Source organism: Chenopodium quinoa, unplaced genomic scaffold, assembly GCF_001683475.1.
Source record: "Chenopodium quinoa cultivar QQ74 unplaced genomic scaffold, ASM168347v1, whole genome shotgun sequence".
NCBI lineage: Eukaryota > Viridiplantae > Streptophyta > Magnoliopsida > Caryophyllales > Amaranthaceae > Chenopodium > Chenopodium quinoa.
This window is the reverse complement of record NW_018744662.1, coordinates 370,949-432,331: the sequence shown is the minus strand read 5'-3', so window position 1 is coordinate 432,331 and position 61,383 is coordinate 370,949. Positions and strand designations below refer to the sequence as shown.

The following is a 61,383-nucleotide window of genomic DNA, read 5'->3' as shown; positions in this document are numbered from 1 at the left end:
AGCTAACACACCTAAACCCAGCCTCCATTGCAATATATAACGAATGGCGCATCATCGCTAAGGCCTCCACCACATCCACATCAAAACAGCCATCAATTTTACTACAAGTAGAAGCAACCACATCCCCGACTGAGTCACGCATAACACCTTCCAAGCCCACCCCACTAGGAGAAAAAACTGCAGCATCGGAATTGATTTTGATTATCCCAGCCAGGGGGGGTTTCCACACACACTCAAATGTTGGAGGAGAAGGATTAGTATTGCATACTTCTTTGGCGTGTTCGAACTCACCCACCATACCTACAGCTTTGCGAATCACTTTGATTTTATCAAGCCTTTTCCTATCAAAAGCCCATCTATTTCGACGAAGCCAAACTCCCCAAGCAATGCACCAGAAAATACACCCCCAACCCGGGTCTTTGTACTTCACTCTCACCGAGCAGCACCACTCTCGAAAGCTATCCCCTACATAATTTCCCACCTCCAAACGCAAAGGGGAAGTGTACCAAATAAACCTTGCATCTTCACAATGCACCAACATGTGCAGCGTACTCTCACAACATTCACCACACATAGGACAACGCACATCAACCTCCATACCTCGACGAACCAGATTACTACGGGCAGCCACAACATCCTTGATAGCCCTCCACGCAAAAAGTTTAATTTTTTGTGGAATTTTAGCACGCCATATAACTCTTCCCTACATTCTTTCTAACGCCTTTGATAGTAGCTCCATCCCCTACATTCTTTCTAACGCCTACATTCTTTCTAACGCCTTTGAGAAGAACCTCACGAGCCCCTAAAATGGACCTCCACGTATAACTCGAATTCAAGTTAATTTTTGCCTCCAAGAACGATGAGTGAGGAAAATACTTCCCTTTTAAAACCTTGGCCATCAAAGAGTCTTGATTAGAAAGAATACGCCATGCTTGCTTCGCTAGAAGGGCCTTATTAAAATTCCTCATTTTCGAAATCCGAGATCCCCTTGATTCTTCGAGGAGTATATTTTCTCCCAAGCATCCCAGCAAATCTTCTTCTCCTCCCCTTTTTGCCCCCAAAAAAACCGTCTACATAATTTTTCCACCATCTCTAAAATACTAGCCGGAATTAAGAAGCATTGCATAGCATAAGACGGGATAGCTTGGGCAATAGATTTAATCAAAATTTCCTTCCCGACTTGAGATAAGTACTTCTCTTTCCACTCTTTAAGTTTCTTCCAAATCCGATCCTGAATATTCTGAAAACTTGTTTCTTCGATCCACCAATGTAAGTTGGTAAACCAAGATATTTATCATGTCCCTCTACAGCCTTAAAAGACAACTTCATATGAAGCATGTTTTTCCGTTCTTGCTCAATGTTTTGGCTAAAAGACACATCCGATTTATCCATATTCAGTTTCTGACCCGAAGCCACTTCATAAGTAGAAAGAATCCCAAGTACCGTATCAACTTCCTCCTCCGTTTCTCTCACAAACAGCAGGCTATCATCCGCAAAAAATAAGTGGGAAATAGGTTGTACATGTCTCCCAATTTTAACCCCGTGAATGAGTTTCCTGCTTTCTGCATCTCTAAGCAAAGCCGTTAAACCCTCCGCACACAAAATAAACAAGAAAGGAGAGATGGGATCATCCTGTCTAAGTCCCCAACTAGACTTGAATTTTCTCGACGGCTGGCCATTCACAAGCACATCAAACGAGGCAGTACTAACACACTTCATGATCAGAGCTACAAAATCTTCTGGCATTCCCAATTTTAGCATCATTTTCTGCAAAAATTCCCATTCTACTCTGTCAAACGCCTTGCTTATGTCAAGTTTAAGGCCCAAATAGCCTTTCTTTCCTTTTTTTTTCTTTCTGAGGTAATGAAAACACTCATAAGCCACCAACACATTATCCGTAATCAGACGACCCGGAACAAAACCACTCTGTGACTCATGAATAATATAAGGAAGCACCAACTTCAATCTATTTGCAAGCATCTTAGTGACAATTTTATACAAAACATTACACAAACTTATCGGTCTATAAGCAACAGGAGACTCACACTTTTTTTTTCGGAATTATCACAATGTGAGTCTGATTAATAGAACCTACATCCCCATCATTATTAACAATATCCAACACTTTTGCAACTACATCATTCCCCACAATATCCCAAAATTTCTGATAAAAAATTGCAGACATACCATCGGGCCCAGGGGCCTTTGTAGGGTGCATTTGGAATAGGGTCGTGCGAACCTCCTCAGCATGAAATGGGGCATTCAAAGTCGTGTATTGTCTCTCATCTATGATAGGTATGACTTTTTCCATCACAGGCTCTGTCTCAATGTTGCTGCTTCTAGCAAAAAGATCCACAAAATAGCTCACAAAAGTTTCTGAAATTTTCTCTTCAATGTCATATGAGTTGCCCGCCGCATCTTTTATGTGAGCAATATTGTTTCGTGCTTCTCGTTGCTTGGCCTTTTGATGAAAAAAATACGTATTTTTGTCACCGTGCTTCAACCAATCTTGCCTACTACGCTGCTTCCAATACATTTCTTCCCTCTTTTCCAACTCATCCATCCGATCATCAAGAGCCCTCATTTGGGAAATCACCTCCTCCGATTGATACTCACCCATCAAGAATTTCATTTGGGCTTTACATGCATCTAGCTCTTTTACAAAATCTCCAAATTTCTCCCTACTCCAAGAACTAAGCCTCGCAGAAGTAAAGGCTATTTTTGAACACAAGTCCCCTCCATACTCCCAAGCAGATAAGATTATCTCAGCACAATTTTCATCTCGTAGCCACATTTCCTCAAAACGATACAATTTTTTTTTCCTTTTTTTTCTTTTGTTTTGGAACAACTTCTTTGATGCATACAAGAATAGGTAAGTGGTCGGACCTTCTCTTCGTAAGATGCGTGACAAAAGATCCCAAAAATAAATCCCTCCAAGCCCGGTTTGCAAGGAATCTATCTAATCTTTCTTGAATATTCTCCACCCCACCTCTATTATTGGTCCATCTAAAATCATGACCAATAAAACCCAAATCTTCCAAGTGGCAAGCAGTCACAGTATTACGAAAGATGGAAGCTTCCTCAAGGCAAAAGTCACAGCCTCCCTGCTTCTTGCCCGAGTGCAGCATCAAATTGAAATCACCCCCCACAAGCCATGGTTTGTTTGAAACATCCCACAACCCCTCCATGAGTAACCTCGTTCGATATTTATTTTCCTCCTCGGGATGACCGTAAACACCAGTAAAACGCCACTCATCATACTCCTTCGACCTTACCCACGCATCTATGTGATTAATAGAATATGTCCTCAACGACATATCTACTCCATCTTTCCAGAACAAAGCCAGACCCCCCTTTCTACCTCTCCCTTCTCCCTCACACTCAACAATAAAGCCCGAGGTGAACTTTATTTTATTTTTAATTTTTCCATCTCAAAAGCTTTTAACTTAGTCTCCGAAAGAAAAACAATCTGGGGATTCTCAAGAAAAACTATGCGTTTTAACGCATTTACTGCAACGACACTCCCCAAGCCCCTGCAGTTCCAAGAGAGGATGTAACTCATTTGTCACCGAGAGCCCAAATAGTGGGGCTCGCCACATTTTCATCAGACACAGACGTCACTCTTCTCTTATTCCCTTCTAATTCCTCACCACCCTTCATTTCAACATTATTATTAGTGTCACACTCCTTCCTTTTACCTCCAGCAAGAGCAACACCACTCCCCATACTATGATCATCATCCCTCAACAACCTTCTCCATCCCTTCGAAATCTTCCCACTGCCCTCACCACTGCTGCCCTTAGTTATAAGCTTATCATGCTCCACCTCCGAAATAATCCCACTGGTAAAACGAAATATACTACTCCCCAAATCTTCCCCTTGCGCCACCTGAGAATCATTACTCTCAATAGGATTTTTTTGAGCATAAACCCACCTCTCCAATCTTACTAACCATCTCCTGTAATTGAGCAGAAACTTCAGAGTTCACAGGAGACTTCTTCGGTTTTGTTACAAACAAGGCTCTCGCTGATTTGTTTTGTTCCAACCCCTCTTTATCCTCTCTAAGACCCATACTATACTTCAAGGAGACGCTTTCATCCAGGCACCAAAAGAAATGTTCGGGTTATCGGCTTCTTTATGGTCATCACAGTCCTTAATCTCATGTCCCATGAGTCCACAAAAGTAACAGAACAACGAAGGCTTCTCATATTTTATCTCAAACAATTCCTCAATTCCTCCCCTAAGCTTTAATTTCACATGTTTAGCAAGAGGTTTTCTAACATCAATCAACAATCGAATACGTATTGATTTATCAATGCCCACACGAGAATCACTGTCCAGTTTAATAAACACACCCAATTTGTTGCCAATTTTCTCAAGATTAGCAATATTTAGCCTTCCTTTAAGAGGGAGATTATAGATTCTAACCTACATTGGCAAGTGAAAGAGTTGGATATCATAAGGTTTTACCGAGTCTGTCGTCTCCCCAAGAAGAAGCGCATGTTTGTCAAAATGCCAAGGTTGCTCTTCGAGGACTATGTGTTTGTCACGCCAGTGAAAGAATTGGAACATGAAGAGGTTCTTGCCAATATTTGTGATGTCCACACCATACTTAGGTTGCCAGACTCCTTTGATTGTGGAAATAAAAGCATTGGTATTGACATTACGGTTCGTCCAAATCTTCCCAACAAGGGCAAGTTCTACACGAGCGTCTTCATCGTCCTCACCAACATCATCCCAGTCAATTGCATCATTTAAATCAGAATTGGAAGATTCACCTTTGTTTTTTGTCACATCCCCTTCCTTCTCACCAATAGCTAGGATTTGTGATTTTTCGGCCATAATTGAAAAAAAAAACAGAACAAAAGGAAACATAGCAAAGAAACAGGAAACAATTGCAAAATCAACAGGAAAACTCGATCAAAAATCGAGACACACTTTGAAAAACAGGAAAACCTAGCCCCAAGCGACTAGAAGAAACCCTCCCAAGGAAAACCCGGAGGGAAATTTTTTTGTTTGTAATTGTCACGCCTAAATAGATTGGTTCATCACAAAACCTTAAAACCATGAACATTAATGTAAGTGAAACGCTAAACATCGCCCACAAATTACCACATAAAGCCCACAAATATGTTATGATTTGACCATTATGCCCTTTTGCTAAAATTGAGATAATCTCGGTGTGAAAAATGTGGAGCCGTATTGGCTCGTCGGGGGAGACCGGATGGCAGGCCGGAGATGCGGGGGACGCCGGAGGTACGTCGTCGTCGACGGAAAACGAGGTAAGTGACCGCTAAAATTCACGGTTTACCGTCGTAGTGGCTACGACGCCTAGGGTGGACGCCCAAACCGTAGCCTGGACGTCCAAGCCGGACGCCAAAACCACCAGAGTGGCGTCCAGGCTAGACGCCCAGACCACCAAAGTGGCGTCCAGCCCAGACGCCCAGACCACCAGACCGGCGTCGTGGCCAGGCGCCACTCCACTGGGTGAGGCGGCCCTGCCAGGCGCCAGTCCAGTGGGTGTGGCAGCCCTGGCAGACGCCACCTTTAATAATTAATTTTATTTTTTCCTTTTTGATTTTGTTGTTGTTTTTTATTTAATTTTTTTGTGAAAATAAAAAATCGAAAATGATTTTTTAAAAAAATTCGAAATGGGTTTTTTGTAAATTAAATTTGAAAATTCGAAATAGGTTTTTGTAAAATTAAATTTGAAAATTCGAATTGGTATATTTTTAAATTTAGTTTGAAAATTCGAATTGGGGTTTTTAAAAAAATTAAGTTTGATTATATATAATTATGTTTTTTTTGTGTTAATTATGTGGAAATATAGAAATTAAATGTATTATCCGTTAAATGTATTTATTGTAATATATAATTGATGCAGGAATATGGTGGAGACGGAAATGATTACAGTGAGATATTTGGACATGATGGTCCATTCGAAGAAGCTCAACAGGCGATTGATTGGGCAAAACAGGTTGCAATTGCAGCTGGATTTTGCTTGGTAGTAGCAACTCATAAATCTCAACGGGATGGTAGAATGGATCGCATTTTGAGATGTGACCGTTATCGCAAAAGAGAAGAAAGAGATTTTCGTACAGCCACTCGGTTTGACACAAAGCGGAAAGGTTGTGGGTGTGAGTTCAGAGTAAAGGTTCGACAACTACGGAGTCGTGACGGTTGGGAAGTGATAGGTTACTCTAAATGGGGGTATCACAACCATGAGATGATAGTATATGAAGAGGGTCATCGACAACTGAGCGGCTTAAGTCCTGCTGCGAAACTAGTTGTGAAAGAAATGAGTGATGCTCAAGTGAAGCCTGCTAAAATATTAGCATCTGTGTTAGAGAAATTTCCAGAAGACCATCCAAACCGAAGACACATCTACAACGTCAGACAGCAACTCAGGTTTGAACGGTCAGAGGGAAGGAACCCTATACAGCAGCTGCTACACCAGGCACAATCACGTGGTTACCTGTTCTGGTTTGATTCTGATGAAGATACAGCGGAGGTGACTCATCTTTTCCTTGTGCATCCTGATTGTGCTGATATGATCAAGTCTTGGCCATTTGTGATTTTGATCGACTCAACGTACAAGACAAACAAGTACAAGTTCCCTCTGGTTGAGATGGTTGGGATGGCTCCAACGAACCAGAACTTTCTGATTGGTCATGCAATCATCAGGGATGAGACGGCTCCAAGTTATTATTGGGTTTTGGAGAAGCTGAGAAACTACATCGGGCCTAATGTTCATCCAGCAGCCATCGTCAGCGACTGTGAGGGAGGTCTCTTTGCCCCCATAGCAGAGCTGTTTCCCGAATCGAACCACTTATTGTGCACATGGCACATCAACAACTGCGTGAAAGTGAAAGCCTACAACCTTTTCAGGAAGAATTTGGAAATGGCAGAGAGATTGGTGAATGGTAAGTGGCGGAAGATCCTACAGGCTACCACAGAGGAAGCGTATGAGCGAGCATTGGCTAACTTCAGGGATTCGTACCAGTGGTATCCGGCACTGGTGGACTATGTGATGCATCAATGGGTCCCTCATAGGGAAAAGTTTGTCAAATATTGGACAAACCAGGTACTTCATTTTGGGAACACTACAACATGTAGAGTTGAGAGCGCTCATAGAGCTACCAAGGACTGGATTGATTCATCGACCGCTGCTTTGGATACACTGTTCGCTAGACTGAACAAGTCAATTGAAACTCAGAAGAACGACATCAGGAACTCTCTAGAGGACTCCAGACGACGACATGGTACGATGTATAGCCATTTTATATTTAAGATTCTCCATGGTCGTGTGTCGCACTACTGCTTGGGGTTGATTCTCACTGAGCTGAACAGGGTGAGGGACTTGGCTGACGAAGTGTATACTCGGTGTGGGTGTACTATTTCAGTAACTCATGGATTACCTTGCGCATGCACCATTCATCGCGTTATTACAGAAGAAAGGGCGTCGTTACATGTTGATCAGGTCCATTCATTCTGGAGGACGCTTGTTATTGGTGAGCATGCAGACAATCAAACGGCCGACCGTGAACAGGAAGAGTTGGAGCAGTTCCGTTCGATGTACGACCGAGTGTCCTCCAGCCATCCTTCTATTATTCGTGACGCTACTCATGTGCTTCATGACATGTTCCACCCGTCTAACTTAGATTATGAGGAACCCGAAGGAGTTGACCGTCCTCGAGGTCGACAGCGGCGGAACAAGAGTGCGTTTGAGTATATCCGTGGTCTTGGTCGTGGTCGTTCTCGTGGTCGGACATCGTCATCTAGTCGTAGTCAATCTTCATCGTCTGTGAATATGCCCCTGAGAACTGGTACGTTTTGGTTGTTTTTATTGCACATAGTTTTAAAGTGTTACTCCTGTCTTCTTAACTGTCTATAATTAATTATTTGGTGAATAGGAAGAAACGATGTTGATTAGTTTCCCTACAAGGAAAGGATACCTGCGATCATCATGTCGTACGTGGAAGGGTGGAATGATGTAATCGGAGATGGTAACTGCGGATTCCGGGTCGTGGCTGATGTTTTTCAAATGGGCGAAGACAACTACGGTTTGGTGCGTGAGTTGATGTACAGCGAAATTGCCTCTAACCGAAATGTTTATCGTCATGTGTACGAGGATGACTTGGATGGCGCTCTCCGACGTATCCGGTGGGGAGGTGGACCTTGCGGCGAAAATCATTATTTTGACGCGCCCCTAGATCTGTTTGCCGTTGCAAACATTTACAAATGCGCAGTCATGCATTTCGGCCTGGGAGTGCATAGTCAAGCTTATTATCCTTGTACCACGGTTCTCCCTTGGCGGTCGCGTGAGACTGTCACCACACCGGTCAGAGAGCTAGCTATTGCGTTTCTTGGGTCGTCATACAGACATTTCATCCGACTAGACATGTCAACCGATTTTCCGGTGCCACCGATTATACCTCGGTGGTACAACATTCGCACAGCGAGCGTAGAGGGTTGGGATGCGCTATATAATGACGGGATCCACGAATGGAACACCCTAGCTGCATTTTAGTTTTTCTTGTTTACATTCTTTATTTGTAATCTTATTTGTACGTTGCTCTTTTAATGAGAACATTAATATTTTATATTGTATTGCTTACTGCATTCTATATGTTGCATGGGTAAGTTGCGCGGATCCACGAACGGTTATATCAAAATTTAAAAACAGCACTGATAATATGTTTAAGTTGGAAGCTAAAAGAACAATCTAAAATGTTACAATTTTACAACATAATGTCCAACATAATGTTCTATAAATAAAATACAATAACCATCAGTAATCCCTCCTCGACGACGACTCCCACTGCGCAAGGGTCTGTTCCAGACTATCAACAACAGCTCTCCCTGTTGCACTCATGCTGTCCTTCTCAAGAGAGAGTTTCTGAACGTCTTGCATTATCTTTCCCATCCACTGCATACAACAAAAAACAGAAGATGAAATACAATAACAACAAATAAAACTTAAATAAAAGACAACGATAAATATAATAAAAGACATACCGCTTCCGTGGCAGTAGGCGGTGGCACATAATCATCATCGCTGTGGTCGAGATCAGCGATCAACCTCGGGTGCGAATACCGGTTGAACCATTCCATGTAGTAATGGTCACACATGGGAGTAACCCTAGAGGGCGGCCGCTGCAACTCCGCTGTCCATAATCGAGCCACCATCGGAAACTGGTCCCACGTCCCGGTCATGATATCCGGCCATTCCACGACGTACTCCCTCGACGATGCAGGTCGGACCGCCTTCATCGGGCACGCCGGGGGAGGAGGGACAACTTGGACAAATCCAAGTTGGCGAAGACAACGCTGGGGCATGTACGCTTCGACGATGTCACGATACTGAATGAGTCCCGTGTACAGGGTCCTGGGTACCCTAACACTAGGGTTCGGGCCGAAAGGCATCCAGTTCACCTGTACAATTACAACATATAAAATATAATAACATGAATATAATATGTGCAAATAATAAAATGTAGACTCTATAAATAAACGTTACCTCTAAGGGGGACAGCCTGTCCAGCAATAACCGTATCGATCGGAGGCGGTCAACGGACTTCTTCTCCGAGCGCGGACTCCAGGCACAAGCACGCGGCATCCCCTCATCAATAGGAACTGGGTCACGATGTGGTCGCAATGCAGGAAAGTACTCGTATATCCAAGTCTGCAATAGAGTCAGACACCCAGTGATACCTGCCGCGTCAGCCCGACTCGCAAATCCTAGTTGGCGATACAAATACGCCAACGTAGCCGATCCCCAGGAAAACTGGCCTACACTGTCGGGGTCACACGCCTCTACGATGTCGCGTGGCCTGAGCTTGTTTCCGCCGCTCTTATCCGGAAACAAGGTACATCCGAGGAGTAGAAAAACATAAGCACTCAGCTGTGCGTCGGGCGTCCTACGTGCACTCGGGTACAAACACCGCTGCAACACGGATGCGATCTTCACACCTCCGTGTTCCCAAACACCTAGCGCCTCGGTGTACAATGCAGCCCTGTCCACCGCCAACAACTCCGCCAGCGAATCTGCCTGATCCGCATCAGCCACAGCACAAAGTCGTTTACCCTCAACACGAATCCCCAGAATGGCCTCGACGTCATGTAACATGATCGTCATCTCACCGAACGGAAGGTGAAAAGAGTTTGTATCCGGCTGCCATCGCTCAATGAAAGCCGTGATCAGCGTACTGTCAATCTTATCGTGCATGGTGGCAGGAACGTGCTTCACCCCAGTGCCCTCCAGTCGCTCGAACATCTCGCTCTCCGCCGGCCAGGCCTCAGCCCATGTACGCAAAAAACTACAAGTCTTTTCCCGGGTATGACATTTCAACAACCCCGTAACTGAAGGCCTCTCCTGGTCCTCCCAAATACGGGCAGCTATGTGTCCTAGAAAGCTAGGAATCACACTCCCGTCAACAGGCCCACCGGGCACCTCACTCCTAACAACCCAAGAATCATTACCCGCCCTCGACCGTTTCCTGCTTGCCCCAGAGACAGTGGACGCAAATGATGTGCCAGATCTACTAACAAACCTACCACCCCTACCCTTACGCACCTCCACCATATGCGTCTCGTACATGTCATCAACCCTCTGACTGAATGGACCGTAATCATCATACGGTCCACTGCCATCGTCCACATCCTCATCCTCATCTGCGCCCTCCTCCTGCTCCTCCTCCTGGTCACCCTCCTCAGCATCATCATCGTCATCGTCATCCTCATCCCGACGGTGGATCCGTTCTCTACGAACTGAGGCCGAAATACCACGGGATCTGACATGTCTATGCCCCGACCTCTCCACTGAATAACTTCTACTAAGAAGCTCTATATTCTTCCCCCCACCATGACGACCCTACACAAAATTTTAAAATATATAAACATACAAAAATTTATACGATAAATAATCATCATCGCAAATCAAATACACTAAAAACAAACAAATAATAGTAAACAAAATATAAACGTAGAAAAAATACAACGAAATTGAAAAAATTTATAAAAATAAACAACAAAATATAAAAACAATTCAAAATTATATTACAAAAAAAAAAAAAAAAAAAAAATTTAAAAACAATTTTTTAAAAAAATTAAAAAAAAAAAAAAAGGGGGGGGGCGCCCTGGCTGGACGCCCAGCCGGCGGTGGTGGCGCCAGATGCAGACGCCGCCACCAGTTGGCTGGCGTTTGGGCTGGACGCCACAGCCACGGCTGCGGCGCTTAGACTAAACGCCACAACCGTGGCGGTGGCATCCAGCCCAGGCGCCAGCCAACTGGTGGCGGCGTCTGCATCTGGCGCCACCACCGCCGGCTGGGCGTCCAGCCAGGGCGCCCCACCGCGTTCACGGCGGTTTTCCCCTTTTTTTTTTTTTTTTTTTAAACAAAATATACCTTTCCACCTTGGGACATCCTTCCCTCCGCCGCCGCCGCCACTTCCTTGCCTTGCCGCCTCGACATTGCCGTTATTTTGAATTTTTTTTTTTAGAGAGGTTGAAAGAAGATGAGCAATGAGAGTGTGAGTGATGAGAGTGTGAGTGATGAGAGTGTGAGTGTTTTTTTTTTTAAGGTCAAGGGCAATTTTGGGAAACCAAGTGAATTTTGTGGGCTTTATGTAGTAATTTGTGGGCGATGTTTAACAAATCCCTAATGTAATGTATGAGGGGTTATGCTAGAAGAGGTTTTAGTTTCTTCATCTCCCACTTCACTCAACGACCTGTTATAGTCTCTATCCCTTCAACACCTTTACATTTCACTCCTTTTTCCCATTTCAGATTCTGGGTTTCTGGAAAAACCAGGTTTTTATCTGAAAAAACCAGGTTTTCTTCATCATCTCTTCAAGTTATGGGGCTTCAATCAGAGTCTGTTGATGGGGTTTCTTTGGAATGGCCTGCTAAGAAAGTTCGAGACACTTTCATCAAATATTTTGAAGGAAAAAACCATGCTTTCTGGAAATCAAGCCCTGTTGTTCCTGTTAATGATCCTACTTTGCTCTTTGCTAATGCTGGTTTGTGTTCTTTCCTCCTATTATTATTGTTTGTATCTTGAATTTGATTAGTAATTTCAATTTGTCTATTGGGTAATTAGGTTTAATGTGTCTCAATTAATCAATTAAATTAACAAGACGAATAAATCAATCAAATTAACAAAATGAATTAATTAAATATTGGGTTGGTAAGAAAATGGTGGAAGAGGGGAGTTGTTTATAGCAGACAGATAGCTTGAGGACATATGCTGGTTGTCGTCACCATTATCGAATTATATGTTGAGGACATATTCTGGTTGTCGTCGCCGTTATCGGATTATATGTTGAGGACATATGCTGGTTGTTTAGTGCTGATTATAATCTTGCCATTTACAGTAAGGTTCATAGTATCATAATTGTCTGATTGAACAGGTATGAATCAGTTCAAGCCGATTTTTCTGGGGAACGTCGATCCTAACAGTCCTTTGAGCGAATTGAAGCGAGCTTGCAACACTCAAAAGTGTATTCGAGCTGGTGGGAAGCACAATGATCTCGACGATGTTGGGAAGGATACTTACCATCATACATTCTTTGAAATGCTTGGCAATTGGTCCTTTGGTGATTACTTTAAGAAAGAGGCCATTCAATGGGCCTGGGAACTCCTGACCAAGGCAACTATTCAGACTTGATTTTCTATGCTGTTTTAAATTCTATTTGTTAGCATAATGTGAAAAAGGTTTTGACATAATATTGGTAGTAAAATTTTGTGCTCTTGTACTGCTGACAGGTTTATGGCCTTCCTGCTAATCAAATTTATGCTACCTATTTCGGTGGAGATGAGAAAGCAGGACTTGTTGCTGACACGGAGGCCAAGGAGATTTGGCTCAACTACTTGCCTCCTGAGCGTGTGTTACCTTTTGGTTGCAAGGTATCTTTTCATAACTCTTAACAGAATTTTATCTCCGTACTTTTATGAGTTAAACTTAAATTTTGGATGTTGAAGAACAGTTATTAGTTATTACTACATCAAGGTCCAAAAAACCTTTTTCTCTGCACTTATGGAAAGTTCTTTCACGAAGTATCTTGTCCCCTTTTATGATGTTTCTGAGGTTTTGATTCTTGGAATGCTGTACCCACCCAGCTGCTCTTAGCAGTTGTAGATGAATACTCAATTGATTATTAATTAGGCCAACTGCTAGGACCTTTAAACTTTTTATAGTAGTATACAGTGTTTCTATAGTTAAGCTACAGTTCCTACTCGTATCACACTGTGGAAATTGTTGCCTTGTGATAGTAATAGGTGTCAATTTACAACTTAATTGGCTTTGGTTGCTGATTCAATCCTAAAAGGGTCTTGAATTTGGTCAACTGGTAGAATCACCATCTGGTTGCAAAATCCTTTGCCATGCTAGAAAACTACTGTGTGATAAATACGCACATATAATACTTGAGATAAATTATGAGTCCTGGCTTGTCATATGGATCATTTTATTCTTTACACCTACCTATTTAAGGAGAGAATAGATAAGGTAATACATTAATTTTTGTATGCAAAACAATAATCATCAGAGCCTTAATCCTAAAGATAGGTCCAGCTCATGAATTAAGATTTTATCTCCTGTACTCTCTAACCATGATCCTCTCCTTCCATTCCCTTTTGTCTAATTTCATATGCTTCTGGAAAACCAACCTCTTCATGTCCTTCTCAACTCCTTCCATCCTAGTCATCTTTGGTCTTCTTTGGTCTTTTTTGAGATCCTCTTGTTCCTTCCCATCTGACATGCCAAAGATGACTAAATGTTATATGGTGACATGACTGACATCCTGGGATGCTATAAGCTTTAAACTTTACAGCCTGACTAGGGTGGCTACGGCTAGATATCAATTTCCTTATATATTAGTTGAAGGGGGGAAGAAATCCTCTCATCCTTCTTTCATCCTATCCATGTGAAAATCTTGCTTTTGCACAGTTATTAGGAGTTCCGAGAATGTATGATAAGATTTTCTGCAAGCTCTTTTATTAGTCCAAGAAGTATCTCTTCAATTCAAATGACATATTTCCCTGGGAAGTACTGGAAATTTTATCTTTTAAGAGATGTCATCTGAAACTCTCATACAATTTGGGACATTCCTAAATGGAAGCCGTGTCACTTTATCTGCCTCATAATATCAGGTCACCTCACAAATTTATCACATTAATTAAGTTATGTCCTTTAAGAAATTAATGATACCAAAGGAGTAACTAACATTATTTATATACTTGTGCATAATCTTGAAAAGCATGTTATTAGGGAAGGAGAGGTTTGCATTTTTATCTTTTCTGAACTATTTTGTGATTATTTTGAATGCCTTGTATCCGAGCCTTATTAGGCATGTATTTGTTGATTAGTGGGGTTTGCTTTTGTAATTTAGTTCTAATATATGTGGCCGGATGTTTGTATGGAATAGGACAACTTCTGGGAGATGGGCGATACTGGTCCTTGTGGACCTTGTACTGAGATTCACTTCGATAGGATTGGGAATCGTGATGCTGCATCACTGGTTAATAATGATGACCCTACATGTATCGAGATTTGGAATCTTGTATTTATTCAGGTATGCTTTTGTCAAATATATTTTGTGGAGTAGGCCTTGTTTCCTGTCTATTTGATTCTGCAACGAACAAATAATTATACTATGTATACTGTTATTCTAGTTAAAATGTTGAATTTCTTGATCTTTGATATTGATCTGCTACCCATCTTTAGAATTAATACTCCCGTATGCTTTATGACAAAAGAGTTTTTTCATTTTAGAGAATTGTTTCCCAGATATTTTGGTTTGCTGCTAACATATGGATTCTTTTATTTGTGGTAGTTCAACAGAGAAACTGACGGTTCCCTGAAATCCCTTCCTGCAAAACACGTTGATACGGGAATGGGTTTTGAAAGATTGACATCGATTCTTCAGAATAAGATGAGTAATTATGATACTGATGTCTTCATGCCCTTGTTCGATGCTATTCAACAGGTATCATATGACTTAAAGCATTCTTATTGTTTTTTTATTTGTCTGTGTTTGAGAAAAAATTCTCCTGGTATTTGGACATAATATTTCTTTGCCAATGTCTTAGATAAATTTAATTTTCAGACTCGTTATATGGTAGCAAAGTTTTTGATGAGTTCTTTGCTATAATGCTTAGAATCAGATACACGTATGAGACTTGGATACGAATCCAAGAGTCTGTCATACAGAACTCTTAGCTTGAAGATAATGGGACACAGTAAAGTGTCTGGTGTTACAATGGGAGATGAGGGAAAGCATCCTTTTTTATACATGCATGTACAATAATATAATATTTAATCTTTCCACATTTATCAAAATTAGAGCATCACTAATCATTGAGGCCTTTGTCCTTTTTTGTGACAAGGTGACTGCAGTCATGCTTACCACCTTTTAGAGGAATATTAATTTGTTTTGTCATTTAGCTGTGGTCCTTGTTGCCTTTGTTGCTGCTCTTGATCCTGCTCCATAACTTGCTGTTGCTTGTGCCTTTTTGTGTACACCTTCATAGGCTGCTGTACCCGATACATCACAGCCCTTTGGAAGGGCCATCCTAACTCATCCTTGCGGATGATAAGGGAGAGGGAGGGGTTAAAAGAAACCCCCTTCGCCACCAAGAAATCCGCCGCTTGATTAACCTCCCGGTATCTTCACGGCCAGTATAGTTTATTGTTGATTGGCTATAAAACTATTAGTTAAGTATCTTTGTCAACTGATGAATAATTATTCCCCTGCTTTCGACTTCTATTTGTGCTTTCCATGTACAGGGACAGATCTTTCTATAGGGGTCGTCTAAGCCTGACCCCTGATATAAAACCAAAATATGTTGCCTGAAAGAATAATCCTGCTGATCAATAATTGACTGATGATGTACACTGTTATTTATTTATTTTTTTAATTTATTTTAGTTCTTCTTTAATGTTTTTTTTTGGGGGTGGGGTTGGGGAGTATTATTTATGTTGTTCACTAATTAAAAGGATACCATTAGAAGGAAGAAAAAGGAGTGTTACTTATTACTAGAGCTAAGAAATCTGATATATGAATGCCCAATGCTTGCCTACTTAGGTCGTGGGGCTTACATGCATCACTGAATCTGTGACTTTATTGGAAGCATGACCTGCAATTAATTGCTTGATTACCTACTTTTCTAGCTTATGAAACACTATTAAAGTAGATTTTTTTACGTCTATCCTATTTGGCCAAATTTTTTGTTACCTTGATGGTATATGTTGGTCCAGAAGCTACTAAAAGGAGGGGGGGGGGGGTGATGTTAATCCTATTTAGCCAAGAATTGTATTATCACCATGTTATATGCTGGTCCAGAATCTACTTAGGGGGGCAGGGGGAGTGTACATAATAGCAATAGGTCTAGTTCTACTGAAGCTAGTTTAAGCGGGTCTTCTTCATGATTGTTTCTGCATTTTGAAATGCATGGCTGTCCATTGAGTTTTGTTAAATAAGAAGTCTCCTTGCTGTTCGAGTTTGGTCAATGTTTAGACAATTTATTTTAATTGTGGTGTTTGTGATGATTTTTAGTCTCAATTCTGCATGCGTGGGCTGTATTGTAGATTACATCAGCTAATAATATTCTAAGTTGGATATGTCTTAATGCATCGTGAACCAATGGTTTGGATTGAGAAATCAACCTTTTAATTGGCATGCAGGCAACTGGGGCTCGCACTTATTCTGGAAAAGTTGGTGATGATGATGTAGACAAAGTTGATATGGCCTATAGGGTTGTTGCTGATCATATAAGAACTCTCTCTTTTGCAATTGCTGATGGTGCTTGTCCAGGTATAATCTGAAACATGGTCCTAGTGCTCACCTATTTTTAAATTTTGCTGTTACTGTATTTGTTTGAATTCTTATATTTTGAATCTTCATCAGGAAGTGAAAAATGTATTTATTGTAATTATAAAAAGTAGATGACAGCTGATCATAATTCATGAATTTGGGATTAAATTCTTTGGTAATTATTTAGATTCTGTCTTAAACATGCACAATGCAACATGCGTACATGTCGTCTTGTGGTCGTACATGCTATCAAACAGCTGTACTTTGACATTGATTTTTGTTGTAATTTTGAAGTTAAACATCATAGATATATTACATTTGAAAATAAATATATAATTTGTAGGTTAATCTTGTCTGGTTAGGGAATATTGATCTCATATTTGCCTCTTCTAAAGAGAAAATTTAGTAACTATCTCATGTATCATGATTTTGATGATTATTTAAGTAGATTTATTATTTCCTTTATAGGGTCTTCAGAAGTTTTTAAATTGATTCATTATTGTTGGCTTGTTGACTTAGCCCTGAAATTTATGGATCTACAACTACGGTGGATTGGAAGTTATTTTAGTTGGAATCAGAAACTAGCTATGCAAAATTTGATTGTAGTGGTTAGTTGGATATGTAAGGCTTCATATGCTGTTTACATTTCAGAATACAATCATATACTTCGTATTTAGTAGTAGATAGGATTAAGACTCTCATGCTGGGTTCTATTTTGGGTTTTGTGGTTTGAAGAAAAATAGTTGTAATAACATGTATAGACACTTAACTTGATTTAACTTGTAATGCAGGTAATGAGGGTCGTGAATATGTATTAAGGCGCATTCTTCGTCGTGCTGTTCGTTATGGAAATGAAGTACTAAATGCCAAAGAAGGGTTTTTTAATGGGTAAGAAAGAATAACATACTTTTTATTCAATCATTCTTCTAGCTTGAATTATCATTTTCCATATTTTCTTCCTATGAATAATGCTGTATTTTATCCTTAATTCTATTCCTACAAACACATATTATGTGAACACATGATTGGCTGCAGGTTGGTACCTACTCTGGTGAATTTGATGGATGATATTTTCCCGGAGCTGAAGCAGCACGAGAAACATATCAAAGATGTCATTGCAGCTGAGGAGACTAGTTTTGGGAAAACATTGCTTAAGGTGAGAAATACATTTGCTAGCAATGACATGTTTTCTTGGTTTGCAAAGCTATAAGGAGATGGGTAACAACTTATGCGATGAGGATTAATGGGGGTTCATTATTAAATTGCTTATGCTATGCTTAATAACCAAGTGATGGTACATAAATTGGCCAAAGTCTTAAAGGAAATTAGGAACTGTCCTTTTAAAGGAATTTTAAATCCCAGCTTAGATCAGGTCTAGCTGAGTTCTGTAGTAGTTTGTTGGCATTTATGGCTATGCTGTGCTTTAACTCTTACAAATGATGGTCAATATGTAACCAGGGTATTGAAAAATTTAAGAAGGCTGCCCAGGAGGTTGATGGGAAGACATTGACTGGCCAGGTAGAATGCTTTCCTTTGGTATTTGCATATGCTCCTTTTCTACTGTGGGTTTCTTCTGGCATGTGCACTCTTTATTTTTGTGTATGATATTTGAATGAGGTTTTATCTTTTGCTAAATCTACTTTCCTACTAACTTTTTTTTAAAAAAAATAAAAAAATTAGGCTGTATCAGGCACAAAACCATCTGCATTGATCACAAAAGTCGTTTCGTGAGTTCGTGACACTACATCCATGATTTAAAAATCTTATTTATTGTTGTAATCTTAAACACTGACTTCAGTGGGGAGAGAATTGTTGGATTAGCCAACACCTTTTTATCCCTGCTACTAACTGTCACATCGACCGTATAGTATTGATTTTAAATGATAGTAATTCAACTGGTAAATATTCTATTATCTTTTGTCTGCAGCTTTTGTGCAATGAGCCCATAGCTTCACAAGTTGGTAAATAGCTGTTGCATAATAGAGCTGTCAATGATTCCTAAGTTGTGTCTTGCAGGATGCATTTTTATTGTGGGACTCTTATGGCTTTCCATTAGATTTGACCCAGGTACTTGGTGTGATATTTTTACTTACATAAAAATGCAATCTTTCCATTTTGCATTTTTTTGACTCCTAATTCATGTTTCTCTCTAGTTAATGGCAGAGGAAAGAGGTTTAACTGTTGATACTAAAGGTTTTATTGATGCTATGGCGGAAGCAAGGGAAAGATCAAGAAGTGCTCAAAATAAGGTATTTTTTTTTCCTAGTGATCAAAACTGGAGTAACATTGTGTTGGATGGGAAACCTGCTTTTTTGAATTCAAATTTCATGCCTCATGTGCATTGCTGATATATAAATATAATTTTTTTTTTTTTTTTTTTGGGGGGGGGGGGGGTTTGACTGTAAGAAATTTTAGTTTGGGAGAGACAATAGTTATGCAGCTTTCCCTTTGTTGTGATCCCTTGTGGATTATTATGTAAACCTAACTTTCACTTTGATATCCTGTAGCAAGCTGGTGGAGCAATTACGATGGATGCAAATGCGATGGCATTATTATACAACAATCAAGTTCCAACCACTGACGACTCTAGCAAGTACATCTGGTTCAAGGTTAGTATATTCATTGTATTATTCAAGTAGTATTTCTGTTGATGGAAGCTAGGAACTTCGTGGCGTACATCACTTATATAAAGGGGAACTTGATAATGTAGATTTCTCATGCAAATATATGTATTTCAGGATCATGACAGCACCATTCGAGCTGTTTACACTGGATCTGAGTTTTTGGAATCTGCTGAAGCTGGCCAGGAAATTGGTGTTGTACTGGAGTCCACAAGTTTCTATGCTGAGCAAGGTGGTCAGGTATATTACCAGTAAAAATTGGTATTGGTCAAGCATGAATCACTTTCTGTTCTGGTTTTAGTTTACTAATATCTGATTAGTAGGTGTTCGATTTGATCTGAAGTGGCACGCGCATGATCGTTAATCTACTGTTAATCGCTTTATTATCTTCTATTTATATTTACAATGAAGCCAATTAATTCTTCTGTGCACTAACGTACATTTTATTTGTAGAGTACATTGTTATATTGTCTTCTAATCTTCTGTAGCTTTCATTGTCCAGCTACTGGATTTGAGTAGTTGATAAGAAAGTCCATCTGTTTGGATACACTGACAGCTTATCTCATTTATATTGCATGACTTACAGCTTTAAAAGTCAATTGCACTATATGTATACAAACATTGTACTGATGTTCAGGTCTCTAATTTGATCTCTTTTGTTTCAGATCTTTGACACTGGATCAATTGATGGCCCACATGGTAGTTTTAAAGTTTCTAATGTCCAAGCGTTTGGCGGTTTCGTTCTACATATTGGTTCTAGTGAAACTGGTAGATTATCTGTTGGTGATAAAGTCACTTGCAAGGTCATTTATCTATATAATACGCATCCCATTCATTCCTTTGGCCATGCTCTTCTTTTCCTTCTCACTTGTTTTTAATTTGGTTGTACAGGTGGACTATAATAGGCGTCAACTCATTGCCCCCAACCATACCTGTACTCACATGTTAAACTTTGCTCTCAGGGTAGGTTGCATCCTAATTTAACTTGTATTTGTTTGTGGTTGTGTATCCCTGTCTAAATGCTGTACATTTGTGGATTTGCAGGAAGTTCTTGGGACTCATGTTGATCAGAAGGGATCTATTGTCCTTCCTGAGAAATTAAGATATGATTTTTCTCATGGTAATGAATTTTCGTTGTTTTAGTAGGTTGTTTGTCATACTGCTAATTACGTTTTAAGCTGAAAGCCATTGCTTTCCTCAACAGGCAAGCCTGTTCAAAGTGAAGAATTGAGGAAAATAGAAAGCATAGTGAATGAACAAATTAAAGCTGAATTAGATGTATATGCAAAAGAGGCAAAACTTACTGATGCCAAGCGTGTAAATGGTCTTAGAGCTGTATTTGGAGAAGTAAGCTTCTATTCTTTTGAAAGCAACATGTTATATTATTGTTTCTCATTATCAAATACCCAGTGAAAGACTGTGCTAACTGTTTCAGATATACCCTGATCCTGTGAGAATAGTATCAATTGGTAAAAAGGTGGAAGATCTCTTGGCCGATCCAGAAAAAGAAGAGTGGTCACAATACTCTGCTGAACTTTGTGGAGGTATTCTGTCTTCTTGACTTTTTATGTGTTCATTTTCAAAGATTTGAGTTATTTTGTACTAAAAATTGTTTTGTGGACTATGTAGGAACCCATATATCTAATACAAAAGAAGCTAAGGCATTTGCTCTTTTATCTGAGGAGGGAATTGCCAAAGGAATTCGTAGAGTGACTGCTGTTACATCTGACATTGCATTGGAAGCATTTAAATCGGCATGCTCCCTTGAGCAAGAAGTGATTGATGCATCAAACATAGAAGCAAGCCTGCTAGAGAAGGTTAGTTTGAAATATTATTATGTCATTCTTCTAACACTAAATCAATCTTAGCATTCAGTGCTGTTCTTTTTAAATGGTTGTCATCATTTGAGCCTCCTGCTACAGATATCTATGTTTTTGATGAGTGATGATTTATATTCGCTTTTGGTTCAGAAAGTCGCAGCTCTGAGAAGCAGTGTAGATGCAGCATCCATTCCAACAGCCAAGAAAAGTGATATTCGGCTGAAGATTTCCTTGCTTCAGGTATTGTCTTTGTTCTGATTAAGTTTACTAGCTTTTCTTGCTTGTTCTCCAACTCCATGACCTTTTGCATACATATTCATGTTCACGTCCTTTAATTTAGGACCAAGTGCGGAATGCACAGAAAAGATTGGCTGCTGAGAATCGTCAAAAAGTAGTCGAGATTGCCAGTGAGAGGGCAGAGGCTGCTGTTGCAGAGGGGAAGACCTTCTGCATCTCTCGTGTTGATGTTGGTGTAGATGCTTCTGCTGTCAAAATCCTCAAGGAAGCTATACAGGAAGTGATACAGGAGAAGGTTTGTGGCAATTGCGGTTTTGACTGCCTTGTCTTCCCCTTTTCATGGAATAGGTTTCTGTTTTATGGCTTTACTTTGCATTGGGTGCTTACTAACTTTGCTTTGTTGTGGCAAGCAGAAGATACCAATCATGGTCTTTAGTGTGGATGAATCTGCAAATAAGGCTATTGTTTATGCTGGAGTTCCCGGCAAGGACAACAAATGCGAGGGCTTAGAAGTGTCTGAATGGTTAACAGTTGCTTTGGGTCCACTGAAGGGAAAGGGCGGTAAAGGAAAAGGTGGTCTCGCTCAAGGCCAGGTTAGCAACCTTTTCACTAAGTGATGTATGCTTTCTTATTGCAACAACAACAACTACGTATTCCAAGTTTCCAACTAACTAAAAAGATGAAAATAATGAAAAAAAAAAAAATTCATTTGTTTCTGCTGTAGCACATTGTTCATATTAGTTGGGATTTGAGTTATATCATGCATGTGTAGTAACTAGTAAGTAGGATAAGAAAGATCTGTGATTCTGACGTCTGATGTCGTCTAGAGTTCTGATGGAAACGAAACAGGTCAGAGACTTTCCTAGCTTCTGCTTGTTTATTATCTTGCTCTGAACTATTTTGGGACCGGTTGCTCAGGCAAGCATGCTAAGCAGTTGTAACCAGCAATTTTTTATTTTATTATTATTATTATTATTTTTTTTTTTTTTTTTTTTTTTTTTTTGAAGAAAAGTAACCAGCAAAATTAATCAGGAGATATGTCTACAAAATTAAGCTTTGCAAAATTGTTACTTTAGTTCCGTCAAATGTATACGCTCAAATTAAATTATACTGGAGAACAAAAATTCTCATGAAATGTCATTTTTGCTCTTTAGGGTACTGATGCATCAAATGTTGAGGAGGCCATAAAACTGGCAGTCAATTTCGCATCAATGAAGCTGAACTGTTAACTGCATTTTGAGTATTGACAGATCAAACCTTGTGGCTGCCTGTGCAATTCTGATTGCTGTTCCTCGGCCTTTATCCCTCAGCACGTTTTATGAAAATGGGTGATATTGAGCCATTTTTGCGAGAAGGTGGCTTGCAGATTTATTACTTATTTATAGAATTACGATGTCATTTCATATCATATTTATACTAGCTTACAGATTTTCAAGAAAATGTATTTTACCTTTCCATATTGGGATTACTGAAGCTGTTACAATATTTAACCACTAATAGAGAAATGCCATATTTTTGTAGCCTGATGGAACAATTGCTGTTGAATTAGATCTTATCATCCTCCAAGCTCGAGCACTAAAGATGTCATTTGGTAGTAATTTTGTCGAGTTTCAAAAAGAAAGAATGTTCTTTTTGATGGAAAACGGAGTAGTATATTATTATTTCAACTAAAAAAGAATAGATCGGAGAAAGTAGTATATTATTATAAAATTTGTTAGATCTAATGAAGACCTAATCGACTAATCATATGTGTTGACGTGAGAATAATTATTGAATGAAGTCGTGAATCTTGTGATCCATGTTTTATACTAGCTATTTGTGTAATCATATGAGTATTTTCTACACGAGTACGTAATAATATGTCTAGGCAGTAGTTGATCGACTTGAACCAATAATGAGGACTAATAATTAAGGGCGACGGTTTAGATCAATTAATTTTGACACGGAACAAGAAAATCGAAGTAGGGTTGTCTCTACCAAAAATATTTTGCAGAAATAATTAATTAAAAATCAAATCAAGAAATTACTACCGTAAAATAAATGCAATGGCTTTGCGATTAGATTCAATGGCCCATGAATTTATGAAAGACATTACCAAACCTTGAATATATTCACATTATTATTTCTTTGTTTTTTTTGAATAACTATTCACATTATTACAATAATTAACAAAGCTTATAGATTGATATCTTCTTAGAAGATATGAGTGTAAGGCTTAGACTAGACTTCACTTGATCGTGAAAAAGTAGGTTGTTGCTTAAATTAGAGAACTAAGAGATCAAGTTATCTCAAAGAAAGACACAATAATTGGACATGGAATATCTATTTTATGGACTTCAAATATCGATTCAACTCATTCATCATATGTGTATTAGACGAGTCTAACTAGAAATCGAGGACTCAGTAGACCAAAGTTAAGTGTCTACTAGATATATAGTGTTTGAGAGCACACATGTGTTCGGTATTCCTCCTTTCTTTCATGCATGCATGTGTAGACAAACTTGTTGTACAATAATATAAGATATGTATGGTATTGTAAATGTGAGCAACGAACAACAATGCATCGGCTAAGCTAATATAATGGGAAGGGATCATTGTGCGGGCAACCTAAGCTAATTAAGTTTCCCTTGGCTTGTCGGCCTTGATATGGATATGGAGTATTAGCATTGATTAATAGGGTAAATCTTGATTAATTCTATTTTGTACATATTTTTGAAGTCTTTTTAGTTAGTTTCGAATCTAGCTTAATTGTTCTTAGTTGTGTTTATGCAATGCTTTCATGAGTAGGTTTTTTTTTTTTTTTTTTATTTTTTCCCTTCTTCGAGGATAACGAGATTATTTGGGGATTTTAAAAAACTACGCATCTTGATTATAGCTCACGAGCTCTTTGAAAAGGCCGTGTTCGAGATATAAGTCAAAGGAGTCAAGTTTCAACCATCATTTCTTCATCTATTACATATTACTAAAAGCGAAATCATTAAAGACACTTCGCAACATTGTGTTAATTATTTTTCCTCCAATAACACTTGCTAAAAAAAATCCTCTAATAATAGTTGCTTTAAGAAAATTATTACTTTAAGAAAAGATTTTATCTCAATGATTACATTTGCTTTACATAAAATATAAACCAAACTTTCTAAAATTCAATTTATATGTGGCTATCAAAAAAAAAATAAAAAAATAAAAAAATTAATACTTCGTATTATTTTACATGTCACCTTAGAAAAAAAATTCATTTTAAATGATAATTTAACAACCATGGATTTATTGCACGGGGTTTTATCCTATTTAATTATGAAGGCAAAAACTTAGAATTTGAAGTCTAAGAGGAGGCACACCCATGTCTTAATTGAGCACGCTCATGTCTCCGTGCGTAGCACAAGCACAAAATGGGGCTACAAGGCAGGCACGCTCTTGCCTTATATATCAAAGGTAACCCCTCCTAGACTAGAGTTTCCACCTAATGCCCCATGCCCATTTTGACACGCCCGTGCGGCACGGGGAGTTGAAGGTGTCTTGAGCTGTTTATTTCTTTAATTTATCTTTTAGGATTAGTATATAGTACTACTCTTAAGCTTCCTTATTTTATTTTATCATGTTTTAATTAGATCCTTAACTTTTTCTCTAATTTTAATATATTTTATACTTTGAAGACTTTTGACTACAAATCTAAAAAGCTATTTTCTCTTTCTTATTATATTTTAATTTTGTCTGACATCATTTAATCTGATCTGATCTAAACTGTGTTTGATATGATGTGACTTGGTTTGATTTGATTTGATCTTTAAAATTTAACCAAACTTTAACCTTATTTGCTCTCTCTCTCTCTCTCTTATGAGAGAGAGAGAGAGAGAGTGATAAGAGCCAATTTCAACCCTTTATTAGTTTTGATCTAAACATCTAACATGAATCTTTAATAATGAGTTTTCTGTAATTTTGAGGAGTTCGTTTTAAGAACATAGGAAAAAATTTAGAACTTAAGTAGAAAAAATTTAGAACATAAGCAGCAGACAAAAATTTAGAACATAAGAAAAATAATTTAGAACATAAGTTGAAAAAATATTTTATAGTTGAAAAATTAATTTATAGCATAGGAAGCAAATTTATAACATAAGGTGAAAAAATAATTTAGAATATAGGAAAAAATTTAGAACATAATCTGAAAAAATAATTTGGAACATAGGAACAAATTTAGAACATAAGCTAAAAAAATTTAGAACATAGAAAATAATTTGGAACAAGTAGAAATAATTTAGAATATAGGAAAAAATTTAGAACATAAGATGAAATAATAATTTAGAACATAGGAACAAATTTAGAACATAAGCTAAAAAAAAATTGGAACATAGAAAATAATTTGGAACATAAGTAAAAAAAATTTAGAATATGGGAAAAGCTTTAGAACATAACCAGAAAAAAAAATTTGAATATAGAATGAAGTTTAAAACATAAGCATAAGTTTATACACATATACTACATATATTTATAGTTTTTATAATAACAAAATTAATTATAGGAAATTTTACAAAAAACCACCTTTTATAAGCATTTTTTTTGTAAGAAACCACCTTATAATTTTATTTAATTTTTTTTTTGCAAAGACACACCTTAATCAAATTTTTTTTTGCAAAACCATACCTTTATGCCGGAAAATAGAGTCAAACCCTATTTCTCGGCGTTGACTATGCCATCTGCACCCATGAAACTGACAGTGGAGGGGAGAAGGGTGGCTAGGGCTATAGAGGAAGGTTTAGGGTGGTCAACGTCGTTAAAGGGGTGTGTTTAGGGTGGTCAACGCCATAAGAGAGGGTGTTTTTATGGTGGTCAACGCCATGAAAGGGTGGTTTGTGGGTGGGGCTTGGGAGGGAGGTCGATGGTTTCGTGGGTGGGCTGGGGAGAGATCGAGATGGTTTAGTGAGTAGATGGGGTAGTCAACGCCGGAAAATGGGGTCAAACCTCATTATCCGACATAAAGGTAATGATTTGCAAAAAAAATTTTGATTAAGGTGTGTCAATGCAAAAAAAATTTATAAGGTGGTTTCTTGCAAAAAATTGCTTATAAAAGGTGTTTTTTTTGCAAAATTTCCTTAATTATATTTAACAAAACTAAAGACTAAATAACAAAAAACATCTAATTTGGTCATTTAATCTGACTAGGCCTGACCTGATTCGGTGTACTCTGATCAAATAATTATTTCTAAAGAATCTACTATTTAAATGTAATACGGAGTATCTACTTATAGCCTAAATTATTTTCATGCAACAATGTACTCTCCTGTCTCCTCCTTTAAAATCTCCCAAACTCTTAAATTAGTCTTTCAAGACATATTCAATTAAGAATAATAATAATAATAATAATAGAAAAAATAAAAAAACAATATGTCGGACACCATAATCTCCCACTCTCACATTCAACAAGTGAAGGAAAAACCCCTCCTCATTATCCACCGCATACCCTCCTACACATGCTTCTTCCACCACCGCCTCGCCCCCAATTTCACTCTCCTGGAGCCCTTTGACGCCGTTGGCGCTGACTCCTCCGCTATCCAATCTTACTTGAGAACCAACGGTAGTGGTGCACGTGCTCTTGTCTGCGTATGGGCATCTCCACTAAGGAAGGACATCTTAGATTGCCTTCCCTCTTTGGAGCTTGTTGTGGTCGCTTGCGCTGGCTACAACCATATTGATCTTTCAGAGTGCCGCCGTCGAGGGATCCTTGTTGCTAATGTTGGCGACGTATCCTCAGAAGATGTAGCCGATTACACTGTTGGAATGCTCCTTGATGTGCTCCGTAAGTTTTCTGCCGCTGACCGATATGTTCGCGGCGGAGTTTGGCCCCGACCAGGGGAGTTCCCTCTGGGCTCTAGTGTGAGTAGACTATTTTTTATTTATTTAGTTTTTGTATTGAATCCAAGGACACCTCATTTGGTTGATACATTATTAGAAAAATAATTTTTTAATGAAAGGAAAAAGATATATGCAGCCGTTAGGGATTTATATAAAAAGCTAAAAATGGATAGAATTAACCAAACACAAACCAAAACTACACATTTACTCATAAATTGTCGATAAATTCCCAAATTAATACTAAAAAATATATATTAAATGCTTAGAGCTGCATATAGCATTACCTTTTTATTTAATTTTTTTTTATTTTGGTATAAAGTGCAACATTTAAAAAATGAAATTCATCTATTACATGTTTTTGTAAAAAGAAAATTATCTAAACTCTTTAATATTCTCTATTTATGATCTCAAATTTGCAATATTACCCTTTTTTTTTTCTATTAATCTTTATCCTTTTTTTTTCTTGACAAGATCTTTATCCTTTTTTTATCATTGCATATTTCAAAATAAATTATTCATTCACTATCTATTCACTATAATTTTTAATTTCTCAACAAACCTCACATATTATTTTAACAAAAACAAATAAGATGCCTAAAAGTATGTGGAAGTGAATTGCTTACTACTTTGCTTGATTAGGTGATTTTGACTTTCCATATTTATATGTTCGGCCAGACAATTCTTCGTTAATTCTAAGAAGTGAAACTCTATGATGATGAACTATTGAATACTCTTCTCTATTTTCGATCATTTGTTCTTTTACTTTGAAGGTACATGTTTGCTAATACACTTTTTTTTCTTTATTGTTACTAGTTGAGACAAATTAAATAAAATCCCAATTGACTATGTTTTATCTTATATATTATGGGATAAATTAAAATGCGTTTTCTAATTCTTAGTGTACTTTATGATAATTACTTGTAAAGTTTTAGGTAAGGGCTTCAAGCTTGCCCATCAATTAATTCATTGAGCATATATATCAGCGTACAATCAGATTTCCTAGGATATCAAATCTATAGGATATACACCAATATAAGCTAAGTCAAATCATATTCTATAATCAAGGCAACTACCTAAAATATAAGATAAGTATATCAAATAATATCTTAGCTAATAATATCTTAGCTAATCCCAACACCCCCCTCAAGTTGGAGCGGTTGGATTAAAAATGCCCAACTTGCTGATTAAGTAGTTGAACTGTGACTTTCCAAGGGCCTTGGTGAAAACATCCGCCAACTGTGAGGATGTATGAATGTATGAAGGATCAATTAAACCATCGGTGATCGCATCACGTACAAAGTGCCAATCAACTTCGATATGCTTTGTGCGCTCATGGAATACTGGATTTTTAGCAATGTGAAGAGCCGATTGACTATCACAAAAGAGCTTGATCGCCTTTGGATGTTGTACACCTAAGCTTAATAAAAGGCCCTTTAACCATTTTAGTTCACAAGTAGCAGCAGTCATACAACGATATTCTGCCTCTGAGGAAGTTGTGGCAACAGTTTTCTGCTTCTTGGTCTTCCAAGATATCGGAGATTTTCCTAGAAATACCAACCAACCCGTCAATGATCTACGAGTTATAGGACATGCGGCCCAATCAGAGTCGCACCAACCCTGCAATGTCAATTCACTATCAGCAAGCAACAAAATGCCTTGTCCGGGTGTGCCTTTTAGATAGCGCACCACCCGCAATGCGGCCTCCCAATGCTCAATTCTCGGCTTCTGCATGAATTGTGATAGAATATGGACCGAATAAGCAAGATTTGGTCGTGTAACAGCTAAATAAATAAGTCTTCCCACTAGTCTCCTATAAGCTTCAGGATCGGAAATAATTTCTCCATTTGCCATGCCAAGTTTATGGTTTTGTTCCATAGGAAACGCTGCTGGTTTAGCTCCCAACAATCCTGCTTCTGAAATAATGTCTAGTGTATATTTTCGTTGACATAAAAACAAGCCGGATGAGCTCCGAGCTACTTCAATTCCCAAAAAATATTTTAGGGAACCTAAATCTTTCATATGAAAACAATCACTGAGATAAGCTTTAAAAGCCCTTAATGCAGCGGAATTATTCCCAGAGATAATTAAATCGTCAACGTACACAAGGACATTAATTTGAACTTTTCTTCTAGTGTAGGTGAACAAGGAATAATCTGAGTAGGATTGCTTGAAACCATACTTTTTCAAGGCATACGTAAGTTTAGCAAACCAACACCGTGGTTCTTGTTTAGAGACTTGCGGAGGCGACATATCTTGTTTGGAGTGGATGATTCAAAACCCAGAGGGAGTTTCATGTATACTTCCTCATCGAGATCACCGTGTAAGAAAGCATTGTGGACATCCATTCGATGGAGTTCCCAATTTTTAGAAGCCGCAATAGCAAGGAAAGCTCGAACTGTGACCATCTTGGCAACTGGAGCAAAGGTTTCTTTATAGTCAATGCCTTCTTTTTGATAATTTCCGAAGATCACCAATCTGGATTTCAGTCTCTCAATGGTTCCATCTGAATTATATTTGATCCGCTACACCCATTGACTACCAAGAGCACGCTTTCCGGGTGGAAGAGTTTCCATGGTCCAAGTACCATTTTTCTCAAGAGCCTATATTTCATTTTTCATTGACTCCCTCCAACCTGCATGCTTCATTGCCTCTTTAAAGGACTTTGGTTCTTGTCCGGAAGTTATGGCTGCAAGAAAGTTCCGGTAATTGATAGAAAAATTGTCACAATTTATGTAATGTGCTATAGGATAGGGCGTACCTGAGGGATGCCGTTGAGACGATGTATTAGGGGATGGAGATGGACTATGAGTCAATATTGTGTAACATAATCTCGCAACTTGACTGAAGGAAATTTTTCTCTCATGCCTCTGCCTAACTCGTCTTGAGTATTTTTCTCATTTATTTGTCGCGAAATAGTGGTCACCGAGCCTTCTGCGCTGCCTGTGGCAAATTCCTGCAAGCTGCCAGCAGAATGCTCATGGTGCTGAGCTGAATCAGCATGCTTCCGCAGCACTTCAGGAGAGTCTGTGGCCATCCTGTGGTCTCCAGCCATCTGCCGCGGGCTGCCTGCGGACTGTTCTGCTTGTTCGTGGCAGCCTGCAGCTTGATGTTGCTGCGTGGACTGCTTGGGTGGCTGGGCAGCCTCCGATCCCCCCTCTACAGCAGCCTCATTATGTTCCCCAAAATTATTTTCAGCAACACAATCGTCAAAATCAGGATCTATAACATCATGTATAGGAACAATGCTAGGAGGATCAATATTGGTAGATTTCGGATCATCAAAAGGGAACACATCTTCAAAGAACTTAACATCACGCGACACAAAGAAATTTTTCATATAGAGATCAAATAACCTCCATCCTTTCTTTCCAAAAGGATATCCAACAAATATACATTTTCTACTCCTACTAGCAAATTTATCCCCTTTTGTGTTTTGTTTATGAGCGAAGCATAAACAACCAAATGTGCGAATAGTATTATAAGTGGGAGGTGTGCCAAACAAAATTTCATAGGGTGTTTTATTTTGCAATAAGGGAGAGGGGGTTCGATTTATTAAATGAGCAGCGGCAAGAACACTTTCCCCCTAAAAATAAATAGGTAAGTTAGCTTGAAATCACAACGCTCTCCCTACATTCAAAATGTGTTTGTGTTTACGCTCGACCCTCCCATTTTGTTGAGGAGTTCCTACACAAGAAGTTTGAAACAAAATTCCCGATGCATTAAAGAAATCGGTCAAACAATTGAACTCAGTTCCATTATCACTTTGGACTATTTTAATTGTTTGAGAGAATTGTCTATCTACCATTGCAACAAATGACATGAACATACGAAACACCTCTGTTTTATCAATAAGCTAATAAATCCAAACGGCACGAGAAAAATCATCCACAATAGTAAAAAAATATCGAGCACCACAAGAAGAGGGATGTCTATATGAACCCCACAAATCACAATGTATTTTTTCAAAAATTCGTGATGCCTTATATTACAAATTCTCAAGGATCAATTCTTGTTTGATTTGGATTCTTATTATTTATGTATTTGGATTCTTATTCCTTCCCCGATTAATTCTTGATTGATTTTTGTAAATTCGTTTTCATTATTGTTCATTGTCAATTGTAGATGCCGTATGACTTTTTTTTATTAATAAAATTTAGTGTCCTTTAGGACTTCTTTAAAAAAAAAAAAAAAAAAAAAATCTCAAGGATCAAGTTTCTTGGTTGTATCACATCTGTATGTAGGTACTTTGATACTTTGTGTTAAGTATGTTAATGTCAATGGCAGATGCGTGGAAAGCGAATAGGCATAGTCGGCCTTGGAAGCATAGGTACATTTGTTGCAAACCGACTTATACCATTTGGTTGTACTATTGCATACAACTCTAGGCAGAAGAAATCCTCTGTTTCATTTCCATACTATGCCAATGTCTATGACTTGGCCCTCGACAGTGACATTCTCATCCTTTGTTGCTCGTTAACCGATCAAACTCACCATATAATCGACAAGAAGGTATTGACTGCTTTAGGAAAGGATGGATATGTCATTAATGTTGGCCGAGGTGCTCTAATCAACGAAAATGAATTGGTGCAATCTTTGGTGGAAGGCGAAATTGGAGGGGCTGGTCTTGATGTGTTCGAATACGAGCCTAATATTTCGAAAGAGCTATTCGGTTTAGACAATGTAGTCTTATCCCCTCATCGAGCGGCCTTTACTCCACAATCCTTTAAGGCTGTCGAAGACATTGTTGTAGCAAACTTGGAAGCCTTCTTTTCTAACAAACCATTAATTACTCCTATAAGATTGGAGTAGATTATAATATGTACAATTTGTTATTTATGTTGCAATAATTTCTTATATTCAAGTATAATTAAACGATCGACCTTTTTGTTTTAGTAAAAACTAATGTGTAGCCCGTGTGTTGCACCGGGTTGCTACTTTAATTATTCCTTGTGATAATATGTATTTAATGTTTATAATTTTTTTAATTATGAATTATATACATTTATTTTCATTTTATAACATAGTTGATAATTGGTTTAGAGGATAAATAACCATCCTTCTCGTAAGAGGTTGTGTGTTCGATTCCCTTTATAATCATCTTTTATGTAAAGCAATATTAGATGACGTGGCATAATGACTAAGTTTGATTGAATAGTGATGATGTGGCATAATGAGGGATGGAGTAGGTGATGTGGCGTGGTTTATGTGGCACAGAGACGTTTTTAGTAACACCTTTTAATATATTAGTAAAAATATTAATAATTTGTTCATATGTGAATTGTTATTTTGTATAAGAACATTTTTTAGTAAAAATATTAATTTCTTATTTTGTTCTTGTTAAGTGGCCACATCGGCCTACATGGTATGATCAACTGCACCCAAAAAGCGTTGAATTTTTTAATATTTGTGTAATTGATTGCTTAATATAAGGAAAGTTTCCATAATGTACATTTAAATTGTTTTTTTAAATTGGAAAAATGGAATCTAAAAATCCAAACTTTGGCCGGTCTGACAATAAAAATCCAACCTTCTATTAATCTCAAAAAAATTCAACCTTTGCACCCCACCTTTTTAGACAGGTCCATTTGACCTTTAACTTGTTAAAACGATTAATTTTTTTTTTTTTTTTTTAATTTCCTTCTCACTCCTCCTCTTTCTCTCTCCTCTCTACACCACCACCACTTACCCCACCCTACCCAAACCCTCTTCCTCCTCCTCCACCTCTCTACACCAACACCATGAATTCACGAACAACCTATCACCACCACCTTAGCACCACGAAACCACCCAACACCACCATCTAGCACCACGAAACCACCTAACACCACCACCTAGTACCACGACACCACCCACCACTACAACCCCAAAACCTAGAACCCACAACCCCGAACTCAAATTAAACCTAGAACCCCAAAACCCACAACCCAAACTCAAACCTACAACCCAAAACCCAAAACCCAGAACCCTGAACTCAAACCCATAACCCCAAAATCAAACCCACAACCCCAAAAACGGGTCAAGGGTATTAGAAAACCGGGGTCGGGTTTAGGCTGGGGAGGGGTGGAAACGGGTCAAGGGTTGTTGATTTATGGTCGGCGGGCGGTGGGGAGGTTTGGGGAGGGGTCGGGCTGGTTTGGGAGGGTCGAATAGGGTGTTTGATGTGGTGGTTAGGGTTTAGATCGTAGGGGGTTTTGGTGGTTGGGGAGGTTGCGGCAAGGGGTGGGGGGAGATCGCCGGAATCCGACGACCTCGATGGTGAGGCCGGTTAGGGTGGGGGGAAGTTTCCGGGGAGTGAGGGAGGTGGCTGGTGGTTTTTTTTTTCTGTTTTGTTTTTTTTTGTTTTTTAATGATTAAAAAAATAATTGACCAATTAACGACTGACACGTGACACATAACTTACAAAAAACGGTCATTAACAGGTAATGGACCTGTCAAAGAAGGTGCGGTGCAAAGGTTGGATTTTTTTGAGATTACTGAAAGGTTGGATTTTTATTGTCAGATCGGCCAAATGTTGGATTTTTTTATTCTATTTTTCCTTTTAAATTTAATGTGCAAGTTATGAGAATTAATGTAATAATATTAGTTTTAATTAATGTAATAATTACAATTAATTTGATTGATCAATGACGGTGGTAAGGATATTTTAATTTCACGGGGCGAGGCTGCAGGAGACACAACATCTCTTGCCTTGAAATATTTATACATATCCGGATGTACCGTGCATCAAACTAACGTAGATTTAGTTTATATTCTTTTTATTTAATGATTAAATAAAAAATAATTATGAAAATGAGAACAAAATGCTCATGAGTATACCGTACACTCAGATGTGTATAACAATCTCTCCTCTTGCCTACCTTGATAGAGTTATGAGAAAGAGAATGTTGGAAAGCTTAATTATATTGATGTGATTCCATGGGTATATATAGTACATGAGTAAGCAATATAATACGACTAGGTACATTAGAGTACTTGTCTAGGAACATTAGCTAAGAATAAGGGATATCTTTGACTATCAATCTAAAGAGTAAATCAAGGGATTGCTAACTATAAACAATATCAATAAATATGATTTGATCTAATCCTTTACACGCCCCCGCAAGATGGACGGCCAAAGGGAAAATACAATCTTGTAAAATGAATGTTTTTCTTGATTGTTGATTGTCACTCCAAGATGTTGGTGGTTCTTCAATTGAGAGTTGTACATACCAAATTGGGAGTTAAAAGAGATTTTTTGTTTTTTATTTTTTAAAGAAGAGGAATTGCATACGTGAAGCATGATTTTAACTCTAGGAGGGGAAGAGGGGAAGTGAGATATAGAGGAAGGGTGAAATTTTGATCATGTTTATAGGAGAAGAATTACATTTAGTATCATTAAAATAAAAGAGTTTGAGAATCTCCATAAAAGTTTGGAGAAGTGAGTTTATATTTGGCAACACTTGGTAGATAAACTACGTAGGCCAAAAGGGGATTGTTTCTCCATGGGGGGGGGGTTGGAGAATTGAGTTTATGTTCGGCAACACTTGGTAGACAAATTATAAGGTGTCGAAAAGGGATTGTTTTTCCATAAGAGATTCGCAGGAAAAAAAAGAAAGATATCGCAGGAAAAAAAAGAAAGATAATTAGCATCTCTCTTAGTATATGAAATACGGGGTGCTAAAAGAGTTGAGCGGAAATTTGATTTGGGTTTGAAGCTTTCCGAGAGGAAAGGGAGCACGAATATGGTTACTATCATTTGTCGGCATCGGCAAAAGGTTTTGATAGTGTAGCCATGGTTATAACGGAAACAAGAAAAGATGGATCAAAAGCTCTGATACCATGATAGAGTTATGAGAAAGAGAATGATGGAAAGTTTAATTATATTGATGTGATTTCGTAAGTATATATAGTACATGAGTAAGCAATATAATACGATTAGATACATTAGAGTACTTGTCTAAGAACATTAGCTAAGAATAAGGGATATCTTTGACTATCAATCTAAAGAGTAAATCAAGGGATTGCCATCTATAAACAATATCAATAAATATGATTTGATCAAATCTTTTACATACCTTTAATTTGGTTTATTCTTAATTATATATTATGTGATTTGACTCTTTTTTCCCATATTTGAGATCACATGAATCTCACTATAAAATGAACCTCCAACGAATCCAATCTAAGGATTTGTCAAGTTCAAGTGCAATATTTAAGTCATTGTAATCGCGTACGTAGGGCTGTCAATTCGAATTATCGGATTGAGTCTGATATGGTCGGGTCGGATCAATATTTAAAGTTAATTCATACAAAATTATTATGTTCACGCGAACTGAGTCCAAATCTGAATCGAATATTTTTCAAATCGGTTTCGGATCGGAGCGGGTGAGGTTACCTCTACGCATATGTGCACATTATTTGTTTTAATTTGGACCGTTGATTATGCTATTTGATTTCAATATACGTATGCAATGTGAAGACAAATAAACCCAAGAGCCAATTTTTGTTATCGTCACTTTTTGAAAGAAACATTTTTGTTTAAAGTATGATTATTATTGTCATTAATATAATTAATAATTGAAATACTTTATTGCAACTTCCACCAGAATAGTTGATATACTTTATTGCAACTTCCACCAGAATAATTAATAATTGAAATACTTTATTGCAACTCCCAACATAATGAATAATTGAAATACTTTATTGCAACTTCCACCAGAATAATTGAAATACTTTATTGCAACTTCCACCAGAATAATTAATAATTGAAATAGTTTATTGCAACTCCCAACATAAGTCAAATTACTCATTCCATTTTTAAATACTAATTTTATTTTTCATTTTAAACCGTTTTTAAATACTTACTTCATTTTCTTATTTAAAAACTTTTATAATATTTAATTGAATTCAATACTCATTCCATTTTAAATACTTATTTTATTTTTCATTTTAACCCGTTTTTAAATACTTACTTCATTTTTTCATTTTAACCCGTTTTTAAATAATTCCATTTTTAAATAATTATTTAAAAATAATTCCATTTTTAAATACTTTCATTTTTAAATACTTACTTCATTTTCTTATTTAAAAAACTTTTATAATATTTAATTCAATTCTCTCAACTAATTGACCCAATCACCCAACATAATTCATATTTTTTTTTTCATCATATTGTCTCTCCTCCAATTCTTACAACTATATTTGTTTTTTTTTTTACTAATTTTTATTCTTCCACCTATTTCTACCTCCATATTTTATTATTTTCTCCAATTTCTCATAAAACTCCGCATAAAAAAAAAATGAAGCAAGTATTTAAAAATAGAGAGAGTACATATTTACAATAAATCAAAAATGCAACGATCATACCAACTCTTTAACACTAATTGCATATTTGCATGACTATAAATCCAATTGCCATGAACACCATGGCAAATGCTACAGGTAACCTTTTTATTTTGAAATGAAGATCATCATGTAAGCTAAGAGTTTGATGCTATTTTGCTGGCATTTTTTAAAAAGTAAAATACATGAGAAATTTGGAACGTCTTCTTATACACAATTTTTTTTCTTATTTTTTTTAAAAGTAAAATAAGGGGGTAAATTAGATGGCATATATTTTTTTTAATACCGAGTTTTTATAAACAGTTTTCCAACGTCAAAATATTCATGGTTGATCTCACGCGTATGTATAATTAATGTTAATTGACAAAGGGAGTGTTAGACATATCTTTGACGTACATATGCATGCCCTACATTTTAGATTTGAAGAGAAGAATATGATAGTATATATACAAACCAATTCTGGATTTTAGCCATCTGTACAAATTTTCGATTGAGTTGGTCCATTAATATGGTGTCACAAGTTTGCAACCACCGTGACTCAAAGATTACAAGTTCGAATTTCATCCGCTGCTCCTTTCAAAATGGAATAATAAGTATTGAGTATAGTGGGCACATGCATGCTACATCCGAACTTCAAATTTAATGGACTCTTATTTTGAGAAGGCATCATAAAATATATAAAGATTGTTAACCAATCATTGATTTCAACCAGCTTAAGTTGTTGAATAAGTTAGGTGATTTAATAGAATCTCAAATGTGATTGATTTTTCTAGTAGACAGGATTGTTGGCATGAATTGCACATGTTAAAGTGTATGGCATTGTCAAAAATTGTAAACTTCAGTAGTTAGACGATGAGTCACGATAGTGGCAAGTAGAAGAGAGACAAAAGAACTTGTCATGCTTGATGGACGGACACTATAAGAGGGGATGAATTGTAGTATGAATGCTAGATAGAGATATTTCACAGGATAAAGCAAGTCATCCACAACTTTTTATATATTGAAATTCTAATGATATTTCTGCTAATATAATTGGACAAATAAATTAATAAGTCAATTTATGACAAGATTATTTTATTGCTTGATTATTGATAACAAAATTATTTGTCCAGTTTAATTTGTGGGGTACTCAATGATTTTCTTTCTAGATTTGCATGTCCATGCAATCTTGCTCATCATGGTTTTGGTCTTGTTCTCAGTGTTTTTGCTGTCTGTCTTTACCTACTTCAATTCTTCCTTTTCATACTAATTAATAGGAAAATTTGTGAGGAAGACCCTTTTAAGTAGACCTTTTTGTGACAAAGGCCCTTTTATAAAAAAGGTGGCACAAAAGGTTTTTATATCATGTTTAGATTATGAGGAGGTTCCTTTGACCATTTTTCGCGCGTTGACTTTTTTATTTTCCGGCCAAAAAAAGTCACATCTAAGTTCCCTTTTTCCTCCCTCCTTTTTTCCCTCGTTTTCCCCTTTTTCCCTTTTTTCCCCTTATTAAACCCTAATTTCTGAACACTACAAGAATCAGGTCGAATACCGACGGAATGGTTCCGACGGACCTAAAAATTCATCGGAAAATCAATATTTCCGACGGATTTTATTTCCGTCGTATATTTCCGACGAATTCGAAAATTTTCTGACGGAAAATTAATCCGTCGGAAAATATGTCCTTTCCGACGGATTTTTCTGTCGAAAAATTAAATTTCCGACGGAATTTATATCCGTCGGAAACTAATTTTTTAAAAAAATAAAAAAATTCAGAACCCTAAACAACTAACCCCCCAACATTCCGCCACTTCTCTTCCCCTTTCCCTTCACTTTCCCTCTCCTCTCCTCTTCTCTTTTATTCTGTCTTCTCTTTCATCCTCTCCTCTTCTCTTCTTCTCGGTCTTCTTCTCCTTCTACATCTTATTTCTTTTGTTTTATTTCTCCTTTCTCTCTCTCCCTCTTCGTTTTCACCTTTCTCCATTAACATCAAGCACCAACGGAATAATAAATACAACTAACGCTACAACAACAAAGCCTACGATGACCACCGATGTCAATCACCACCAACAACGGCACAACAACAACAAAGCCTTCGACGACCACCGTCCCGGGCCTACCACTCCCAAGGTTTTTGTTTTGTGGATCTAGTTTTAATTTAGGTTAGATTGTAGATCTAGTTAATTGTTTTGTAATTGTTATGTTAATTTATGAATTTTATTAGATAATTGTATATTTATATATATCTTTGAATAAAATTATCGTTTTTTTAAACAAAATTATGTTTAAATATGTAGATCTACAGGTTTTGATTTTATATTGTGTGGTATTTTTTTTTCGATTTTGTTGTTAATTTTAATATTTTTGTGCTAATTTTCGATTTTTAGTGTTATTTTTCGATTTTTTTGGGGGATTTCTGTTTTGTTGGGGTTGACTTTCGAGTTTTTGGGTTTAATTTTTATTTTTTAGTGTTTAATCTACTGAATTTAATTTTCGTATTTTTGGTGTTTTGTGTTTTTGGGATTGATTTTCGTGATTTTGGGATTGATTTTCGTGTTTTGGGGTTCATTTTTGGTGTGGTAGTGTCGGTGGTGTTGGGGCTGGTGGTTCTGGGTGGAGGCTGGTGGTTGTAGGTGGGGTCTTGTGTTTCTGAGTGTGGGCTAGTGGTTGTAGAGTGGCCGAGTGGGGGGGGGGGGGGCAGTTTTTTTTTTGTTTTTTTAATTGAATTTTCCGACGGACTTCCCCTGGGCCAGAATTTGTCGTCCGACAGAAATTTCCGTCGGAAAACCGGTTCCAACGGAATTTCCGACGGGAAACACCTATTTTCCTAATACACCTTTTTCGACAACCGCTTCCGACGGAAATTCCGTCGGAAACGGGTTTTCCGACGAAAAAAGGGGTGTTTTTGACGGAATTTAGCTATTTTCTAGTAGTGGAAAACAATTAACACTAAAACTTCAATTGTAATCCCATAAATTAAAATTGAAGGCTATTCAAAGTAATTCGAGGCTAATCATCCCCACAATAAGAGAAAACAGGGGAAAAAGGAAACCTAATAATTCACGTGCTTTACACGTGGCTTTTTTTGGCAGGAAAATAAAAAGTCAACGTCGGGAAATGGTCAAAGGACCCTCCTCACAACCCAAACATGATATAAGGAGCTTTTGTGCCACCTTTTTTTTTTATAAAAGGGCCTTTGTCACAAAAAGGTCTAGTTAAAAGGACCTTCTTCACAAGTTTTTCCTAATTAATACTCAGGATTGTATTTCAAGACGGTAAATTTGTAGTTTCGACATATAAGTTGGGTTAATATTGTAACTTTGTAGAAGAATGAAAGAAGAAGGTAGAACTTCAATAGAGATATTCATAGCTTAAATGGAGGAGGAAGCAGATTCTGCGAAGTAATCAAAGCTTGGAAAATAGTTTCAATGGAGGATGACGATAATCTTTTCCGTTTTGGGTTAACCATGCCCTAATTTCTCTTTTTTTTTCTTAGGCTTTACGTTTAGTTCGGAAATTCAGTGGTAAAGATGGTGATTTATGTGCTGCTAGCTCTAATGGAGGAGGAAAGCCTTAGTAGATGGAGGAGGAAACTAGTTACAATGGCGATTTTGGAATTTCAATGATGGAGGTAGACATCAAAGATGAAGGAATACAACAAAAAACCCGTTTCCAAAAAAAAGTATAGCGGAAAAAATATAAAATATTAAAGTTATTGATGTAATTTACCATTGTGCCATCGAAAAGAAACTAGGCAGTCCCCGCATCTATTCTATTAACTATTATTAAAACAGAAGTTGCTGACGTCACCATTGCTCACGTGTCGCTTTCTCAGCAATAAAAATTTTCCCGCCTAAATGCAATGATGATGTCATTTTTTTTATAGAGTTATCATATTTTACATGGATAATTTTTCAATTACTACCGCAAGTTAATACCACTTTGTAAATTACTACCGCAAATTTAAAAAGTTGTGAATTACTACCGCAAAAATTTATAAGATTTTGCGATTACTACCAAACCCCTATTAAACCCAACTATGACGTCATTATATCCCTTTAACCCATGTTTGACCATGGTTAAGGGCCTTAACCAACCCCTCCCCCCCCCCAATAAAAAAGAAAATGGGTTAGGGATATAATGACGTTATGGTTAAGGACTTTAACCCATGTTTGACCATGGTTAAGAGCTTTAACCATGGGTTAAAGTGATATAATGACGTCATAGTTGGGTTTAATGGGGGTTTGGTAGTAATCGCATCATCTTAAAATTTTTTGCGGTAGTAATTCACAACTTTTTTAATTTGAGGTAGTAATTTACAAAGTGGTATTAACTTGCGGTAGTAATTTGCAAATTTTCCCCTTAACATTTTTGAAATATAATATTGAAAGGTTCTACATTACAACTAAAACCTATCAATTTATGTTACGAAATTGAAACAATTTTACATAGCACACTAATAAATGACCTCCTACATTGAACTATGAATTAGACAACGTTGAACAAATACTATATCATAATTTTGATGAAAATTAAAAATTACAAAATACGTAATTCTTATTTATATTCATGTATAATAGCGATTTATTTTTAAAATGTACTCCGTACAAATAATAAGCTAACCACAACATGAGAAACACATAGGAAGATAGATAAATACTTCCCTTAACACAACAAAAAAAAAAAAGAAATTGTGGTTTTAGATAGCAAGAGAAACAAAATCCATGAACTCAGGGTCAGATTCAAGAATAGCCATTTGTTGAGGTAATAGACAAATCTCAAAATCAACACTTCCACCACCTTCACATCCAGGGTAAGTATTCACTTTCCCTACAAATTTATTCCCATTACCACTCCTAACTGCGACTGGTCTCCCTAGACCCTTAAACTCGTTACTATATATTTCAAATCTTGGCGAGCTTCCAAACCTTACACTTCTCAAATCTGAAAATGTACTAAGATCAATAAAATACGGAGCCTCCGCCCAGTGGTCGTCCGAAACAACAGCCCCATCGGTGTATTTTTTTATACTCTCATTCAACAATGTTCCTGCCAACCCCAAACTTTGGCTAAGCAGGTCACCGGCTGTTGTACTAGTCATGATGTTACTTAGCGCGTTCCCAAAATAATCATCAGGCAGTGGCGGATCTAGCCTTTTTCTAACATTTATTGCTAGGTGACAATTAGTCACCTCATTTGGTGCTAGTTCATAAGCTCGAACTATTGCACGCCAAATAAGCGCGGCTAATGCTTGAAAAGACGAGATGATAACATCGTTGTTAACATTATCTTTGTTGGCCTTCGCTTTTAGGCTCTTCATTGACTCGGATGTGAAATGAAACATTCTCTCCATCAACTCGGATGGAGGTTTGTAACGAACTACAAAATCGTCGAGTTCGTTACTGTTTAAAGATAGCAAAAGAGGTGAATCTTTGCCTATTAGTAACGGTGGGCGTGATGTAGAAATCGGCCTTGAATTCGCGTTGTGTATGTCGGATCACACCTCCCAAAAATGCCAAAATGAGGTTCCATCAACAATTGCATGATTCACGGAGCAGCCTATAAATACACCGTCTACCAACTCGGTAATTTGGATCGATAACAATGGTCTAGACCGTCCATCTAAGTTAACCAAGGCGGAAGCTGCGGGTTCGAGCCCCGTCAGTCCCGACCTAGGCGCTGCAAGCGATACTCCCGAATTGGTAGTTTAAGAAAGTGTAACAGTAAATAAAGCCGGAAAGCAGTGGTCAAATAACGAATGTACAACCTTAGGGATGTAGGTAGGTGAGAGTATATCGGACACGGTCATATCGAGGGTAGCATGGAGGAATTGAGCTCCAGGACCCTTGTTACAATCGACGAAGACCACACATTTTTGTTGGTCTTTGTCGATTCGTGTGGCGAGCTGACCGGCTAAGGGATAGAAATAGACAAGGGTGAGAGCAAGAGAGTCTTTAAGACTCTCTAAAAGGTTATCAAATGAGAAAGACTCATTATCTTTTGGTGAAGGTTTAGTGAATAAAATACCTTTTTGATTGTAATGAATAGAAAGTAACCTTAAATCCCATGAAGTTAAGAAATATGGTTTGTTGAAATTTTCTTCTAACTTTGGTTTGATGAAGCATTCGTTGATGCGCTTGACAATGGGAAATTCCATTATTGATTACAAGCTAAAGAAAAGTGAAGTTTTAATTGATTATGAATGAATTGAATGGAAAGGAATATAGATGAGATTTATAAACTAGTATATCATATAAGAAACTTGGGGCATAGAATTTTTTATTTTTTATTTTTACAAATACATCAGTTTAGTTATTTTAATTGACTTTAACAAAGTCAAAGATAAGTGGAGTAGTTGAATTATAAAAAAATTAATTAAAAAAGAAAGATAATAAAATTAATAATTTATTGAAAAATAATAAATGTGAGTGGGAAATGAAGACTCTGTAGTAGTGAGTTTGGGTGGAATCGGACCATAAGATGAGTTAAATATAATATTAAAATGTAGTTTTTTGACAAAAAAAAATACTACTTAATAAAAACACGCTGCATTTAGATATTTTCTCACACACTTTCTGCCTTTTATTTTATTAGGGGGGGGGGTAATTAATGTGCGCATCATAAAATGAGGAAATATATGTAAACATCTATTTTTAGGAGAATTAATGTCCGCCCACAATTCTTACAATTAAAGTTAAAAAAGGAATAATTGTTAAGACTATTAATAAGAGTTTGGAAAATTGTGCTAAAACAATCTAAACTATTAGCGGTGTGTGCAAAATTATACAAATTCAACTATTTGCAATCAATGATAAAACCTTGAATAGTACAAAATGGCAGGTTAGCCATCGAAGAAGGTATCTCGAGAAATATTCCGTCCACATGTATTTGAAATATCCTACATATTATTGTCGTTTTATATTTTAAGTAAAAAGTTAGACTAACAAACAGTTAAAATTAACTAGGAAGGTGATTCATCTTACTCAATTCATAATATTGTTAAAATTAACTGAAAGGTTTTTTTTTTTTTTTCCTTTTAAAAAAATCTTTAATAGGTTGACCAAAGACATGATATTTGTGATTTATGAATAAATTTTAGGTCATAATTATTGCGATGTTGTAGGGATGACTAATATTATTGTGATGTGTTGTAGGGATGACTAATAAATGGCCAGCTACCGAGCTACGTAAAAATTGTGGGGATTGCTTCTGTATAAGCTTTTAATCTAGACCATTTATTTTAAATTTAGGAGGAGATCAGATCTCATCCATTCATTTAGTTTACTCTACATACAAAAATCCAAAGCAAAAAATTAAAATAAGTCTTATAAACAACTGCATTTAGCGTCTTAAAAAAAAACAACTTTTACAAAAAGTTAAGAAAAAAATGTTTCTCCATTGACGTACTTAATACACGTCTTGACATACTTCGTATAAGTTTCGAATTTGGCAGTTGGTTTCCAAGAATTTTTTTTTTTTTCATAAGAGATTGACTAATTTCTATACACATAGTATGATAGTAATAATTAAAAATTTTGCAAAAGTCGTTTGAAATATGACTACCATAATGTTTTAATGATTATATAATTCATAATTGACAAATTTTTTCCAAGTAATTAAATATTTTACTTTATTAATGGTATTAAATATTATTATCGACATTTTTTTTATTTATCGAATTTTTAGTTTTATTTATGTAATTTTTAATATTATTTTATGATTTCTCAAAATAAAATATAAATTTTATGTTGGATTAAAATGTTCGAAATTCTTGTCAAAAGAGAAAAAAAATGTTCAAAATTTATGTATACATTGTAGACATTACTACATCAGTTTTTTATTAGTTGACACGTTTTGACTTTAAAACTATTCACACACTCACCTTTGACCGTGTTTTGTGTTTTATATGATAAAAAATATAGTAATGTAGAATCTTGTTAGATTCGTCACAAAATATATTTTCAAAATATCAACTTTTTATAATTTTTGTTTATCAGTAATTAAAGATATTAGTGGTTTAATTTGTACATTGACAAACGTGAACAAAGAAATGTGTCAACAAAAAAAAAAGAAGTATAAGACTAATTGTGGCCATTTTATAAAAAATAAACCAATCATATTGTATATCATTAAAATAATATAATAGTCATTTTTCAAATGACTGCTAAGCAAATATGAAATAACTATACACCGGAACATTAGATTACAAATCATGGAGAAAAGGTACCCCGTATATAACAGATGATTAATGGTGAAATTGGTGGATGAAGTTTTGATTTATGTTATATATGACCTTTAATTTTTTAAGGTAAATTCATGGTAAATGGGGTAATTTGAACTCTCTCTCTTGATTTGTTGCGACCTATGAAGGATTTACGCTTGATGGTGTTTTGTGATAGTGATTGAGCAGCGTGTCCATTGACTCGGCATTCCTTGTCTGGTTATTTTTTTTCTTAGGTCGTTCTCTCGTTTCTTGGAAGATTAAGAAACAACCTACTGTAGCCACATCCTCGTCTGGAGCCGAATATAGGTCTATGGCTCTCACTACTCGTGAGTTGAAATGACTGAAATAGTTGTTGTTTGTTCTTGGTGTTAAGCATGCATAGTTGTTTTGTGATAATTAGTCAGCCCTGCATATAGCTAAGAATCCGGTGATTCATGAACATACGAAGAATATTGAGGTGGATTGTCACTTTGTTCATGATGAGTTGATAAACGGTGATACTTCTACCTCTTATGTTTCGACAGGTCATCAGTTGGCAGACATTCTCACCAAGACTCTTGGACGTCAATAGTTTGGTTTCCTCTTACGCAAGTTGGGCATTCGTGATTTACATGCTCCAATTAACTTGAGGGGGAGTATTAGAGTTTGGTTGGTTATTTATATTTATATTGTATATTTGAAAAGTTTATCTTGTTTAGGAGTTTTAGGCAAGTTAGGTATTCTATTATATTGAGTATATATATATATATATATATATATATATATATATATATATATATATATATATATATATATATATATATATGATTGATATCAATATGAACAGCAAGCCGTTTCCTCCAATATTGCCTTGAGTTTAACAGCAAATAATTATTTGATTTAATTATGACAAAAAAACTTAGTTGTCTAGTCAATTCAATGAATGATGTTAATTAAATACTGACATATATATGATAATGATATAAAAATTACAATGGCTACAATATAGCCATTGTAATATTTGTCCGATGTTGTAATTATTAATTAGCATTGCAGTTGTTATTGTATAAATTAATTTAACGTACTAGACTTGAGATAAATTATTTGCTAACTTGGCCAACTAATGACAATAGTAAATACATTTTTAGTTTTCACAAGGCGGTTGGTGAAGCTTGAGAGCAACACCACATCTTCTGGCTTTGGCTTATCTAACATAAAATATTGTATTTTGAGATGAAGATATAAATATACGTGCATGATATTATTGTTATATTTTATGATTTGAGTTCTTTCCCATATTTAAGATCATATGAACCACTTAATAATGAATCTCCAACCTAAAGATTTGTTGGGCTTAAGTAAATTTTTTAAAATCATTGTAGTTGTATATGTGCACATTTGAATTATTAGTTTTAATTTGATCAGAGCATTAAGGTATTTATTTCATTATATGAGTGCAATATTAAGACAAAAATAATATTGGACTATATATGTTTGTTTAAAGTCACTTCATTATTGTTATTTAACAATACTTCACGAAGCTTCTATTGTAGTCGTCGACTACGGTCGACTACGGTAAGATATTAAATCTGAACCGTTAATTTTTATTATTACTTAATCTTAGACGTTTATCATTATAATTTTTTTAAAAAAAAAAATTAATTTTACACCTCATAAAATGTCATGACACATCATGACCGGTAAGCAAAGTTCTGTTTGTTTTACTTTCTTTTATGGGGTAATTTTTTTTTCCCCCTTCAAATTATAACATTATAAACATTCATCCATATAAATTATAGCACGATCAAAATTCACCCAATTTATATTAAAAACACAAACAACATTTGTATAGCTTCATCAGTTCATCCCCATTTTAATAGATTCATCCCATTTTGATAAATTCAACCACTGCAATGGCGCACTTCATCCAAAACCCAACCATAAATTACCAAAATTTATATGAAATTAATAAGATTAATGTATAATCATCACATTTATGCTCCTTTTTTTTAATTTAGGAGTTTGTAATCAAATTTAATTATCTGTAAAAATATTCATTTGATTACAGATTTTTTTTATAGTTCGAAATTAATTGTTTCTAGTTTCAACCTTCTTCAATGGTTCACTTCATTTTCAACCTTAACCTTCATTATTCTTCCAACATTAATTCATAAACTACATCGTCATTATTGAAGATGGGCGTGATTTTAGGTTCATTGCAGATGAATATTAGATAAAAAAAAAAAAAAAAAAAAAAAAAAACTGAATGAAGTGTAGTGATTTTAAGTGTTCCACTTATTTATTTATTTATTTGAAAAATGAAATTAGAGAGGGTTTGTTTATTTATTTATTATCTAAAAAAAAATGAAATTAAATAGGCGTTACAGAGTATTATTTAGGGATTGTAAATTTGTAACCGTTCAAAAGAAAAAAAAAAAAAAACAGTGTATAACCATTCAGAAAAAAAAAAATTAAAAAAAATTCAGTGTATACTTTATAATTAACGTAAATCAAGGATGAACTTGCGACAAAATTTATCTCTAGTTATCTTAGACTAAAATAGATTGGTAAATATTATGTTATAAAAAATAACTAAAGAATGTGATTGGTTGTCTTTTCCATTTACAATAGCCGAATATATGCCGCACAACTATCCTAATCCTAAGGCCTAAGCTATAAATTAGGATACAAAAGATTTTCATTGACTAATCATAGGCTAAATAATAGGTAACGGAAACTGTACTAAGACTCATTATTAGCTAGATACAAACTAACTAATAATGTATAATTACTTTACAAAATATGTACTATATTTAACATAGATATTTAAAAATATAAAAATAAATAAATAAATAAAAATAAAAAACTTCATTATGATTTCTCAAGACATAAAAGAATCATATAAGATGTAACAAGGTTTCAAATATATATATATATATATATATATATAGGGGAGGGATCCGGTGAGAATAGGTCTTTATATGAGAAATCTATCATATATGAGAATACATCACAACCCTAAATAGAACGAGATCCAATAGCTGAGATCACACCAAGAGTAATGGCAAAAGTGTAAATTTGCGCTCAAATAAAACCCTTCCTACCCACACATTCAACTCATCCTCCAAACCCATGCTCAAATTACCAGCTTCTCTCTCTCCATAAAGCTTGACTTTCTCTCTCCTCTTGTTCTTAGGTAAGTAATTCAATTCTTTTTACTCATTATATTCTTATGATTTTTGCTGTGATTTGTTTGAGCATTTTTATGCGATTTTTCCAATTTTTTAAGCGATTTTTTGCTTCGATTTTTATGCAATTTTTCTTAGTTTTTTCACAATTTTTTCCTTGATTTTGGCGATTTTTATGCTCGATTTTATTCGTTTTATGTTTGATTTATGTTCGATTTTTGGTTTCTGTTCGATTATTGCGATTTATATGCGTTTTTTTTTTTCGAATTTCCATCTTATTTTCGAATTTTTGATTTAAATTTGATTCTTACAATAAAAAATATGGTTTCAATTTTATTTTAATTTGATATATATATATATATATATATATATATATATATATATATATATATATAGGTTAAATTTATTGATCTTGATTGCTTGGATTGAATTTGTGTATATTATCAGTGTTTCATTTGAAATTTGTAATCTGAATTTTTGCAGGTTCATAATATTAGGTTGAAAATTATGGATGAACAAAAGTCGTAGAACATGGTTGAAATTTTTCTAACATGTATGTACAAATTTAGAACAAGTTAAAAAAGCAAGGGAAAGTAATAACTGAGGATGTAGATGAGTAAAATTTGATGAAAAATTTAGAGCATTTGATAAATAATTTAGAACAAATGAGTAAAATTTTGGAACATATTCTGATTTTTCTAAGGGGGTGTCTAAATAACAATGTAGAACGTATAAGTCATAAATTAGAACATATAAGTAAAAATTTAGCATCTTAATTAGGTTAAACTTTAGTCTTAAATTTATGCTCTATATATAATAAATCTCTTTGTTTTAGATCAAATTTGCATGTACACTTTGAATTAATTATTATAAATATTGTTCTAATTTCATACTCATATGTTCTAAATCTTAAATTGTTTTTTCTAAAAAACATACATGATCTAAGATTGTTATTCAAATGTTCTAAAAATTGTTTCTAATGTTCTAAATTTTTAGTCTAATGTTCCAAATTATATTTTATATGCTCATAAGCTTTAACAACTAACTCTTCATTCAAATGTACTTAATAGTGATTCTTATGTTCCGATTACAATTAAATAAACTTCATTATTGAAATTAAGCTCTTAAAAATTAGTCTTCTGTTCAAATCATATGTTCTAAATATTTAATCACGTGCTCTAAATTTTTTTATCATATGTTCTAAATTTTATTCACATGTTGTAAAATTTATTTTTAATGTTATAAAGTTTTAGTCTAATGGTCCAAATTATGTTTTATAAAGTCATTACCTTTATGCTCTAAATAATTAAGTAAACTTCAGTCTTAAATCTATTCTCTAAATAATGTCTTCTGTTATGAGTTTATCATGTGTTCTAAATATTAAATCATATGTTCTAAATATTTAATCACGTGTTCTAAATTTTTACTCATATGTTCTAAATATTTAATCACGTGTTCTAAATAGGTACTGCTATATTTCGTGTGTAATGAAATTTGATCTTCTTGTTCTAAACAAGTACAACATGGCATTTACTCCATTTACAAGGGTTGATCATCACAAGAGTTGTATCACTTTTGCGGCTGGTTTCATAGCAAAGGAAGATATTGAATCATTTGAGTGGTTGTTCAAAACATGATTGTGTTAGTTTGGCAGAGGGCGATGATGAAGATATCAAAGACCTTGTGATTAATCTTCAATGATTGAGGCTGAATTTGGAAGCTAAGAGGAATGCAAGAAGTAATGTTGAAAATAATGCTACTAGCATATGTTGTGGGGAATTGAGTCACCATGATATTCAAAATTGTCCAAAGAAAGTTAGATGATACTTAATGATTTTAGAACATTTTTTTGAATCTGTGTATTGAATAACACTTTTTTTGTAGTATAAAAATGATTATAGTTTGAATTTAATACATATACTTCGTATGTATTGAAGTTTAGAACATATGACTAAAAATTTAGAACATATGAGTTATAGTAATCATGTGTGTTGTATGTGTCCGATGCGATTTCAAAATTTTAATTTAGACCATATGATTAAAATTTATCACTTAAATTCTTAGTTCTTGAATACATAAGTACTATTTTTTAATTCATGTGTTTTGTATGTTTTCGATGGGATTTCAAAATTAAAAATTTAGACCATAATGATTTAAATTGGTGGGAGGGTGTGCTGCATGACTTTAAATTTCATTCAGATGTATTTGGGTGGGAGGATATGAGTAAAAAAATGGAATATATGAGTTTTAATATAAAAAATATGAGTTATAATTTAAAACATATATAAACATATAATTTAGAACATAAGGCTAAAATTTTAGAACATATGAGTAATAATTTAGAACAAATTTATAAAAATTTAGAACTTATGGGCTTATGGGTAAAAAATTAGAACATATGACTAATATTTTACAATAACATGCTATATTTTTGTTCTAAGGGGATTTCTAAATAGCAATTTAGAACATAAAAATTTATATAACATTATATATTTTCACATTAATATTTATAGCATATGGATAAAAATTTGGAATATATGAGTATTAATATATAATAAATTGTATTTTTATATTCTTGCATGCATAACAATGAAGTAGATCACAAGAAAGACAAGACAAGCTTATATATTCGAATACAACCTTTTAGAAAAATAGTTTTAGTATAATTATACTATATAAAATTCTACATGCTATTTCTAAAATTTTATTACAAATTATTTTCTTTCGCCCATTTCCGTGATCTTGAAGTAATCTCATGATGTAGCTCATTTTCCTTGTGTGATAATATTTTAGCACAAAAATCCACCCTCAATTTTTTCATTTGATCGATCTGCAATATAATAAGATAAAATCATTAGACTTTGGTATCCGCTATCCCATTTTTTACACAACTTACATGATTCAATTAAATCTGCTACTTACATTATATAATTTGGAACTTATGAGTTTAAATTTAGAACATATGTATAAAAATTTAGAACATATGTATAAAAATTTAGAACATATGGGTAAAAAATTTAGACATATATAAAGTTGTAGCAAAGATTAACAATTGAACTAGAATGTATATATACTGCATACTCAACAAAATTCTAGTAGAAAACATAAAATGTGAGTAAAATAAGAATTAAAATTAGAATTGAATTAAATTTAGAACATACAAGTAAAGTTTTAGAACATATGAGTAAAATTTAATCTCAAAAAAAAAAAAACATATGAGTAAAATTTTAGAACACATCTAACATTTATAAAAAATTGAACAATATCCATGGATGATAACCAACCTTTGAATTTGATCATTGTTTATAGCTTCTAGTAAAGATGACTCCACAATTGGACTTCTAGACCACTGATCATCAATTTTTACAGCTTCATCATCACCATCACTTTTTTCCTTTTTGACAAGTGCTTCATCACCATCTCTATTTGAAAAAAAAAAGTATGTTAGAAGCTTAAAACATAGATTAAAAACAAGGTTACACTTGCTAATCTAAGCTAAGATAGTCAAAACAACAATATTGATTTACATAATCATACACGCAACGTGCAGTTAAATTTCAGCTTGGCATTTTATCGAATAGGTTATGAGCATCTAAAAGTGATTTCTAAATTTGCAAAAAATCAAACATCAAGAATACTATTGCAGATTATAAACAATGATGATAATGAATAAGAGAGAGAAATACATCATAATCATATTATTGATCCATTAAATCCAATAAGTAAACATCCCAAAATAAACAATCAATTTCCTATAAACTAACAGATTCAAGAGCTTAGCTTTAGAGTACCAATATTATTATCCTTCAATTTAAATTGATACTACCAAAATTCACATAAAAACAAAGTAAAATGCCCAAAATCAATAAATTGATACTTACATCCTTCGTTCATAAGTAGTAATAGCTCAGATTGAATCCATTTGATGAAGAATTTGCGATTTCTAGGGTTTCAACAAAATCACAAAAACCTTATTCAATACAAAAATTTGAACATTGAAGCCAAATATCAAAGGAAAAATAGTTAAAACAACAAATACCTAACAATATTTGTAGATTCAAGTCGAAATTCAAAGATATCTTAGCATTCTGATCGATCAAACCAGTGTTCGTTCAGAAATTTTTGGGGAAAGAAGAGAGAGAAAGGGAAGAGCTGGTTCAATTTCTAGAGAGAGAAAAAGCTGGACAATTTTTTTTTAATTTTTCTTGTATACAATCTAAAATTTACAATATTGCCATTATTTTGACCAGGGTAGATGTGGAGCGTTGGATCTTGTTTGATCCAATGGTTATAAATTATTCTCACATATAAAGTGTTCTCATATAAGAGAGATGTTCTCACTTGAGCCTCTCCCTATATATATATATATATATATATATATATATATATATAGGGGGAGGCTCTCGTGAGAATTTTTCTTATGTGAGAACACTCTTTATGTTCTAAATTTTTACTCGTATGTTCTAAATTTTAAATCTAATGTTCTAAACTTTTCCTTAGGTGTTCTAAATTAAATCAAATGTTCTAATTTATTACTCACATGTTCTAAACCATAAATTAGTTAAGTTTAATATCATAAATTTTAAATAACTTGTTCCAAAATTTTAACTTATATGTTCTAAATTTTAAAATATGTGTTCTAAGATTTTTAATTATATGTTCCAGATTTTAAAGCGTATGTTCTATTTTTTTACTCATATGTTCTAAATTTTTTACTCACACTTTCTATATTCTATATCAGTTTGTTCTAAATTTTTATTCACATATTCATAATCTTAAATCAAATGTTCTAAATTTTACTCATATGTTTAAAATTTCATAAAGCATATTTTATAAATTTTTAATCACTTGTTCTAATTCTTAAATCAAATGATCTAAACATATTACTCACATAGATATTCTAAATTATTACTCAAATGTTCTAAATTTTAATTTCAGACACATGTTCTAAATTTTTATTCGTATGTTCTAAAATTTTACTCACATGTTCTAAATTTAAAATCAATTCTCATGTAAGTATGAATTCTCACATATGAACCTATTCTCACCGGATCCCTCCCCTATATATATATATATATATATATAAGATGTAACAATATAGAAATATCGAGCCCCTTAAAATATCAGCTTAAAAAATTAGATATGGAAATATTTTTTAAAAATCAATCTTGCTTTGTTGTACGGTGTAAAAATATCATCAAGTTTCCTTGGAATTAAAAAAGATGATATGGCTATCAGAATAAAAAAAAATGATATGAAAATATTTACAATAAATTTAATTTACAAATTTTTGACTAGATTTCCAATGTAAACTAAGTCAAAAAAATAAAAGAAAAAATATATATGGTGGACAGCAAGATTTGATATTAGTATCTCTAAGGAAAAAAAATAAAATAAAACCCGACATAATCGAGATCTGATTTAACCCAAGACCTGATTTGACACGACCTGAACTCGACTTTAATATCCGAATTGACAGCTCTACTTAGCTTGAAAGTGTTTATACTCCCTCCGTCCCTTTATTAGAAGCCTATTTCTAGCACTTATTACTCACATAATAAAGAGAAATAGACTTCTAATTTAGAGACTGAGAAAGTACAATATTCAAAATGTATTTGTTTATTTGAGATAATCTTAATAAAATAACCATATAATTTGGATGAAATCTAAAACAAAATACGACTAAACAAAATAAATGATGTCACTTTTCTGAACACCTAAATTATAGTTGGGTGTCACAAAAAAAATGTCCTAAGCTAATTTGCACATTGTAATAAGTATTTTATGTGAAGGATATTTTTGTCAAAAGGTAATTAAAATGATAGAAATTAGAAGAACTTTTGTGTGTGGCTAGCCTGCTGGGCGCTGGCAAATGAGTCATACGGGTCGGGTCAGTTAGCATTCGAGTTAGGTTTTGGGTTGAACACAAGTCGGGCCAATTTTGGGTCAAGTATGTTCGGGTCATATTCGGGTCGGGTTAAGGTCAAGTCAGGTCATGTTCTAGTTGTTCCATATGTGGATCAAGCTCCACTCAATATTTTTATAATTTTTTATTGTTATAATAAGAAGTTTAAGAGCTATCGATTCGGTTTATGAGCCTGACTATAGTTGAAGATGAACAATTTAAGTTATTTTTGGTACTAGATATTTTTATTAGTTCAATTATAAAGTAATTTTAGTTCGGGACATTTCAAATATCGTTTTCGGGTTTGTTCGGTCAAACACTTCGGGTCAATTTCGGGTCGGGTCAACTTTGAGTTAGGATAATTTAGGTGTTGGGTCAAGATCGGGTCAACTCGATTTTCGGGTCGGGTCAACTTAAATTAATTTTAATTAGTGAATTGAACTAAAATTATTTTTGGTAAATTGAAATTATTTTTACTGATTCTCTATTACATTTCTTACTTCAAAAAAGTTAATGAGTTTTTACTAAATTGAAATTATTTTTACTAAACTGACTTTATTTTTATGAATTGAAATAATATTTGCTGAACTTAAATGATTTTTACGGAGTATTAGTTTTGTAAGGTCAAATGAATAGGGCCTTATTTAGTCTAAACTAACATTAGTTTTACTTAATATTCTATTTTTTTTTTCTTTGAACAAAAATATTTTATTTTTTAAGATAAAGAAAACAAGGCTTGAACGACATGGAAACATTAATAAAGTTGAAATGAGCTTAATGGAAAATTATCTTAACTTACACCTATACTAGTACTAACAACCTTTATTCATCTTTGGTTAATAAATTTAAGTTTTGGGGGATATGTTAATTAAATAAGATTAATAAATATCTTCATTTTATATATATGTATAGAATTGAGGTCATGTGAGAACCAAGGTGAATAATAAGAAGGACATTTTGTAAGAAACTACCTTTTAAAGCAATTTTTTTGCGAGAAACTACCATATAAAAAAATTGTTGTAATAAACTACCTTACAAAAGCTAAATGTTGTAAGATACTACCCTTGGTCGGAAAGTGAGAGTTTGACTAAATTTTTCCGGCGTTGACCAAGTCATGTGCCGGTCACATGACATTTAATTCATCTTGGGTATTATATGGATAGGATCGGGGAAAATTAGGGGGAAAATGGGGAAAGATGAATTAAACGTCACGTGACCGGCACATGACTAGGTCAACGCCGGAAAAATTAAGTGACTCTCACTTTCTGGCCAAGGGTAGTATCTTACAACATTTAGCTTTTATAAGGTAGTTTTTTACAACATTTTTTTTATAAGTTAGTTTCTCGCAAAAAAAATGCTTTAAAAGGTAGTTTCTCACAAAATGTCCTAATAAGAACTAGAAACTAATCTCAGCCATTGATCGCAATCCATCTAATAGCTCACATTGCACCCGCTCTCATTAATGACATTCTCGTAATTTCGCTGTTTTCAAACTTTTTTTCCAGCTTTTTTTAACTTTTAAGGCAATTTTATTTACTTTAAGACTGATTTCATATACTTTTACTAAATTTTCATTAACTTTTGAGAAATGAAACTGGAAACTAATTAATTAAATTAAATTATTACAAAAATGTCATTTATGACATGGGAAGCATGTGAGCCGTGCGATTAATATGATCTAAGGGCCTAGATTAGTTCTTAGTTCTTATTTTAGCCTTGGTTCTCATTATAACTTTTATATATATATATATATATATATATATATATATATATATATATATATATATATATATATATTTAAAAAAAATTGGGACTACCTAATATTTAATTCGGCTTCCTAATTCATTTTTATGTGAAATATAGCATTTTTCAACTCGTTGACGACAAAGCATTTGCATTTATTCATTTTAAGTTACATGATGTATTTTTAATTAAATTGTTTTTTTTTATAATAATGATGTTAATTAAAGGATCGTTGTGTAAGGTAATGTTTAGGGCGAGCAACTATATATTTTCAATATTCAGATTCGGACTTTCTACGATGATTATGCTAATAAGACCATTGGTTAGATGGAGTGATAATAGATCTAGTCAAAAGTACTAAAAATGAATGTGATTATCCGAAGTAACCATAAAATTTTGTATTATATATATATATATATATATATATATATATATATATATATATGATGTATTTTTAATTAAATTGTTTTTTTTATAATAATGATGTTAATTAAAGGATCGTTGTGTAAGGTAATGTTTAGGGTGAGCAACTATATATTTTCAATATTCAGATTCGGACTTTCTACGATGATTATGTTAATAAGACCATTGGTTAGATAGAGTGACAATAGATCTAGTCAAAAGTACTAAAAATGAATGTGATTATCCGAAGTAACCATAAAATTATGTATTTATATATATATATATATATATATATATAAATTTATTGAACCACTTCATTTTAAGTATGCCCAAATATAACTTAGGTGTACCCAAAAGGGGAAACATTATTTTATGTATCGTGATCTATCTCTTAATCTATTTTTATCTTGTCAATCGTCCTGATTAATTAACTAATAAAATTTGAATTTTGGGTATTTCTAAAATTCAATTGGAGATATCTAAAAGAAAACTTATGCTTTAATTAAGGGTCATAAGTTTTGTTCTATGATAAAGTAATTCGTTGCAGAAAATAGGACTAGTAATCGAAACTGCTAGGATTTTGCGTCTATGAATTTCAATAACTATCCTTTGATTAAAGGCAAACTAATCTTTAGCTATTTATTTTGGGACTAACTAGTAGTCGTTTGAGATCACCTAATTTTGTTCTTTGTTACGTACTATGTACAATATATTCAAGTATATGTTTTTGCATATCCCTAAATTAATTTAAGATAAGGGGTTTCTCAATCTAAACAAGGATTGTTATGTAATAGGTAGTGTTTTGGCCAATCAACTATTTTCAGCATTTAAAATCGGTCTTTTTTATTTTATTTTTTTTAAAAAATCGTGATTAAGCTAATGAGACCTTGATTAGATAGAGTTCCAATAAATCTAGTCAAGAGTGCTAAAAACGGATGTGATTATTCGAAATAACTTTATACTTCTATATTTAGATAGAGTTGCAATAAATCTAGTAAAGAGTGTTAAAAACGGATGTGATTATCCAAAATAACTTTTATACTTCTGTATTTTGTAAAACAAAAAGAAATTGATCCACTTTGTTTTAGGTATGCCTAAATCAACTTAGGTATAGCCAAATTAGAAAACACTTTATATATATACTGTGATCGATCTATGTTTTGATCAAGTCTTGTCTTAATCAGTCCTTCTAATTAAAATAAAAAAAACAACTTTTAGGTACGCCCAAAGTTAAATTGGGAATATCTAAAAGTAAAATTTATGTATGTATGCTTTATAGGGGTTGAGATTTTTTTCTACAAAGGGTAATCCTCCGTTGGGAACAATAGGACTAATATTCGAATGCGCGCGTTAGGGTTCTTATGTGTATGAATTTTGACAATCATCGATCCTTTAATTGAAGGTAAACTGATATTATTTAACGTTTTATTTTGGGACTAAGGGCCTAATTTGTTCAGCTTAATTTCAGTTCAGTTTAGTTCATTTCAGTTCAGCTTCAATCAATTTAGTTAAGTTCAGTTTAGTTCCTTATTCCCTTCTCTCATAAACAATTCTTTTCAACTCTATTCAGTTCAATTCAGTTAATCGAAACATGCCCTAACTAGTAGTCATTTGGAACTGCCTACTTGTGTTCATTATTGTTACGCATTACGTACATTCAAGTATATATGTTTTAACCATGTCTTATCTTTATCAATCGTCATGATTGACTAATAAGATTCAAATTTTAAGTACAACCAAAATTAAATTGGGGATACCTAAAAGCAAAATTAATATGCTCTAGGCCTATCGGGGTTGTTTGTTATACACAAGGTTAATTTGTTGCAAACAATGGGACTAATAAACAAAATTGCTATGCGTGCATGAATTTTTATAATTGTCCTTCGATCAAAAGCAAACATATCTTTAATATTGTATTTTGGGACCAAATTGTAGTCATTTGGGATCACCTAGTTGTGCTCTTTATTACATACTACGTACATTCAAGTATATTGTTTCTTGATCCCTAAATAAATTTAAGATAAGGGGTTTCTTAGGGCTTGTTCACATTTACTGAACTGAACTGAATTGAATTGATTGGAGCTGAACTAATCTAAACTTAATTAATTGGAGCTGAACTGAACTGAATATTTTATGAGAGAAGAAAATTAGGAGCTGAATTGAACTGAACTGATCGGAGCTGAACTGAACTGAACTGATTAGAGCTGAACTAAACTGAATTGAACTGAAATTAAGTAAATGTGAACAGACCCTTTATATAAACAAGGATCATTATGTAGTAGGTAATGTTTTGGCTGAGCAATAACTATCATCATTTAAAATCGGTCTTTCTATATTAATAAGAGCCGTGATAAGCTAATAAGGTTTTGGTTAGATAGAGTGACAATACATCTAGTCATGTCAAGAGTAGTGAAAACGGATGTGATTATCCGAAATAATGTAAAACTACTTTGATATTTTATTTTAAAAAAAATTAAAGTACTTCGTTTTAGGTACGCCCAAATATAACTTAGGTATACCCAAAATGGAAAACAATTTTTACACCATGATTTATATCTTACTCAAGTCTTATTTTTATCAATCATTCTGCCTAACTAAAAAAATAAATAAAAAATAATTTTTTTAAAAAAAAAACAAATTTTGGATATGCCCAAAATTAAATATTGAGAATGCCCAAAATTAAATTGAGGATATCTAAAAGCGAAAGTTATGTATGTATGCTTTATAGGACTACAGTTTTGACTTTTGAGTAACTTCTATTACAACTTACAAGTATGTATTTAATTTTCATTAAAAGAATTTAAGATATACGGTATATGATTACTTGTTATTATTATATTGTTACTATTATTAGTTTTGTTATGATTCCACTATGGATGTAGTCATGTAGATGAACTAGCTTTAAAATTAAAGATTATATATTCATATCAAAAGTAAAAAATACTCGTAACAACTATTGAGGTAGTGCTTTTTTTTTTTTTTTTTTTTTATAATTATTTTTAAGAAAGTGTGGTGCCTAAAAAAATCAAAATAACTGATTCAAAAAAGAAAAAAAAATCTTATTTAACACAATATAACGTGAAATCCTTTTTTTAGGAATACAAAAAATCATTGATATCCTATTATCTCAACAAGATTTTTTTCTTTTCCCACCTTATACTTCATAGTGTATTTAAATAACTGTTTCAAAAAAGAAAAAAAAAAATCTAATTTCCCTCAAAAAAATATAACGTGAAATCATTTTTTCAGGAATACAAAAAAATCATTGATATCTTATTATCTCAACAAGATTTTTTTCTTTTCCCACCTTATACTTCATAGTGTATTTTGTATTTCTATGTATGCAAAATAAGTCAAACCAAAAAAGTTGTATGTATATGAATATTCAAAAAAAATGTGTGACAAAGTAATATATACTCCGTATTAATTTATACAATAGATACACCAATTTGTTGAAAAGAAAAATCTAATTAACATAATTTTAGACCATATAATTATTTAGATAAAGATAAATAAATATAAATTTTATCAAAAAAAAAAAAAATTCTCAATTCACGCTTAATTGACTGCAAGGTTTTATTTATTTATTTATTTTTATCATTTTTTACTCTATTCCTTTTTATTTTTAATTTTTTTTACAGACTGTTATGTTTAGAGCTTCAAAGTTTTTATCAATGTTGATTAAGATTAGACAAAGAAAAACTAGTACCATCAAGTACTCCATCATTTTAATTAGACCATATAATTATTGTACATGAACATGATATATGAGTTTTAAAATAGTTTTTTTTAGAAGTTAGATTCAGATTAATTATCCCTTGAGATGTGATTCAAATGAATTGACTAATTTGATTTTCTATGAAATAGAAATGTAGGCATAATTGTGATAATTTGACATTCATGTTAGCGTTTTTCATAGAGTTTGGTAATTTAGGGGATATTTTGGTGAAGGGTGAAGGTAAATAATGAAGTAAAAAATGGAGGTTCAATGTTAATGTTGACAATGAAGGTTAATAATAGAGATGAATTATGATGAAGGCTTAAGATGATTTTTGTTTTCCCATTTGCTATACTTCTAATTATGTTTAAGTAATAGTATAGTTTAATCAATATTACTTTTACATTCTAATAGATTAGCCACAGATGAAGGATGATGAATGTTATTTTGGTTGAAAATGAAGGATTTAGATTGAATATGAAATTCAATATAATTCATACGAATTTTAATAAGGTTAAAGATGATATAGGTTGAAGATAAAATATTATAAAATTGATAATGCGTGTAAAAACAAAAAAAATAAAAAAAAAAATTAGCCAAATAATCCTTTGATGACTGTGTAGCATAGGTGTAGGATTGAACAGTTAGAATTAGACAAAAAATAAATCAACGGATCAAATTTAATATTTTACCGTAGTCGACCACAAAAATTCTTGGGTGGACCTGGTCCACAATAAATTTATTGTGGACCTTATGGTCTCACGTGCCACATCCCACTGAACAGCCCATCCCGGTCTACTGACTTATTTCACAGCCCAGTCCACTGACTTGTTTCACAAGCCATTTCTTCTGCCACATACTAATTTCCTTCCCAGTTCGACGCCATTAACAACTATAATAGAGCTCGAATTTTCATCTCTCTCCTTCTAATTCTACTCAATTCTAGGTTTTATTTTCTGCTTAATCAATCAATTTCTTCAAATTTCATGGAGAATTCTTCTATACAATCAATAGAAATGGATCTAAATCGAAGTATACAGGACACTATAGAAAACTTCGATATTAATGTCCAATTTCGATCAGAACGAAGCTGTTGAAGATGAAGAACAAGCTATTATTGAGGCTGAGGATGAGAATGAAGTTCATGAGGAAAATCAATCTCTAATGAAACCTCAAGGTATTATACGATATATTTATATGCAATTCATATTAGAATTTGATGATGTGAATTAAACGATTATGCAATTGTTTGATTTGAAGATTAAATTAGACATTTAGGTTTTAATTTGATAATTTGAATTAGGCGATTATATTATGCAATTGTGAATTAAGAGATTATGCATATTTATGTTGATTGAAAATTAAGTAATTATGCGTAATTTATGTTGATTGAATTATGCGTAATTGTGAATTAAGCAGTTATGCGTAATTTATGATGATTGAAAGTTAAGCGATTAAGTGTAATTTATGTTGATTGAAAATTAAGCGATTATGCATAATTAAGCAACTTTTAAGTAATATAGTTGCCTTTAGTGATAGTATAGTGATCTATTTTTAAAAATAAATACATTGTACTTATATGATG

The 61,383-nt window shown here is 34.3% G+C and overlaps 4 protein-coding genes across 4 annotated transcripts in view; 2 read left to right on the top strand and 2 right to left on the bottom strand.

The window, feature by feature from the left end:
• LOC110701784 overlaps positions 1–598 on the bottom strand; it is an 864-nt gene extending 266 nt beyond the window's left edge. The window contains exon 1 of the mRNA XM_021879413.1: positions 1–598. This exon is cut by the window's left edge and continues 266 nt beyond it. Within this exon, the coding sequence (XP_021735105.1) occupies positions 1–598 (598 nt within the window).
• A 4,132-nt stretch (positions 599–4,730) lies between these two features.
• On the top strand, positions 4,731–23,026 carry LOC110701884 (alanine--tRNA ligase-like). Its single transcript, XM_021879488.1, has 24 exons — positions 4,731–5,078; positions 11,665–12,020; positions 12,411–12,649; positions 12,766–12,906; positions 14,427–14,573; positions 14,835–14,987; positions 16,685–16,814; positions 17,606–17,702; positions 17,850–17,970; positions 18,273–18,332; positions 18,831–18,881; positions 18,968–19,063; positions 19,322–19,423; positions 19,553–19,675; positions 20,101–20,238; positions 20,327–20,398; positions 20,480–20,555; positions 20,640–20,782; positions 20,871–20,979; positions 21,065–21,252; positions 21,406–21,495; positions 21,596–21,787; positions 21,906–22,085; positions 22,647–23,026. Exons 2-24 carry the CDS (start codon positions 11,672–11,674, stop codon positions 22,719–22,721), a joined length of 3,072 nt encoding a protein of 1,023 aa, XP_021735180.1. The 5' UTR covers positions 4,731–5,078; positions 11,665–11,671; the 3' UTR covers positions 22,722–23,026.
• Positions 23,027–26,577: 3,551 nt separating this feature from the next.
• LOC110701883 (glyoxylate/hydroxypyruvate reductase HPR3-like) lies at positions 26,578–32,372 on the top strand. Its single transcript, XM_021879487.1, has 2 exons — positions 26,578–27,360; positions 31,624–32,372. The coding sequence occupies exons 1-2, from the start codon at positions 26,872–26,874 to the stop codon at positions 32,146–32,148; spliced, it is 1,014 nt and encodes a 337-aa protein (XP_021735179.1). The 5' UTR covers positions 26,578–26,871; the 3' UTR covers positions 32,149–32,372.
• Positions 32,373–41,338: 8,966 nt separating this feature from the next.
• On the bottom strand, positions 41,339–42,796 carry LOC110701783 (uncharacterized acetyltransferase At3g50280-like). Its single transcript, XM_021879412.1, has 2 exons — positions 42,396–42,796; positions 41,339–42,041 (listed from the first exon to the last, which is right to left on the bottom strand). Exons 1-2 carry the CDS (start codon positions 42,794–42,796, stop codon positions 41,339–41,341), a joined length of 1,104 nt encoding a protein of 367 aa, XP_021735104.1.
• Between the last annotated feature and the right edge of the window lie 18,587 nt (positions 42,797–61,383).

Excerpts from the sequence above, each read along its gene's own strand:
- LOC110701884 (XM_021879488.1), top strand. The coding sequence starts at position 11,672 with ATGAGGGGTTATGCTAGAAGAGGTTTTAGTTTCTTCATCTCCCACTTC. Across the intron at positions 16,815-17,605 it reads TGCTGATGGTGCTTGTCCAG|GTAATGAGGGTCGTGAATAT; the intron begins GTATAATCTGAA and ends CTTGTAATGCAG. Across the intron at positions 21,253-21,405 it reads AAGCAAGCCTGCTAGAGAAG|AAAGTCGCAGCTCTGAGAAG; the intron begins GTTAGTTTGAAA and ends CTTTTGGTTCAG.
- LOC110701883 (XM_021879487.1), top strand. The coding sequence starts at position 26,872 with ATGTCGGACACCATAATCTCCCACTCTCACATTCAACAAGTGAAGGAA. Across the intron at positions 27,361-31,623 it reads AGTTCCCTCTGGGCTCTAGT|ATGCGTGGAAAGCGAATAGG; the intron begins GTGAGTAGACTA and ends TGTCAATGGCAG.
- LOC110701783 (XM_021879412.1), bottom strand. The coding sequence starts at position 42,796 with ATGGAATTTCCCATTGTCAAGCGCATCAACGAATGCTTCATCAAACCA. Across the intron at positions 42,042-42,395 it reads ATCCCTAAGGTTGTACATTC|TAACGAACTCGACGATTTTG; the intron begins GTTATTTGACCA and ends ATCTTTAAACAG.